The 72,089-nt window shown below is 43.2% G+C and overlaps 1 protein-coding gene across 1 annotated transcript; it reads left to right on the forward strand.

The window, feature by feature from the left end:
- Positions 1-34,369: 34,369 nt before the first annotated feature.
- Positions 34,370-55,169, forward strand: OLFM4 (olfactomedin 4; the record flags this gene model as incomplete). Its single annotated transcript, XM_081214698.1, has 7 exons — positions 34,370-34,558; positions 37,075-37,128; positions 38,332-38,367; positions 39,733-39,885; positions 45,690-45,902; positions 47,731-47,890; positions 54,367-55,169. The coding sequence occupies 7 exons, from the start codon at positions 34,370-34,372 to the stop codon at positions 55,167-55,169; spliced, it is 1,608 nt and encodes a 535-aa protein (XP_081070824.1).
- Between the last annotated feature and the right edge of the window lie 16,920 nt (positions 55,170-72,089).

A 72,089-nucleotide genomic window follows, 5' to 3' on the forward strand; every position in this document is an offset into this window, starting at 1 on the left:
TCCATTGGTGAAAGTGGGGTGTTAAAGCCCCCTACTATGATTGTGTTACTGTCAATTTCTCCTTTTATGGCTGTTAGTATTTGCCTTATGTATTGAGGTGCTCCTATGTTGGGTGCATAAATATTTACAATTGTTATATCTTCTTCTTGGATCGATCCCTTGATCATTATGTAGTGTCCTTCTTTGTCTCTTCTAATAGTCTTTATTTTAAAGTCTATTTTGTCTGATATGAGAATTGCTACTCCAGCTTTCTTTTGGTTTCCATTTGCATGGAATATCTTTTTCCATCCCCTTACTTCCAGTCTGTATGTGTCTCTAGGTCTGAAGTGGGTCTCTTGTCGACAGCATATATATGGGTCTTGTTTTTGTATCCATTCAGCCAGTCTATGTCTTTTGGTGGGAGCATTTAGTCCATTTACATTTAAGGTAATTATCGATATGTATGTTCCTATTCCCATTTTCTTAATTGTTTTGGGTTCCTTATTGTAGGTCTTTTCCTTCATTGTGTTTCTTGCCTAGAGAAGTTCCTTTACCATTTGTTGTAAAGCTGGTTTGGTGGTGCTGAACTCTCTCAGCTTTTGCTTGTCTGTAAAGGTTTTAATTTCTCCATCAAATCTGAATGAGTTCCTTGCTGGGTAGAGTAATCTTGGTTGCAGGTTTTTCTCCTTCATCACTTTAATTATGTCCTGCCACTCCCTTCTGGCTTGTAGAGTTTCTGCTGAGAGATCAGCTGTTATCCTGATGGGGATTCCCTTGTGTGTTATTTGTTGTTTTTCCCTTGCTGCTTTTAATATGATTTCTTTGTGTTTAATTTTTGATAGTTTGATTAATATGTGTCTTGGCGTATTTCTCCTTGGATTTATTCTGTATGGGACTCTCTGTGCCTCCTGGACTTGATTAACTATTTCCTTTCCCATATTAGGGAAGTTTTCCACTATAATCTCTTCAAATATTTTCTCAGTCCCTTTCTTTTTCTCTTCTTCTTCTGGAACCCCTATAATTTGAATGTTGGTGCGTTTAATGTTGTCCCAGAGGTCTCTGAGACTGTCCTCTGTTCTTTTCAATCTTTTTTCTTTATTTTGCTCTGCATCAGTTATTTCCACTATTTTATCTTCCACCTCACTTATCCGTTCTTCTGCCTCAGTTATTCTGCTATTGATCCCATCTAGAGTATTTTTCATTTCATTTATTGTGTTTTTAATCGATGCTTGATTCATGTTTAGTTCTTCTAGGTCCTTGTTAACTGTTTCTTGCATTTTGTCTATTCTATTTCCAAGATTTTGGATCTTGGAAATAGAATCTTGGATCATCTTTACTATCATTATTCTGAATTCTTTTTCAGGTAGACTGCCTATTACCTCTTCATTTGTTAGGTCTGGTGGGTTTTTATCTTGCTCCTTCTCCTGCTGTGTGTTTTTCTGTCTTCTCATTTTGCTTATGTTACTGTGTTTGCGGTCTCCTTTTTGCAGGCTGCAGGTTCGTAGTTCCTGTTGTTTTTGGTGTCTGTCCCTAGTGGCTAAGGTTGGTTTAGTGGGTTGTGTAGGCTTGCTGGTGCAGGGGACTAGTGCCTGTGTTCTGGTGGATGAGGCTGGATCTTGTCTTTCTGGTGGGCAGGTCCACGTCTGGTGGTGTGTTTTGGGGTGTCTGCGGACTTTTTATGATTTTAGGCAGCCTCTCTGCTAATGGGTGGCGTTGTGTTCCTGCCTTGCTAGTTGTTTGGCATAGGGTGTCCAGCACTGTAGCTTGCTGGTCGTTGAGTGAAGCTGGGTGCTGGTGTTGAGATGGAGATCTCTGGAAGATTTTCGCCGTTTGATATTATGTGGAGCTGGGAGGTCTCTTGTGGACCAGTGTCCTGAAGTTGGCTCTCCCACCTCAGAGGCACAGCACTGACTCCTGGCTCCTCAATTTGGGATGATGTGTTGTCTATTCATGTATTCCACAGATGCAGGGTACATCAAGTTGATTGTGGAGCTTTAATCCGCTGCTTCTGAGGCTGCTGGGAGAGATTTCCCTTTCTCTTCTTTGTTCCCACTGCTCCCGGGTCTCAGCTTTGGATTTGGCCCTGCCTCTGTGTGTAGGTCGCCGGAGGGCATCTGTTCTTCGCTCAGACAGGACAGGGTTAAAGGAGCAGCCGCTTTGGGGACTCTGGCTCACTCAGGCCGGGCGGGAGGGAGGGGCACGGAGTGCGGGGTGAGCCTGCAGCGGCAGAGGCCGGCGTGACGTTGCACCAGCCCGAGGCGCGCCGTGCGTTCTCCCAGGGAAGCCGTCTCTGGATCCCGGGACCCCGGCAGTGACGGGCTGTACAGGCTCCCGGAAGGGCGGCGTGGACAGTGACCTGCGTTCGCACACAGGCCTCTTGGCGGTGGCAGCAGCAGCCCCAGCGTCCCACGCCCGTCTCTGGGCTCCGCGCTTTCAGCCGCGGCTCGCGTCCGTCTGTGAGGTTCCTTTAAGCAGCGCTCTTAATCCCCTCTCCTCGTGCACCAGGAAACCAAGAGGGAAGAAAAAGTCTCTTGCCTCTTCAGCAGCTCCAGAGTTTTCCCGGACTCCCTCCCAGCTACCTGTGGCGCATTAGCCCCCTTCAGGCTGAGTTCTCGCCGCCAGCCCCAGTCCTCTCCCTGCGCTCTGACCGAAGCCCGAGCCTCAGCTTCCAGCGCCGCCCGCCCTGGCGGGTGAGCAGACAAGCCTCTCGGGCTGGTGAGTGCCGGTCGGCACTGATCCTCTGTGCGGGAATCTCTCCGCTTTGCCCTTCCCAGGTACGTGGGGAGTTTCTTGCCTTTTGGGAGGTCTGAGGTCTTCTGCCAGCGTTCAGTAGGTGTTCTGTAGGAGTTGTTCCACGTGTAGCTATATTTCTGGTGTATCTGTGGGGAGGAAGGTGATCTCCGCGTCTTACTCTTCCGCCATCTTCCCCAGAAGTCTTACTCCAGCTTTCCTGTGATTTCCATTTGCATGGAATACCTTCTTCCATCCCCTCCCTTTCAGTCTGTATGTGTCCCTGGGTCTGAAGTGTGTCTCTTTTTGACAGCATATATACGGGTCTTTTTTTAATCCATCCAGCCAGTCTGTGTCTTTTGGTTGGGGCATTTAATCCATTTACATTTAGGCAATTATTGATATTTATGTTCCTATTACAATTTTCTTAATTGTTTTAGGGGTTTTTTTGTGGGTCTTTTTCTTATCTTGTGTTTCCCGCCTAGAGAAGTTCCTTTAGCATTTGTTGTAAAGATGGTTTAGTGGTGCTGAATTCTCTTAACTTTTGCTTGTCTATAAAACTTTTGATTTCTCTGTCAAATCTGAATGAGATCCTTGCTGGGTAGAGTAATCTTGGTTGCAGGTTATTCCCTTTCATCACTTTAAATATATCTTGCCACTCCCTTCTGGCCTGTAGAGTTTCTGCTGAAAGATCAGCTGTTAACCTTATGGGGATTCCCTTGTGCGTTATTTGTTGCTTTTCCCTTGCTGCCTTTTAATATTTTTTCTTTGTGTTTAATTTTTGTTTGTTTGTTTAGTATGTGTCTCAGCATGTTTCTCCTTGGGTTTATCCTCTATGGGACTCTCTGCACTTCCTGGACATGATTGACTCTTTCCTTTCCCATGTTGGGGAAGTTTTCAACTATAATCTCTTCAAATATTTTCTCAGACACTTTCTTTTTTTCTTCTTCTTCTGGGATGCCTATAATTCGAATATTGATGCACTTAATGGTGTCCCAGAGGTCTCTGAGACTGTCCTCCATTCTTTTCATTCTTTTTTTTAAGTTCTGCTCCGTGGCAGTTATTTCCATCATTCTGCCTTCCAGCTCACTTATCTGTTCTTCTGCCTCAGTTATTCTGCTATTGATTCCTTCTAGAGTATTTTTAATTTCAATTATTGTGTTGTTCATTACAGTTGGCTTGCTCTTTAGTTCTTCTAGGTCTCTGTTAAATGTTTCTTCTGTTTTCTCTATTCTATTTCCAAGATTTTGGATGATCTTTATTATCCTTACTCTGAATTCTTTTGCAGGTAGTTTGCCTATTTCCTCTTCAGTTATTTTGTCTTGTGGGTTTTTGTCTTGCTCCTTTGCTTGTAAGATATTTCTCCATCTTCTCATTTTGTCTAATTTACAGTATTTGAGATCTCTTTTCTCCAGGCTGTAGTATCATAGTTCCTCTTGCTTCTGTTCCCTGCCCCCAGTGGTGAGGTTGGTCCAGTGGCTTGTGTAGGCTTCCTGATGGGAGGGACTGGTGCCTGCATTCTGGTGGTGGAGCTGAGTCTTTTCCCTCTGATGAGCATGGCCACGTCAGGTGGTTTGTTTTGGTGTGTCTGTGAGCTTACTATGACTTTAGGTAGTCTGTGTGCTGATGGGTGGGTTTGTGTTCCTGTCTTGTTTTTTGTTTGGTCTGAGACATCCAGCACTGGGAGCTGCTGGTAGTTGGGTGGAGCGCGGTCTTGGATTAAGATAGTGGCCTCCGTGAGAGCTCTCAGCAATTAATATTACCTGTGGTTGGGAATTCTCTAGTGCTATGGCATCCTGGACTCGGTGTTCCCACCCCAGAGCCTCAGGTCCGACTTCTGGTTGAGGGACCAAGACCCCACAAGTTGCTTGTTCCAGCAATAAAGGGGATTAAAAAAAAAGACTAACAAAACCCCAGACAAATGGTAAAAACTAAAAACAAACCAACAGAAACAGAAACAAGGAAAGACACAGACACAAAAGAAACAAAAACAGACTCAAATAAATCAAAAAGCAAGAGAACAACCAGAAGAACAGAAGAACCCAAGAACAAAATCAAACAATTAAAAAGAAAACTGACAAAAACACAAAACCAAAAACCAAAACCAAAGCAGAGAGTGCCAACTAAAGAATGAATAAAAGAAACAAAACAAACTGATAAAAATGATAAAAAAAAGAAGAAAAGAAAAAGAGAAAGGGGAAAGAAGATAGAATATCAGAAAAGCAATGCAGAAATAGGAATATAAAAGAAAATAGAAAATATATTAAGGAAAAAATATATTAAGGAAGAAAAAAAGAGAAAGGGGAAAGAAGATAGAATAACAGAAAAGCAATGCAGAAATAGGAATATAAAAGAAAATAGAAAATATATTAAGGGAAAAAAAGACAAAACTCCAGAGAAATGGTAAAATCAAAATCAAACAAATAAAAACAGAAACGAGGAAACACACATGTAAAAGAAACAAAAACAGAGCCAAATAAAAGAGAAAGCAAGAGGACAACCTGACAAATAGAAGGACTCAAAAACAAAATCAAACAATTAGGATTAAAACTAACAAAAACACATAACCTAAAAACAAAACTGAAGCAGTGTGCCAACTGAAGAATAAAGCAAGGAAACAGAACAAATAGATAAAAATGATTAAAAAATAATAAAGTAAAATAAAATAAAATAGTATAAAATAAAATAAAATAAGAAGTGAAAAAATACAGGACAACAGAAAAGCAAAGTAGAAATGAAAATATATATAGAAAAGGAAAATATATTAAAGGAAAAGAAAAAAAAAGGGAAACGAACACAGAACAACAGAAAAGCAAAGTAAAAATAGAAATATATTAAAAAAATAAAATATATGTTATAAAACATAGAGACCCCAAAGACTAAATAAAAAAAAAATTAAAACAGCAACAAACAAAAAATAAAGAAAAAGAAATCAAAAAGAAAAAAAAAGAAAAAAAGCCAGAACCAGCAACAGAATGAGTCAAAACATAATAAAATTAGTAGTAATAATTTTGTTTCCCTGGGATCTCTGCTGTAAGTGTCCTTGCACATGCTGTGAGCCACAACCCACCTCTGCCTCCCCAAGAGGCTCTCCTCTGTCTCTGGGCTGGTCTCTGGACCTGCTATTCGCCCTGTGGGGACCCCTCAGACTCTGATCTGCCCCAGTTCCTGCGTGTGCTGCCCCCCCAAGTCCACAGCTGCCAGAGCTAGACCACTTTCAGTTGTGGGAACACTCATTGTCTACTCAGATATTCCATAGATGGGATTTATCTGCAGCTTGTACAGCTTATGGAAAGATTTTCGATCTTCTTCCTTAGTCACCCCATCCCTGGGGTTCAGCTTTGGTTTTATCCCCACCTCTGCATGTGGTCCGCCCACAGGAGTCTGGTCCTGAGGCTGCCTTGGAGCTCTTGGGTCTGCCCCTGTGAGGACCAGGCACAGAGGTGGTATGACTGACTGGATTGCGGGAGCCCCGGCGGTGCCAACACATAGGGAAGCCGGTGGCCAAGGGCATAGGAGATAAGGCCCTAGTGAGGGCCTTTTCTGGTGCCTGGCGTAAGGCACCTGATAGCCAGCTCTGAGGGTTTTTTTTTTTATTGTTCAGCAGCCGGCACGCAAGAGCCCGCCTTGAGTGGGCTTCTTTTATTGTTGTTGGCAGGCACCAGCGTGTGGGGAGAGAGAGGCTACAATAGTGGCTCCTCCTGCTGTGTGTGACTCAGCAGTAGCTCCTGCTTTCATGGCAGTCCAGTCTTCCTCCGTAGGCATTCCCTGCTGCAGATTTCCTCCCTCCCATCCCCCAGTCCGTCTCCCCACAGCCAACTGCAGTTCGCTTTCTGGGCCTGTTCTCCAATCGCCACACACCAGCTCCCAGCCCCCTTGCACACCTGTGAGCACACGTCTCAGTCTGGGCCATGTATGGCCGTGGTTCGGACCATCTGTGTATTTCTCGCTCCATCTCATCTGCCACAGATCGGCCGCTTCATCTTCTTCCACAGCCTCAAATGCTTCCCTTCTGTCCCAGTCGATTTCCCCAATGGAGAGGGGGTTTCCCCATCGGAGAGAGGGTTTCCCTGAATTCAGGAATCCCTCCTCTGCTTCAGCTCCCCCACCCCGGGGGCCAGGTCCCATCCCACTTCCTCTCCTCCTCCTTCTCCCTTCTTTTTTTCCGTCCTACCCAGTTATGCAGGGATCTTTATAGTCCTTTCTGGTGTCCAAGGTCTTCTGCTAGTTTTCACCTGGTGTTCTGTGAAAATTGTTGCATCTATAGATGTATTCCTGATGCATCTGTGGAGAGAGATGAACTCCACGTCCAGCTAATCCTCGATCATCTTGAATCTCTCCCTCTCTCTGCTTTTAAAAGACAAGGCATCTTTTCTTTAAGTGGAAACTTATTAAAACCTGACATATAAGGTAATTGTTCTCCTGACTCCAAGTCCAGATCTTCTATATTTGGCTGCACTTTTTCATGTCTGTCCAGATATGCTTACAAAGGCAACAAATATGTCTCACTGGTGGATTGATATCAGAAATTGCTCAGGTAGAGGCTTATTCCTTTCACTTAATATTTCATTATCCATAAAAAACAAAACCTGTGGGGGAAAAACACAGTAAGACATTATTAAGCCCCACTAGTTCTTAAGACTTTAGTGGAGCCAAGTTTACATTTTTTCTTTGGAGTCAATTTTAATGGGTAGAGGAGAGGGAGCTGGATCATGAAGATTACATGCATAAAAAATGGGGCAATGTCTAGGGAGACCCTCCAGCAAGAGGAGAGGGGCTTGTATGGTAGTTTCAGTGAGGCTTATCGAATTTGTATTGTGTAGTCACTTTTGCCTTCTAGATTTGCCCCCCTCACGCTATCTTTAGGAAATTTTCAGTGCCTTAACTTCCTGTTGGTTTTGATCAATTTTGCTAAGACACTATATCCACCAACCTGGGGAATATTTCATGTTTCTGTTAGTGGCAGATCATTCAGAAAAGCCTGAGTCTCCTTCCAGGTGAGACATTCATAAAGGTTGGCTAGATCCTTCCACCCTGCTACCCTCTTACTCCAGTTCAGAGATAATCCAAGGGACTACTGGCAAGAGCAGATTGTGGTCCTTTTACTTGGTTAACTATAAACCACCAGTGACCCCCTTAGCCTTGCCAGGTAGCTTTGCACATTGTGGGTTGGAGAGAAATCTTCTCCAGGAAAACATTGCCAATCAGGTGGTCACCTCGCCCTGCTGTTAACATATTCTGTGAGAGCTGATGAAAGTTATAGGCACTTTCCCCAGTGTATGTATGCCCACAAAAATTGTGTGCTGTTTTAAGAGACCAATGGAACCCTTGAAATCCCATCTCTAGAGTGTCTCTGGGTACATGGAAGCCACGTTAAGAACCCCTGAAGGACCCTGGACCATATAGGCCATCACAGCCTTGGAGGCAGTCACTGGTGATTGCTACTGACCTATCAAAACCCCACAAACCAGACTGACATAGACCACAAAAAACAGTGATTGAAAATGGGAAAGTCATTCACTTCGTCCCTGACCTTCAGGTTCCTCAACCACAAAATGGGGAAAATAATAATACCCCCTACTTAGCTCAAGGGGTTATTGTGGTCATCAAATTATTTTTAAACAGTTACATATTAATCAAGAATGAAAAATCCAAATGCCTCTGGGGTGGGGGTGAGGGCCAGGCAAGTAAAGTAAATCTGTTGATTAGGGCCAGATGTAAATAAAAGAGAATGGTGAGGTCTGTGGCACACTGAGATGGGCATTGTGTGAAATTCAAATTTTATGAAATAATGTGGAGCCTCATAAAAAATCTGTGGGCTGAATTTGGCTTTGGGCTACACGTTTCAGAATTCCAAAAAACGTAAAGTAGGGCACTCTGTTAACTGATGTGTGTGTGTGTGGGGAGTGGCAGGCCCAGATGGGACAACCAAGGCCTATTTTTTTATGTTTTTATGTGCCTAGCATAGAAGACTGATAATTAGTGTGGTTTGGAGGAGCTTCTCCTTCAAATATCTCCCTCTTCCAGGAACTGAAATCCTAACCATTAGGGTGTGGGGACTTGGAGGGAGGGAGAATAGTGATGATTAAGGGATTAATGGTTCTCATTAGCATGTAAATATGTTATCTATAATGGAAAACCTATTGATTCTCTTTTGGCTGTTAACACTCAAGCATTTTAAGACAGTAATCAAAAACCTCTGTAAACTGTAATTATACCCTTTAGCTTTAATATCGATGTTTGATTAGCTATTGTGTATGAGGTACCCTACTAGGCGCTGGGATTACGTACATGAATACAGCTTGGCCCTGCCTTCAAAGACTTTTGACTGCAAGGGCCAAGGTGGTGCTTTTTTGTTCATTACTGGATACCTGGCACCCCACAATGCCTGGAACATAGTGGGAACTTGAGAAATGGGTGGGAGCTAGGCACTGCCCCAGCCTTGCGACATGCATGACAAATGCCAGTTGTGAGGTGTAGTGGGCACTGTGAGTGAGTTTTTCAGAAAAGCTTTAGGAGGGAGAGGAGACTGAGGAGATGGATACAGGTAGGGGGAGTGTGAGGGGTCAGGGACTGTTGAAGAAGGAGGTGATCCTGCTGGGAACTCCTTTTCCCCAGCAGGTCTGGGACGCTTGGGTGGTGGAGACCCCAGAAGAGGAGGATGTCAGTGAACAGGGGGAGCTGGGGAAGAGCTGGAATTGGGGGGCCAGCTGGGGCAGAGCTGGTTGTAGGATGGCTCTGGGGACCAGGTGGGGCTGGTGGTGACCAGCTGAGAAGGCTCTGCTAGGTGGGCATTCAGGCCAGGCTGTTAGCAGGCTCCTAGCCTGTGAGGGCTTCCCATGAGGTCCTACTAGGTGAGTGGAGAGCCACAGAGTCCCAGGGTCCCCGGTGGCCCTGGCCTCTGTGATGTCTGTCATTGGTCTCATGAGAACGCTCCTTGGGTAGGAGTTAGAGACCGTTCCCAAGCCCAGTGTTTTAATGCTTCCTGGTACCTGGAGAAAACGGTTACCTCCCAGTCGTCTTCCAGACTTAAGTGATAGTTTTAATAACTGCAGGGTTTTATGTTGGTTATTCTCCCCTGATAACACAGCTGTTAATTGCAGCCCTTATCAATGACCGTTAGAGCAGAATGGTGTGAAGTGAAAATAATGTTTTCAGGTGTGACTTGCACTCTCTCCCAGGTTTGGCACCTTGACTTAGTTTAAGGTCAGGACATCCTGTTAGATACTGGAAGTGAGGATCTGAGCTTGACTCATATCTGTGGGCAGCACTGGCGGTTTTCCCTGGATCCTGCAATCTCACCGACAACATTTCAGCCTCCTCTCCTGCCATTCCAACCCTCAGGACGAGGAACCAAAGTATTTGCAGTTACTGCACAAGCCGATGTTTTCATACCTGGAGACACTGAATGATTCTGCCTCTCTAGTCTCTAAAAGCCTTGATTTGCTCATTTAAAAAATGGGAATAATCACATCTAACTGTTAAGTTGCTGTGAGGAAGTGTGGTGTGGTTGAAAGAGCATAGATTTTGGAGTCAGATGGAAAAAGGCTGTAATTTCTTCTCTCCCATTTACTACATTACTGTGTGGTCTTGTGTTATTAACAAGAGTCTCAGTTTCCTCAACTGGTAAAATGCATCTAATCATGATGACCTTCATTTGGCACATTGAAGGCAAGCTTGGGTGATCGCACCCTCCCTTTCTTCCTCATCCATATGGCTCATCCAAGTCTTAACTCCTTGCAGACACGTAATGGAGGCTCATCATGGCGTCTTATTTCTCACCTTCCCTGAGCTCTCAGAACACTCCTGAACTGGGTGGTTCTCCCTTTCTCAACCTACTATTTCCCTTTATTGCGAAATGACCACTCCTTTCTCCCTCATCCCACTCTTCCAAGAAGTTGGCCTCCATTAGGTGTTGGGAGGAAAGCAATCTGATTAAACTGATTCATATCAATGTGCTAAGGAATGATCCACCTGTCAGCTTTATAGGAGTATTTATATTTTCTGATGCATTCATAATCAATGGTAGAATCATCTTGGTAGAATTTCTGGCTGGAGGACAAAGGAAAGTGTAGAATTTCAGGCATTATGGAGGAGGCAGTGGTGTTAAGATTGGGAAGGTGTTGAGGTTGGTCAATTATGCAGCCCAGTCGCCTGCAGTGTCTGCACCTAAATCTGTCCCTGGGCAGTGTGTGAACAAAGAACATAGCTCTTTGAGAGCTAAATCTAGAGGGAGATGTTATCTATCTGCATCCAAGTGCAATTCCTTCAAAGACCTGAAGGATTAAGATCTGGCCTCTTAAAATTATTTTTTAGAATTTGCATGGCCCATTTTATTTTCAGAGCTCTTTTATTCATTAATTAGTTATTCATTTTTGGTTTTTAAAATTTATTTATTTAATTAATTTATTTTTGGCTGCATTGGGTCTCGTTGCTACGTACAGGCTTTCTCTAATTGTGGCAATCGGGGGCTACTCTTGGTTGCGGTGTGCACACTTCTCATTGTGGGGGCTTCTCTTGTTGTGAAGCACCAACTCTAGGCACGCAGGCTTCAGTAGTTGTAGCATGCGGGCTCAGTAGTTGTGACTCGTGGGCTCTAGAGTGCAGGCTCAGTAGTGTGGAGCACAGGCTTAGTTGCTCCACGGCATGTGGGATCTTCCCAGACCAGGGCTTGAACCCGTGTCCCCTGCATTGGCAGGTGGATTCTTAACCACTGCGCCACCAGGGAAGCCCAGTTATTCATTTATTTAATGCAGTTTTTAATTGTGTGCTTATTCCATCTCTCAAAGGTGGAATTATTCAGAGGAACATTTAAAAGAAATTAACAGTACGACAGGGCTTATAATTGTGCTTTAATCTTAAATTAATATCCCTCCTGTTTTCATGTTACCACGACGATTATCCTGAACGGTACCAGAAGCAGGAAATTATGTATTGCCTTATATATGACATTCCCTCCTGGAGAGCACACCATTTATCATGGCTTTTTAATCTTCTACATGTGCAATGGAAGATAAAACATCTCAACAATATTTCAGGGTTTGGAGAAGATTAAAGCCCTACAAACATTGTGTTTGTTTCACCCAGTTCCTCTGCTGTATCTAACTGGGTCAGAGTTTACATGGGTTTGGATATACTTGCAGGAATGTGGTTGTTTATTTGGGGTTTCTGGGGACCCTCTGAAAAAGTCACATAAGTAACCCCAGCGGGAAAAACTGGAAACATGTAGGTTTCTCTCAATATTTTCTTCTCCCAGACTTCCGGGTAAGATGGCGGAAGAGTAAGACGCAGAGATCACCTTCCTCCCCACGGATACACCAGAAATACAGCTACACGTGGAACAGCTCCTACAGAACACCTACTGAATGCTGGCAGAAGACCCCAGACCTCCCAAAAGGCAAGAAACTCCCCACATACCTGGGTAGGGCAAAGCGGAGAGATTCCCGCACAGAGGATCGGTGCCGAGCGGCACTCACCCGCCCGAGAGGTTTGTCTGCTCGCCCGCCAGGGCGGGCGGCGCTGGAAGCTGAGGCTCGGGCTTCGGTCAGAGCGCAGGGAAAGGACTGGGGCTGGAGGCGAGAACTCAGCCTGAAGGGGGCTAATGTGCCACAGCTAGCCGGCAGGGAGTCAGGGAAAACTCTGGAGCTGCCGAAGAGGCAAGAGACTTTTTCTTCCCTCTTGGTTTCCTGGTGCGCGAGGAGAGGGGATTAAGAGCGCTGCTTAAAGGGGCTCCACAGACGGGCGCGAGTCACGACTGAAAGCGCGGAGCCCAGTGACGGGCGTGGGACGCTGGGGCTGCTGCTGCCGCCGCCAAGAAGCCTGTGTGCGAGCGCAGGTCACTGTCCACACCGCCCTTCCGGGAGCCTGTGCAGCCCGCCACTGCCGGGGTCCCGGGATCCAGGGGCGGCTTCCCTGGGAGAACGCACGGCGCGCCTCGGGCTGGTGCAACGTCACGCCGAACTCTGCCGCTGCAGGCTCGCCCCGCACTCCGTGCCCCTCCCTCCCGCCCGGCCTGAGTGAGCCAGAGTCCCCGAAGAGGCTGCTCCTTTAACCCTGTCCTGTCTGAGCGAAGAACAGACGCCCTCCGGTGACCTACACGCAGAGGCGGGGCCAAATCCAAAGCTGAGACCCAGGAGCTGTGAGAACAAAGAAGAGAAAGGGAAACCTCTCCCAGCAGCCTCAGAAGCAGCGGATTAAAGCTCCACAATCAATTTGATGTACCCTGCATCTGTGGAATACATGAATAGACAACAAATCATCCCAAATTGAGGAGCCAGGAGTCAGTGCTGTGCCTCTGAGGTGGGAGAGCCAACTTCAGGACACTGGTCCACAAGAGACCTCCCAGCTCCACATAATATCAAGCGGCGAAAATCTTCCAGAGATCTCCATCTCAACACCAGCACCCAGCTTCACTCAACGACCAGCAAGCTACAGTGCTGGACACCCTATGCCAAACAACTAGCAAGACAGGAACACAACGCCACCCATTAGCAGAGAGGTGGCCTAAAATCATAAAAAGTCTGCAGACACCCCAAAACACACCACCAGACGTGGACCTGCCCACCAGAAAGACAAGATCCAGCTTCATCCATCACAACACAGGCACTAGTACCTTCCACCAGGAAGCCTACACAACCCACTAAACCAACCTTAGCCACTGGGGACAGACACCAAAAACAACGGGAACTACGAACCTGCAGCCTGCAAAAAGGAGACCCCAAACACAGTAACATAAGCAAAATGAGAAGACAGAAAAACACACAGCAGGAGAAGGAACAAGATAAAAACCCACCAGACCTAACAAATGAAGAGGTAATAGGCAGTCTACCTGAAAAAGAATTCAGAATAATGATGGTAAAGATGATCCAAGATTCTATTTCCCAGATCCAAAATCTTGGAAATAGAATAGACAAAATGCAAGAAACAGTTAACAAGGACCTAGAAGAACTAAAGATGAATCAAGCATCGATTAAAAACACAATACATGAAATAAAAAATACTCTAGATGGGATCAATAGCAGAATAACTGAGGCAGAAGAACGGATAAGTGAGGTGGAAGATAAAATAGTGGAAATAACTGCTGCAGAGCAAAATAAAGAAAAAAGAATGAAAAGAACAGAGGACAGTCTCAGAGACCTCTGGGACAACATTAAACGCACCAACATTCGAATTATAGGGGTTCCAGAAGAAGAAGAGAAAAAGAAAGGGACTGAGAAAATATTTGAAGAGATTATAGTTGAAAACTTCCCTAATATGGGAAAGGAAATAGTTAATCAAGTCCAGGAGGCACAGAGAGTCCCATACAGAATAAATCCAAGGAGAAATATGCCAAGACACATATTAATCAAACTGTCAAAAATTAAACACAAAGAAATCATATTAAAAGCAGCAAGGCAAAAACAACAAATAACACACAAGGGAATCCCCATCAGGATAACAGCTGATCTCTCAGCAGAAACTCTACAAGCCAGAAGGGAGTGGCAGGACATAATTAAAGTGATGAAGGAGAAAAACCTGCAACCAAGATTACTCTACCCAGCAAGGATCTCATTCAGATTTGATGGAGAAATTAAAACCTTTACAGACAAGCAAAAGCTGAGAGAGTTCAGCACCACCAAACCAGCTTTACAACAAATGCTAAAGGAACTTCTCTAGGCAAGAAACACAACAGAAGGAAAAGAACTACAATAACGAACCCAAAACAATTAAGAAAATGGGAATAGGAACATACATATCGATAATTACCTTAAATGTAAATGGACTAAATGCTCCCACCAAAAGACACAGATTGGCTGAATGGATACAAAAACAAGACCCATATATATGCTGTCTACAAGAGACCCACTTCAGACCTAGAGATGCATACAGACTGAAAGTAAGGGGATGGAAAAAGATATTCCATGCAAATGGAAACCAAAAGAAAGCTGGAGTAGCAATTCTCATATCAGACAAAATAGACTTTAAAATAAAGACTACTAGAAGAGACAAAGAAGGACACTACATAATGATCAAGGGATCGATCCAAGAAGAAGATATAACAATTGTAAATATTTATGCACCCAACATAGGAGCACCTCAATACATAAGGCAAATACTAACAGCCATAAGAGGAGAAATCGACAGTAACACAATCATAGTAGGGGACTTTAACACCCCACTTTCACCAATGGACAGATCTTCCAAAATGAAAATAAATAAGGAAACACAAGCTTTAAATGATACATTAAACAAGATGGACTTAATTGATATTTATAGGACATTCCATCCAAAAACAACAGAATACACATTTTTCTCAAGTGCTCATGGAACATTCTCCAGGATAGATCATATCTTGGGTCACAAATCAAGCCTTGGTAAATTTAAGAAAATTGAAATTGTATCAAGTATCTTTTCCGACCACAATGCTATGAGACTAGATATCAATTACAGGAAAAGAGCTGTAAAAAATACAAACACATGGAGGCTAAACAATACACTACTTAATAACGAAGTGATCACTGAAGAAATCAAAGAGGAAATTAAAAAATACCTAGAAACAAATGACAATGGAGACACGACGACCCAAAACCTATGGGATGCAGCAAAAGCAGTTCTAAGAGGGAAGTTTATAGCAATACAATCCCACCTTAAGAAACAGGAAACATCTCGAATAAACAACCTAACCTTGCACCTAAAGCAATTAGAGAAAGAAGAACAAAAACACCCCAAAGTTAGCAGAAGGAAAGAAATCATAAAAATCAGATCAGAAATAAATGAAAAAGAAATGAAGGAAACGATAGCAAAGATCAATAAAACTAAAAGCTGGTTCTTTGAGAAGATAAACAAAATTGATAAACCATTAGCCAGACTCATCAAGAAAAGAAGGGAGAAGACTCAAATCAATAGAATTAGAAATGAAAAAGGAGAAGTAACAACTGACACTGCAGAAATACAAAAGATCATGAGAGATTACTACAAGCAACTCTATGCCCATAAAATGGACAACCTGGAAGAGATGGACAAATTCTTAGAAATGCACAACCTGCCAAGACTGACTCAGGAAGAAATAGAAAATATGAACAGACCAATCACAAGCACTGAAATTGAAACTGTGATTAAAAATCTTCCATCAAACAAAAGCCCAGGACCAGATGGCTTCACAGGCGAATTCTATCAAACATTTAGAGAAGAGCTAACACCCATCCTTCTCAAACTCTTCCAAACAATATCAGAGGAAGGAACACTCCCAAACTCATTCTACGAGGCCACCATCACCTTGATACCAAAACCAGGCAAGGATGTCACAAAGAAAGAAAACTACAGGCCAATATCACTGATGAACATAGATGCAAAAATCCTCAACAAAATACTAGCAAACAGAATCCAACAGCACATTAAAAGGATCATACACCATGATCAAGTGGGGTTTATTCCAGGAATGCAAGGATTCTTCAATATACGCAAATCAATCAATGTGATACACCATATTAACAAGTTGAAGGAGAAAAACCATATGATCATCTCAATAGATGCAGAGAAAGCTTTCCACAAAATTCAACACCCATTTATGATAAAAACCCTGCAGAAAGTAGGCATAGAGGGAACTTTCCTCAACATCATAAAGGCCATATATGACAAACCCACAGCCAACATTGTCCTCAATGGTGAAAAACTGAAACCATTTCCACTAAGATCAGGAACAAGACAAGGCTGCCCACTCTCACCACTCTTATTCAACATAGTTTTGGAAGTTTTAGCCACAGCAATCAGAGAAGAAAAGGAAATAAAAGGAATCCAAATTGGAAAAGAAGAAGTAAAGCTGTCACTGTTTGCAGATGACATGATACTATACATAGAGAATCCTAAAGATGCTACCGAAAAACTACTAGAACTAATCAATGAATTTGGTAAAGTAGCAGGATACAAAATTAATGTACAGAAATCTCTGGCATTCCTGTACACTAATGATGAAAAATCTGAAAATGAAATCAAGAAAACACTCCCATTTACCATTGCAACAAAAAGAATAAAATATCTAGGAATAAACCTACCTAAGGAGACAAAAGACCTGTATGCAGAAAATTATAAGACACTGATGAAAGAAATTAAAGATGATACAAATAGATGGAGAGATATACCATGCTCCTGGATTGGAAGAATCAATATTGTGAAAATGACTCTACTACCCAAAGCAATCTACAGGTTCAATGCAATCCCTATCAAACTACCACTGGCATTTTTCACAGAACTAGAACAAAAAATTTCAAAATTTGTTTGGAAAAACAAAAGACCCCGAATAGCCAAAGCAATCTTGAGAACGAAAAACGGAGCTGGAGGAATCAGGCTCCCTGACTTCAGACTATACTACAAAGCTACAGTAATTAAGACAGTCTGGTACTGGCATAAAAACAGAAAGATAGATCAGTGGATCAGGATAGAAAGCCCAGAGATAAACCCACGCACATATGGCCAACTTATCTTTGATAAAGGAGGCAGGAATGTACAGTGGAGAAAGGACAGCCTCTTCAATAAGTGGTGCTGGGAAAACTGGACAGGGACATGTAAAAGTTTGAGATTAGATCATTCCCTAACACTATACACAAAAATAAGCTCAAAATGGATTAAAGACTTAAATGTAAGGCCAGAAACTATCAAACTCTTAGAGGAAAACATAGGTAGAACACTCTATGACATAAATCACAGCAAGATCCTTTTGGACCCACCTCCTAGAGAAATGGAAATAAAAACAAAGATAAACAAATGGGACCTAATGAAACTTCAAAGCTTTTGCACAGCAAAGGAAACCATAAACAAGACCAAAAGACAACCCTCAGAATGGGAGAAAATATTTGCAAATGAAGCAACTGACAAAGGATTAATCTCCAAAATTTATAAACAGCTCATGCAGCTCAATAGCAAAAAAACAAACAACCCAATCCAAAAATGGGCAGAAGACTTAAATAGGCATTTCTCCAAAGAAGATATACAGACTGCCAACAAACACATGAAAGAATGCTCAACATCATTAATCATTAGAGAAATGCAAATCAAAACTACAATGAGATATCATCTCACACCAGTCAGAATGGCCATCATCAAGAAATCTAGAAACAATAAATGCTGGAGAGGGTGTGGAAAAAAGGGAACACTCTTGCACTGCTGGTGGGAATGTGAATTGGTACAGCCACTATGGAGAACAGTATGGAGGTTCCTTAAAAAACTAAAAATAGAACTACCATATGACCCAGCAATCCCACTACTAGGCATATACCCTGAGAAAACCATAATTCCAAAAGAGACATGTACCAAAATGTTCATTGCAGCTCTATTCACAATAGCCCGGAGCTGGAAACAACCTAAGTGTCCATCATCGGATGAATGGATAAAGAAGATGTGGCACATATATACAATGGAATATTACTCAGCCATAAAAAGAAACGAAACTGAGCTATTTGTAATGAGGTGGATAGACCTAGAGTCTGTCATACAGAGTGAAGTAAGTCAGAAAGAGAAAGACAAATACCGTATGCTAACACATATATACGGAATTTAAAAAAAAAAAAAAAGTCATGAAGGACCTAGGGGCAAAACGGGAATAAAGACACAGACCTACTTGAGAATGGACTTGAGGATATGGGGAGGGAGAAGGGTAAGCTGTGACAAAGCGAAAGAGAGGCATGGACATATATACACTACCAAACGTAAGGTAGATAGATAGTGGGAAGCAGCCACAGAGCACAGGGAGATCAGCTCAGTGCTTTGTGACCGCCTGGAGGGGTGGGATGGGGAGGGTGGGAGGGAGGGAGATGCATGAGGGAAGGGATGTGGGAACAGATGTATATGTATGACTGATTCACTTTGTTATAAAGCAGAAACTAATTAAAAAAAATAAAATAAAATAAAATAAATCATGAAAAAAAAAAATATTTTCTTCTCCCAGAACTTCCTTTTTTTCAGTGCTAACAGAGCGTGCCTCTGACATTTGCTGAATTAAGAGTAAAGAGGACAAAGCCGGCATTTAGATCCTTGGACTGGCCGTGGATTTCTTTTTCCTTAGAAAAAGGACCCTCACTTTAGGCTGCAGCCCCCCAAATGGAAATGCTGCTACCACCTTTTCTGCCCTCAGAGGAGGCCCGAGAAAGATGCTTTGAGACCCCTGAGAACAGCCTATTGGAAATTGTCTTAGTCAGGGACCTCCAGAGAAACAGAACCAATAGGGTGAACCAATATAAATAGGAACTATATAAACCAGCATTTATATAAATTGGCTCACAACCCTGTGGAAGCTGTCAAGTACAAAATCTGTAGGGCAGCCTGGACTTTCAAGTAAGAATTGATGTTGCAGTCTTGAGTCTGAAGTGTGTCAACCCAAGGCAGAATTTCTATGTTTCAGTCTAGAGGCAGAATTTCTTCTTTTGAGGGAAACCTCAAGTCTTTGCTCTTAAGCCCTTTAGCTGATGGAATGTGGCCCACCCACATTATGGAGGATAATCTGCTTTACCTAATGTCATCTAATTGCTACAAATGATCTTGGCCAAAAAGCTGAGAGGTGATAAAAGTCAACTGATTGTAAATGTGAATCGCATCTAAAAAAAAATCTTTCCAGGAACACCTAGATGAGCATTTGACCAAAAAACTAAGCATCATAACATAGCCAGGTTGGCACGTAAAATTGACCAGCGCTGAGATCAAGCATCTTGCTGACTGTGGAGTCTGTAGTGCCTTCTTCACATGACAAGCAGGGAACTCCAAAGCTGCCTGTTCCCTTGACCATGACGGGTGAGCTTGCCCAGTTGGCAGTTTCCTCCATCAACCAGATTCCCTTCTTTGGAGAAAAGCTCAGTGTGGCCCTTGTAGAATGGCCAAGGTTTCTTTCTGGGCATCTCTTCCTCTCTTTGGCATCACTTCCCCTCTTCCTAGCACAGCATTCCTGACCTCCCACTCAGGGGCACAGGGCATTTCCACAATAGCATTGTTGAAAAGCAAACTCTTTCATCTATGTGTAATATACATCCAGAAAAATGCACAAACCATAAGAGCACAGTTTGATGAATTTTCACCAAGAGAGCCTCCTCGTGTACCCAGCCCCAGACCAAGAAACAGAGCATTCCCACTCCTCAGAAGCCCCCCTTGTGTGCAACCCCAGTCACTACTCCTGACCCTTAAGGGTGACTTCTATGTTGACCTGTAGCAAAACACATTAATTTTACCTTTATTTTGAGTTCCATATAAGGGGACAACATGGTAAGCCTGCTTGCACCATAGCCTGGTTTTGTGTGGAGAAATACCATGATGGGAAATCCTGAGTGCCCCTATCCTGGTCTTTCATCTCTGCTTGCAAACAACAAACTCGGCAGGTCTGTTACACACGGGACATTGTGTCAGAGACTGTGGACACACATGGTTGCCTAAAGGATGTTACAAACAGCACCTGGTGGGGACATCGGAAAGGGGCCCTGCCTCCGCACTCTCAGAACTGGCTTCAGCCCCTAGTGTGTCCTCTCAGAAACCCCCTCCAAGTGAGGGCAGCACTCCCGATTTGCCCGGTGGAGAAAGGGAGCTGGAAATGCTCCCTCGAACTTTCTTTTCCGGGCAGAGCCCCAGGCTGGGAGCTTCTGTCACTGACCCACTGTTCTCACCTCTCAGGGCCCTCCTGGCTGTCTATTTCTTGATAGGCTGCTTGCTGATAAGCACTGCGGTTGGTAGCGGTTTACTGCACCACCCTTCTGATAAGGTGCTTGTATCTTAATAACATTGTAAACCACAGGGCAGCCTTGCTCCCGGTGTGTGTGTGTGAGAGAGAGAGAGAGAGTGTGAGACCCGTGGGGGCTGTTTGCTTCCATCTCCTTCAGTGGCTTCTTTCCTCCTCCAGACCCCTAAATGGGATATTACCCAGGGTTAAATCCTCGTGCCCCTCTCTTTATTACATTGCTCTTGATCATAGATATTAATTCCTTCCATACCTCCAAGTACTCCTGAATCCTGATTTTCTACGGCCAGAGGATGATTTCCTCCTGGGATCTTGCCCATGCCTTAGACTCTTGCTCCTGAAATGTCCTCCCCCATCACCACCGTGCTGCTCTCCTTGCCCACCTCTCCACAACCCACCCATCTCTTCATTCTGCCTGCAAGATGCCCATGTGTCTGTGCCTTTTTTCCATCTCCCCCCCCCCCCCGCCGCCATCACCCTCATCCTCTCCCTTTTTACCTCTGTCTGGATTGATGAAAATGCTACCCTTCTGGCCTCATCACTCTGTATCCCCATATTCCTTGCATCATCACTGGCTGCATTATTTAGTCAGCCTTAAATTGCTGCCCAGAGCCTATGGGATAAAGCTTCACTTGTTGGCCTGGCATCCAAGCCCTCCATGACCTGTCCCTGAAAACTCATCTCAGTGGAGATCCTGTGATTTCCCCAGGCGCCGGCAGCCACAGCTCAGCATTTCTCTCTCCTGCTGCTTTTGCTGCTGTTGCTTCTGTGGGACAAAATGCTTTAGCACTGGACAGATGAGTGGGATCACAGAGATCAAGCCCTTCATCTCATGGAGTATCCTGGTACCTCCTGCATATCACACAGCCTCTTGGCTTGGGAAGCCTTTCCTGATGATCCCAGCAGGAAGAGATCTTTCCCTTCTTGAACCCTGTGGCATCTATGATCTGTGTGGTTCTTACCTTCTTTAGAATTAATTTTATATCTGAGTGTTTAACCTCCCTGTGGTTGACAGAGTAATGCTCCTCACCCACCAAAAATGTCCATGTCCTAATCCCTGGACACTGACTGTTATGTTACAAGGCAAAGGGGAATTAGGGTTGAGGATGGAATTAAGGTTCCTAATCAGCTGACCTTGAGATGAGGAGGTGATCTTGGGTTATCCATGTGAGCCCAATGTAATCACAACTGTCCTTAAAAGTAGAGGAGGGGGGCAAAGAAAAGAGTCAGTGTCAGAGTGATGTGAAGTGGGCAAGACACTCCTGGCCAAAGACAGAGGAGGTGGCTATGAGCCAAGGAATGTAGGCAGCCTCTAGAAGCTGGAAAAGGTAAGGACACGGATACTACAGAAGGGAACTCAGCCCTGATAACATCTTTGATTTTAGCACAGTGAGATCTGACCTAGAATTATAAGACAATAAATCTGTGTTGTTTTAAACCAATTTTGTGGGAATTTTTAATAGCAACAATAGAGAATTAATACACTAAATTTTGAGGACAGGGTGAGCAGAAGACATTCCTTATACTTCTTTGTGTTTCTCACAGAGTGTAGCATAGTGCCTTGTATATATTAGGTGCTCAGTAAATGTTTGCTCTATGGATGCAGACTGGTTCCAGGAAACTGAAGAGGGCAAAGCCAGCCTTTGTGCCTTCCCATCACTGCCTCAGAATCTGTTATGCCCTCCTGGGCTCTCATCCTGGCCCTTCATCATCAACCTTTTCTGTGTCCCATTCCTGATCTTATGCAATTTCTGTTAATGGATAATATTTTAAGATTAGACCCTTCCTGGGAATATTTGCACTGAAAAGGGTAGCCCTAGAGCTATAAACATACCCACACCCAAAGGCGTTAAGCCATAATGGTGGAACAAGTAGGCTATGAGGTGATGTTTGTGACCTTGAATCAGCTTCCCATGGGTTTGTGAGTTCTCCTTGTCCATTTCTACTCCAATGGACAAGGAACCAGAAGACATGGGTCCTAAACTTGGCTTCTTCACCAACTTCCTGGCTGTCTTTAGAGGAATCACTTAACATTTCTGACCCTGAGAACAGGTTTATAAGCTTTCCCCACCTCACAGGCTGTAACTCCAGGCCACCTCAAGAAATGGGGTGAGGGCTGATCCTGCCCAGAAATTCAGCAAGTGAGATAGTGAGTCGAGAATGTACCCTTGTTTGTTTTAATGTAAAAATAACATTTAAAATGGACACAGCTGGAAGATGCACATTTATCCTGTGGCTTTCTACACTCCTGGCACCTTGAGGGTAGAATACCGCAGTCTAGGTGCTTAGTTTGGCTACCTTGTGTCCATTTTAAATGCTGTTTTTATATTAAAACAAACATGGGCACATTCCAGACCCACTGTCTCACCTGCTGAATTTCTGAGCAGGGCCAGCCCTCACTCACGCCATTTCGCAAGGTGGCCTGGAGGTACAGCCAGCAGAGGCCCCGGCTACTGGCCCTGATCTCATTTACACTTTCCTTTTACCCCAAGCCTGGGCTCAGCTAGGTGAACAGGACCCAGAGTTGGCCACCCAGAAATTTAGCAGGTGAGATAGTGCCCCTCCTAGGCAATCACATTTTCCCCTCTTCTTCCCCTCGGGGTTAGCTCCTGACCCTCTTGCCTCACTGTCTGGTGCGATGGGCTCTGTTACCTTATGTGCTGTGTGGAGCAATGGCACTTCCATTTCTGCTCAGACACACCTGTGTCCTGTGGGTGGGGCAGTGGAAGGACCTTGTGGGATTGAGGTCACAGTCGGGGTTCTGGTCTCAGTTCTGCCATCAGCCATCTGGGAACTCTAAGCAGCTCACCTCACCTCTATGGGCTAACCATTCCTCAATTAAAAAGATGGGCTTGGAGTAGATGGACTTGGAAAATGGGGCAACCAAGAACCCCTACTCAGAATTCTTTAAGGACAACCATCCCCATCAGGAGGAAGCCCAACTTTCTCACTATGGTTCACAAAGCCTTTTGTGGTCTGGTCCCTCCTTACCTTGAGGGATTTTTCTTGTTCTCCTTCTCAGATTCCAACTTCTGGCAGTAATGAATGCCTTCCAGTTTCCAGAATATCCCATGTTCTCTCTTATTCCCAGAACTTTGCAAATGATGCTCCTCTGTCTTCAGTGCATTTCCTGTGCCCTTTCCTGCCTCTCTCTCTCTTCGATTCTTACATACTTTGGGGGGCTCAGCTAAGACTTCACTTCCTGGGGTAGTCTTTCTGACCCCGCCACTCAGATCCTATTAGGAGCTATTTTCCTGCAGCCCACTAACATGCGGCCTTTATTTTGGCACAATTCTAATAGCCTGCTTACTTGTGTGAGTCCACCCCTACTAGTCTGCAGGCTTCTCCAAGGCAAGATCTGTGATTTTTTCCCTGTGGAATCCCCTGTAACTAGATCTGTACTGGCCAATATGGTAACCACTGGCCACTTGTGGCTACTGGATGCTTGAAATGTGGCTACTCTGAGTTGAGATGTGCTGGAACTATAAAATAGACACAGGAATCTCAAAAATTTAGTACAAAAAATGCAAAATAATTTTACACTCTTGTTCATAATTTTTTAAATGTTGGAATGATAAGACCTAGGATATACTGCATTAAATAAAATATAATACTAATATTAATTTCACTTGTATTTTTTTACTCCTGCAGCTACTAGAAAATTTAAAACCACATATGAGGCTTTGCATTTGTGGCTCGAACCGTATCTCTATTGAAATCTACTGGCCTAGAGTGTATAGCCTGGCACATCTGTTGAGTGAATGTGTTGGTGGATGGATGCATAGGAAAGGGAAAAGTAGGTGACCGTCTTTTTGCCTCAGCCTCAGCTCATGTTGCTTTAAGATCTGACTGTTTCAGGTGTGACCCCATGGTCCTCTCATGCTGAATGCTCTGAGCTGGGCAGTCTTGCAGCTGGCCTGGGTCTCCAAGGGATGGAGAAAATTGAGGTGAAACATGCTGCCTGGAGTCTATGGGTTCAGTCCTGCAGGGATATGGTGCACCTTGCCCATATCCTCAGGAATAAAGTATTAACTTGATATCCTGAATTGGGAACAGGGTAGATGCTCATTTTGAACAGTCGCAACGCCCTTCAATAACCATCTGGGCCATGTCTCTCATTAGCAGTGGGTGAGGGCACTTCTCTTACTGGAAACTTCTCATTTTATAATATCTTGATGCCATAATCAAGAGGAGTTGATTGATTTGGGAATTTTCCAAGGCTCTGTACCCCTGAAGAACAAAGACCTCTTTTCTTAAAGACCATCTGTAGCTTTCTTTTGTGTATAGAACTTTGACTTTTTCCTCATCCTGTACTTTGTGGGCTGATTGTAAAACCAGATTGCGAAGGGAAGTTGAATAGACCATGCTTATCACTGTCTTTGAACTTTGATTTTTTTGAGGATTTAGTGATTGCTTGGAACAGCCATGGGTGTAGTGAGAACACAATCTTCTGAGGTGCTAAAGCTCTAACTGGCACAGAAATGCTTCAGTCTGGCTGACATTTTGAAAGCCATATTCTTAGAACACAGAAGGTTCAGGTTCTTACAATCATAGCCAGCATTTACAGAGTGCGTTTATAATTCCAAAGCACTTTCACACACGGTATCTCACTTGGTCCTTATATTTTATTGGTGCCCTTTTAAACAAATCTCTTTGATTGAATTGTCTGTACTTTGTGGCTTCAGTTTCTTTCTTCTCTGTCTGTTAAATGTCCTCAATCATGCTTTCAAGGCCCACCACTCTGTTAAAACCACTCTGTCAAGGGTCACCCTGACCCACACATTGCTAGGTCCAATCATCAATTCTCTGTCTTCTCATTTTGCTTGACCCATTTGAGTCATTTGACACAGTTGGTTGCTCTTTCCCTCTTGAAATTCTTTCTTCATTTGGCTTCAACAACGTCACACTTGCCCGGCTTGCTTCTGACCTCACAGGCAGCTTCTTCTCCATCTCTTTGGCTGTTACCTCCACAACTCCCTGACTTTTAACCTCGGAGCCTTCTAGATCTTAGATCTCAGACACTAAAAAAAAAAAAAAAGAAATCTATAAACACTTCATTGGTGATTTCACCAAGTCGCATGGTTTTAAATGTTATGCCAACAATTCTATAAGCCTGGACCTCTGCTCTTAATTTCAGACTTCTATATTCAACTGCCTACACAACATTGCAACTCGCATGTCTAAAACACACCTCCAACTTTACAATCTCAAAGTGAGTCTCTGAACTTCCCCTCTAGACATGCTCCTTCTGTGGTCTTCTCCATTCCAGTTAATGCCAACGTCATTCTTCCATTTGCTAAGCCCAGAGACTGCAGGGTCAGTCTCCTCTCTTTCTTTTACAGCCCACAGTAGATATTTTCATCTCTAACATCAAGTTTCATCCAGAACATGACCACAACTCACCATCTCCACTGCTGTCAATCTGGTCTGTACAACATCATCTCCTGCCTGGATTATCTCAGAAGTCTCACAATCAGCTCAGGACAGTCTGATCTCAACCAAGTAGTAGAGTGATTCTGCTAAAAGAGAAATCAGAACATGTCATTCCTCTCCTCAAATGGCCGCCACTTACCCGAGACAAAGCCAACATCTTTGTAATGGTCTTAAAAGCCCAGCACAACATGACACTCCCTCTGACACCACTGACAAGTCCCTTCCACCTCATTCCTTGCCAGCCAGCCTGGCCTTCAGGATGCGTCATTCAATTCCAGGTGACATGCCTGCCCTGTGATTTTGCATTTGCTTTTCCCTGGAATGCTCTCCCCTCAGACAGCCTTGTGTCTTCCTCTTCTACCTCATTTGCACTTTTACTCAAATATCTCCTTCCTACACGCAACCCCTGATCTCCCTATTTCCTTTTCCTTCTGTATTTTTTCCCCATGGCACTTAACACCATCTAACACACTACATATTTTACTTATTTATATTTTTTATTGCCTGTCTTGTATTAAACTGTTGATCCATGAGGGCAGACATTTTAATTTTAATTACTATATCACCTGGCATCTAGAGCAGTGCTTGACACATAGGACACACTCATTAAAGATTAGTAAATAAATGAATGAATAGTTTTATTAACTAAGAAGAATTATTATTCTTTCCTCCCTTCTATGAATGAAAGAATTGGGAACTCAGTAAGGACCCAAAGTGACATCAAACATACATGCACACCTATAGATACCTATACACACAAAACAAAACTAAACACAGGTATGGCATAACCAATGTGTTTGACCCAAAGAAGTGGGTGAGGTGCAGTGCAGGGTCAAGATTATGTAGAGACTACTTATATTTGGTAATGGTTGGTCTGGTCACTGGAAGGTTGTAACTAAGCAATAAACTGAAAAAGAATTCAGCTTAATGTTTTATACATGTTACTTATTTTTCAAATAATCTTGGAAGCTTTTCATTAAATATTAATTTTCATGAAGACATCAAAGTCACCATCATTCTAACTCTAAGCTTTACATCCTATAAGAAAAGTTGAAACTGTAAAGTGTCATTATATAGCAACCAGAGTGGGAAATTCTTAAAAGCGAGATTAAATTAGAGAAGGCTCAGTTCCTCTCATCACAGTATTGCTGGTGCCTTCAATTTCTAGTTGCTGGTTGCCAAAGGCTGCTTGATAGGAACGGGGGGAGTTCAAAGAGTACCTCTTCCATCCGGATGCTGCAAAGTCCATTTTTAGGTGGTACAGATTAGAAGACAAGGTTTCAAGTATCATTTTGGGATTTTACCTCCCATAGGAAAACTTTCTTAACCCTCCAGAATTGGTTAGATGTCCCTTGCTGTAGTCAGGGCTGGCTTCATGGGCACGCCACCTGTGCAGTCCCACAAGGCCCCCTACTTAGAAAGGTTTTGCACTTGGTTTTATGCTTGGCTATCACTGCCTTAAAATTCTTAAACATTTTTGAACAAGGGCTCCACATTTTCATTTTGTACTGGGCCACACGTGGGCCAAGCCTCATGGATAAGTCATAACTGAGCTAGGTAGGGAGTGTTAAGTGAGGCTCAGGATGGACAAGGCAAGAGCCAACTTCAATTATGTTTAACTGATCATACATGACGTTGGGTTATTTGATAGTTTTGTGATCATATTTGCATGAATTTCCTGCACATGTTTGGCTATGGCTTCATTTTATGATTCATTAAGTTTAGTTCTATTTAAATTGCAGTTTCAAAATTTGTTTCACTGTGTTCTGATAGTTTTGCAAAACTCATAAATCTAAGTTTAGTGATATGGCATGTAATCTTTGGTAATACATTCTAACATGATGCTGTTCTTCTGATGAAACAGGGGAAATGCAATATCTAAATTGCCACATTCTTTTTCTTTTTTTTTTTCTTGAGGAAATGTTCTTTGCCTCTGAAAAGCTGGTTTTTCAAATCTGAAATCATTAGAACAATAATTCCATATCCAAAAGTCCTATAAAGGCTAGATAGGTCATGCACACAAAGGAAATAGACCAGGTGTGAATGATAGGAATGTGGCCAAATGGGGAATAGGCATGTGGTTTAAAGGGGCAGCTGCTTCCCAGCTGCAGCTCACTGATACGGGGAGTGTAAGTCTGCTGCCACCAGAATTTTCTTTTGCCCTCAAAGGAACTCCAAACATAGGAATTTATGTGAAATTTCTTGGTTTTTAAAAATGTGGGCTCAAATAAAATGCCATGTAACCATTCTTAATTAATTAATTAATTAGTTTTTGGCTGCGTTGGGTCTTCGTTGCAGTGTGCGGGCTTCTCATTGCAGTGGTTTCTCTTGTTGTGGAGCAGAGGCTCTGGGCACGTGGGCTTCAGTAGTTGTGGCATGTGGGCTCAGTAGTTGTGGCTCATGGGCTCTAGAGCGCAGGCTCAGTAGTTGTGGCGCATGGGCTTAGTTGCTCTGTGGCATATGGGATCTTCCCGGACCAGGGCTTGAACCCGTGTCCCCTGCATTGGCAGGCGGATTCTTAACCACTTTACAACCAGGGAAGCCCCCATGTGACCATTCTTGTAGAGGTAATTCTTAACATGATTCCCTCACTTTGTCCCAAATAGCTCTCCAATATATTTCCTTTCTCTTACATGATAAGCATTTTAAGATAAAGAAAAAATCTATAATTTCATTTTGAGGCTCTTTAGAGAGAATGTCTGTAACATTTAACACTTATGAAGAAATGTTAAATTTGAAATCTAATGACAGCAACCCACCTGCTTAGCTAACCTCTTATCAGTGGGAAGGGCCAAATGGTACAACTTCTGACATTTCTGTAGCCTTTAGAAGTCTTCTCCATCATAGCAATAGAAATTTAATGTAAGCCCCACAAGTCATCAAATTTTTTCTAGGAGCTACATTAAAAAACTAAAAAAGAGACAGGTAAAATTAAAATTAAAATTAAAATTAATTTTATTAAATTCAGTAAATCTAAAATATTACCATTACAACAGGTGATCAATACAAAAATTACTAATGAGGTATTTTACATTCTTTTCTGTTATACTAAGTCTTTGAAATCTAGTATGTATTTTATAGTTATAACACACTTACGTTTGGATCAGCCACATTTCAACTGCTCAAATAGACACACGTGTCTAGTGGCTACTTTATTGGAAAGCTCAGGTTTGCTATGTCCTGCTGTGCTTACATGTCCAAAGTCACTCAGTTAGGAAGTTGGTAGATCCAATAGTTTTGCTCAGTATTTTAGACCCTATGCCTTTTTCACTACATGGACCTGTATCTAACTGCAGAATCCTGACACCTAGCTTGGGCTTGGCATTTGTAGGGTTTGAGAAGATTCAGGCAGGGAAGTAATGGAAACAGAAAAATAAAAGACGATACTAAATCTGAAAATGCTGCAGGAGTAGCAGGGGTCACACTTAGAATTTCAAGGTGACAACTCCTCTTAGGTGCAGAAAGTGTGCTTCTTTCTCACCATGAGAGGTGCATGAGGCTGAACATGTGCAAGTAACACTGGGGAAAACGGGCCTTGCTGAGACAGCTGGTATCATTAACTCAGGTGGTTTGGATGTGAGGCAAGCAGAACTTCTGCAGTGGGGCAGGTAAGCAAGAGGAGGATGCACCTTCACCTCTGGTCAGGGAAACCAACTCATCTGGCCATGTGAGGATGACTGGGTGATTTACAATATCCAACTGGTGTGGGAAACTCAGGTGCTGCTGTTGGGATGAAGTGAAGGCAGTGGTCAGGAAACAGCAAGAGGAATTTATGTGGCTATCCTTGGTCCCAAGTCTCTGGGCAGAGTCTCTCTGGAGGGGTCCAGAGATAAGCCTGGGGTCTGGTGCTTCCTGAGTCCATTGGCCCCTTACAGTGGCAGGTGTTTCCTGACTGTACACGGACAATCCTAAGGGAAATAGTTTTGAGCACACTTGTGGCTCATTAGTCCATGCTTTGTCTTAGAGGATGTAGAGTTTCTCTTTTTCCCAAAAAATTAGCATATGTTGACTTTCAACACATTTTTTGGTTGTTGTTTTTGCTTTTCAGCATTTGAACAGAACTTTGCACTGGTTTCCATCAGTTGTGCTTTTGACTAGCTTGGTTCTGCATTCAGTCAACGTTGATGATTTTGCTGCAGATTAAAAACATAAGTATTTGGTTGAAAATTCTGTATTTTGGAGTTGGAATTCTCTGAACCATGATTGGATGGCTAAGTCTGTGTAGTTCCTGATACAGGATATACTTAGGGAATTAGAGTGTTTCGGGGTTTGGGTCAGGCCGAGGAACAACCTTAGGAATTCTGATGTGAGGATGAGTTGCTAGGGTGGCCATGTGAAATTACAGGGGCGTGGCCAGCATCATGACCTTGGAGAGAATTCAGGTTGCCTGAGTTCTTGTACTCATGTAATTTCTCTTGCTGGGAACTCACTCCCTTTTCTCCAATAATTTTAAAAATTCACAATTTTTCACAATTCTTCTTGAATCAACTCATTCATTCATTCACTCATATATTTATTAAATATGTCCCTTCAGTGTACAAATGTCTATTGGGCACCAAGTACCAAGCACTGGGCCAGGTGCTGTGATTCAAAACTAACAAGGCCTTGTCTCCATCCTTAAAAAGCTCAACACCTGGTGAATTCTTCCCACATAAGCTCACTCAGACTGGTGCCCATCATCCATCCAGTCATTTCTCAGTATTCATGTCATTGGCTTTGAGTCCAATTTGTTGTTTTCATTCCTAGGATATTCTCTGAAATGGCCTGCCTCCCCTGAGTGACCAGACATTTTTATTAGCAATAATTATGCTTTCTTCCTTCTTTTTAAGTCTTCATAGGGCCTGATACTTTGTACAGAGTGGGGCCTGATACACATTGTTAATGACGGCCTCATACAAATCATTAACCTTCTTTCCAGGGTACATGAAAGATGTCAGTTGATTATTATTTTTACACATCATTTCTAGTATTGCTAATAGCGATTCGAGGGTTGTTGGAGGTGGGGAACACCTCCACCTCCAACCTCCAGACCTCCTTGTCTGGAGGTCAACAGACGTGGAAAGGGTCACCCCAGCACAACCTCTGTAGTCAGTCTGTTGGCTAAACTGGCCTCTATTGTCTTTTTATAGACCAGCTACCCTAAAGACACTGTCTTCTGAAAGTATCATGGTATGTTTGGCATTGCTTTTTAATGACAGGGGGATTAAATTAAGGCTTTATCTATATGATTATTTTTTCCTGTGTGTTGCAACTGGTCAAAAAGTACAGCATTAAGGAATTCCCCTAATGAAATGCACACACAGTAACTTTCCTTCAAGCTGTCAGTGAAGAATACAGTGTTACTCAAGTGGATTTCAGTGACCTCTTCCTTTAGAAGGAGCCCATTGTTGGAACAAATTTTTATAAATAATACACTGTTTGCTTTGCAGTGCTGATCATTTCTTCCTGTCTTTCAGTCTGTCAAATAACCAGGAAGCTTGTTGTTTCTTTGGACAAACGTATTTGCAGAGGAGCAGATCAAACTCTTATTATTAATAATCTCATTATTGAGTCATCATCAATGCTTTTGTGCATTTCCTGCTACCAAATAGTACAGAATCTGAAAACTATGGAGGCACACAGGAACAAAGCAGCTTGTGAGCGCAGTGGTGGGGAGGCGGGGTGGGGGAGGAGGGGGGAGGGGGAGGGGAGAGTATCTTTCTGCCTAGGGCACACTTGTGTTTGAGAGAATTTCTGCCTCATTCCTGCAGGACTGCAGCCCCTCTGGAAAGGAGTCTCCTAAAGGATTGGTCATAGAGGGCTCTAAAGGTAGTCATGACTACGGGCTGCCATTGTTAATGAGATTTTTTATTTTTTTGACAAGGGCACTGACATGTTCCTTGAAAAAAGGAGCAAGGAAAGCTCATTATACCCACAGACAGAGGTACAAGCAAATGAGAAGAGATTTTGCCCTTTGCTTTGGTGGGAAGCAGGAGGAAGAGGGAAACCACGATGGGCAGTAGAGGAAACTTTCCTCCCTCTATTCATAGTCATAGTGTTCAATCTCAAGATAATGGGTTCAGTTCACCAATTTCCACTCTCACACATGCCATCCGCTTTTACTGTCTTGGGCCAGACGTCTCAGTGGCTAGACCATTCTGCCAAAGAGGCCGAAGCTGAATTGCTTCGGTAGAGAACAGTGAGCTTCACAGCTCACATCCTTTCCCAGGAGGTCCTGCCCAGGTGGAGCAAACAGCCTTCGGTGGTTAGGTTCCCAAACAAAGCACAAGATATCTGGTTCAATTCAACTGTTAAGTAAACAGCCTATAATTATTTTAGTATAGGGATGTCCCACATATATTGTATGGGGCTTCCCTATACTAAAAAATGATTCGTTAATTTTTAGAAATTCAGTTGGACTGGATGTCCTGTATTTTTGTTTGCTAAATCTGACAACCCACTATAGAGCAGAATATGAGAGGTAGGGGCTTCGAAATACTCCTCCTAATTTTATAAATTAGGAATTTTGGACTAACATACATATACTACTATATATAAAACAGATAAAGAACAAGGACCTACTGTACAGCAGTAGGGAGCTATATTCAATATCTTCTAATAATCTATAATGGAAAAGAATATACATATATACACACATATATATGTATACACATATATAAAAATTTGAACCACTCTGCTGTACAGCTGAAACTAACACAGCATTGTATCAACTATACTTCAAGAAAAAAGAAAAAAGAAAAAAAAATACTCTTCCTCTTCCCTAACAGATGGCCATGGATCCCCTGTCCCTGACCTCAGTCTTCACTGCACATTGCCTTAGAGCAGATAAGGTAAGGAGACCCTGTTGCTTCCAGAAAGCTTGTGGGAAAATGCTCCTGACCTTCCTGGGTCTGCTCTAACTGCCTCTTACCACATCCACATGAATGTGGGTATAAAGTTGGCCTGAGAAGGCACCCTGTGTGGCTGGTCAGGTGTGTTTCAATGAGGAGGAGGCAACAATGACAGACTGGATGGCGGGGGTGGTGTGGACCCAAAGTTGTGGGGACTGGTGTAGGTGAGGTGTCCAACTCAGTGCTTGGGGTCTGGGGGCTGCGTGAGGCGCTGGACCAGGGTGTACCCCAGGGCACCTTGGGTACACCAGACAAAGAGAGACTTGTCCTTTCTCCCTTTCCCTCTCTGTCTCTTTTCCTTCCCTCACTCTCTATTCATTCATTCGTATTTTTCCTGCCCCTCCCCTCCCCTGTATCTGAATAATGTACTAAGGGTTTAAGACCCTGCTTCTCACATGAGTACAGTGTTGGTTCTGAGAGTTTGTGCAGCCTGTGAGGTGCAAGAACCCTTCAGACCAGGTCTTCCGAACTGCTCCTGGCCTGGGGGTGGGGATAGTGAGGGGCTGGGACCTTCTTTCCCTGTTTCAAACCCATATTGAGCTGGGCTTTAGGAAATTAAAAATAAAACCAAAGAAGCACACACAAAAAATCTGACATTTGTATAGCACTTCAAAGCTTGTAAGCAACTTCTTATACAATATTTCATTTAGTTCTAATGATTTAGGAATTGTTATAACACTAGGGGGCTCAGTGATTTGCCTAAGGCCACTCACTAAATGAGAGCGCTGGTTTTGAATATTCAGGCCAGCACCCTTTTTCCCCTGCAAGGGGGAAGGTAGAGGTCACAGAGGTGTGTGAAATGGTGGAGGGGTGTAAATGGGCCTGAAGACCACCCCTATTTCTCAGTTTCAGGAATACACCTTGAGCTCTTGAATGCCTACCAGCTCACAACAGGGTCTGGGATAAGGAGGTCAAGAGAGAACCTTCTGGAGAAAGAAACTGTTCAACCATGGGCCTCCTGAACTGGGTCTGGGGCAGCCTCCTGCTTGGGTTCTTTCTCCTCTGTCAAGCTCACAGGGCCGAGTGATTGATAGCACAGAGCCCTGACTGACGTCCCAGGGCAGACACATGGCTGGTGTCTCCTTCTGAGTGGGGCTGTTGAGAGAACTCTGTGTGGAAGCAGACACTGCAAGGGAGCGGTCAGAGACAGCCTGGGCAGTAGCCAGTGAAGAGGGAATCCCCTGGGGAGAGTCACAGTCTCTAGATGGAGTTCCCTAGCTTTCCCTGGAAAGCAGCATTCAGGACAACGGGGGGCAAGGGACAAATAGAGATGGCTTCTGGGCAAAAGATTGAGGTTTACTTTTCCTTCCTGGGGTCCCCAAGCTCTTTTCATCCACAAAGACTACTTTCATCCCATCTGTTTCAAGGAAGCATCAAGTCGGAAACCAGATATCGGGCTTGCAAAAGTGCATTTGAGATAAGATTTGGTAGGAGACACCCAGATTCAAGGGCAGCTGGCAGAGTGGGGCTCAGGACCCGATGTGCAGGTGACGCAAGTTCCCAGCTGTCCTCACCTTCCTGGGTGGTCATGTGCTCTCTGGCAGCTTCCTCTTTCCCTGCACACTGGCCCGGGGGGAAATCCCCACTGGGCACTATAAGAAGCCCTGGAGCTCCTGCAGCAGCTAATGGCTCCAGCCTAGAGCACAAGATGAAGCCGGGCCTCCCTTGCCTGCTGGCCCTTCTGTGCCTCCTCCACTCAGGTGCTGCGAAAGTCTGGGGGTTCACCACCTCCTCCACCCGCTCCTCCACCACCGCCTCCACCTCCTTCCTCACCACTGACTTCCGCTCCACCTCCACCTCTGGCTCTGGCTGGTCCAGCTCTGGCTCCCAGTCCCAGGTGAGGATGCCCCAGAGTCTGATAGCTGCGTTCCTTCCCTTCCTCTGGCTTTTTGGGGGAACTGAATATAATTTCACAGATGGCTAGGCCTGAACACTTGAGCAGAGTTACAACTCCCTTTGTTAATTGTAGGTGCCCTGAAAATGAATTAAAACCTGGGTAAAATAATTAAATTGTTAGCAGGAGAGACAGCCTTTCGGTTCTCCGGCTGGGGGCTTTAGGGAAAGAATCGGAGCTTTCAAGAGGTTCTCAAACCTGGCTGCACTTTAGAATCGGGGCGGGGTGGAGGGGACTAAAAAAAATGAAGATGCCTGGGTTCTCTCCCAGATACCAGCTGTTAGGGGATGAGCCCTGCCACTAGAAGCTCCAGAAAAATGTGTCTAATTGATTTGCGGCTATCAGGGACCCACAGTGCTTTGGTTGGAGACCTGACAGTTTCTCTGAGCCTGTTTGTAAGGGAGATGGGTGACAGAAAGAACAGGAGGAATCCCTGGTCTTTGGGAAAGTGCTGTTACACATGCATAGTTCCCTGGAGGAGTGTTAGCTCTTTTCAGTCTTTCTTATAAGGAATCTTAAGAGCCATTTCCAGCTCAAAATGACAATAGCAGTAGCAACAAACAAGACAAACAAACAAATGAATGAAAAACAAAGCATGCACTAGAAAGGGACTGGTCCAGCTAGCCCACATCTCTAGAACGTGCAGTGAGCCTTGTTCTGTAGGGGATGAGCCCTCTTTGGATCTCCTTTGAAGAAAGGAAAAGAGGCACAGAGGGGTGAGAAGTTAGGGCACAGGAAGCAGTTCCTCCCTCCATCAGCTCCAGGCTTCTCTGTAGGAGTTCTGCTCTGCAAAACCTAGGCTTTCCTTGCTAAGGTGTGATTTGGGGTGGGGGAGTCTTAACTCCCCCCCGAGGCTGTCCTCTTCACTTCTGTGATCTTTACTCACAGGTCAGTTCGCTGTTTATAGGATCCTCTGAATGGGAGGGCCGACAGGAAAAGAGGAGGAAAAGACTTTTGTTTTCCTTTCACCATCAGAACCTCAAAGGCAATGAAAATTTGTCAATTATGAAATGAAATGGTTTGGATAGGGCTCAGAAATGGCAGTAACAATGTTTACTGAGTGCCTTATAAATGTCAGGACTACGTTAAGTGCATAATATATATTATCTTATTTAACCTCAGAGGTAAGTACAATTAATTGTCCCATTTTAGAGATGTGAAAACTGAGGCTTAGTGAGATGAAGTCATTGGCTTAAAGTCAATAAACTAGCCAGTGATACAGCTCAAACTTTGTTGTTCATGCTTTTCACCATCTCTCTCCATGCAGCCTTCTATATTTTCAGGGAGTATAGATTTAAAGTGCTTATTTTGAAGAAGAGAATGGTTTGGGAATCATGAACATGCACCAAGATTCTTTGTAGCCAGAAATCAGACATATCATTTTATTCCATGACACTAAATGACTTCTGGGGACAATGAGAACTTGTTAGCATTTTTTTAAAAAAATTAAAATGAAAATTAATAGTATATTTTGAGGTTTTATCACCAATCAGAAACCAGCTTTTAGGTAAGGTGATCAATTAAAATAATAGAAAAGAAAATATAGGTCAAGAAACAGAGAAACCCAAAGTGTCTGTTGTTTGGTAAGAAGATAAATATTTAAAAGTAGATAAGGAATGGTAGTTAAATTATACTTAGAGTTTTTTTTTTTTTTTTTTTTTTTGCGATACGCGGGCCTCTCAGTGTTGTGGCCTCTCCCGTTGCGGAGCACAGGCTCCAGACGCGCAGGCTCAGCGGCCATGGCTCACAGGCCCAGCCGCTCCGCGGCATGTGGGATCTTCCCGGGCCGGGGCACGAACCCGTGTCCCCTGCATCGGCAGGCGGACTCTGAACCACTGCGCCACCAGGGAAGCCCTATACTTAGAGTTTTTAATTTCCTTCCTGGTTTACTTATCTCCCTCTGGTGAGTTAGTATCACAACTCCAACTTCTTTTTATAGCAGGCTAGGTGCCACTTCCACTATAAACCCAGTTTTCTAGGGCTGCTTGATGAGCTCTTTGGAAAGTGGTGGAAAACCCCTTTATAACTGTCATTGAGCAAGTTCCAAACATATCATTTTCTGTACTTTGAAAATGCTGAGTGCCATTATTTTATGCCTTGAATCTTTACAGGCACTTAGACTTGGCTGCTAATTAGAACCAATTGCAACCTGAGATCACAAATGTGAGTCGCACCTTCGCTGGAGTGCTCAGAGCACTCCGCCAGCCTCAGGTGTCGCCCTCCAAAGAGGGGAGCTGCTATCACGGTCCTCAACTCACAGGCAAGAAAAGGCTCGGTGCTTCACCTCACCCAGCAACTGGCAGAGTCAGAACCTCGAGTCACATGCTTTTGTCATCAGGCTAAAGGGCTTGTTGAGGAAGAAGACACTAAGGTTTTCATAATGAAAAGGGGCCTGATTCACTGGGCCAGAAGTGGGTCTTATTTGTCTCCTTATTTGTCTCTTATTTGTCCGGCTCCAGACCAGAGCCTGGCAAGATGTAGACACCAGTAAATGTGAATTGAACATAGGCCGAGTGAGAACTGATCAGTGTAAGGTGTCTGTGGGGTCCACAGGGGGATCACATACCCTTCCAAAGGCCAAGGGGACAAGTGTTTCTTTTGGTCTCCCATCTCCCATGTTACGCTCACATAGAGATTAAGCATTTGCCACAGAAAGAGACCTATCACCATTAGTGTCATGGTCTTGGAGTGCGAGGAACAGAAATATCTCTAATGGGAAACACTGATCAAACTTATGGACCATTTTGACGTCAGTTGAGCACGCTGGACTGATGATAAGCAGGATGGAAGGTGGGAAGTCCACTGTGCTAGGACAGAGGTGTGCAATACAAGACAGTGGAATGGCTATCAGCAGGTCTCATAATTATTTGCCTGCCTTTCAGGTGAACTTCAGGATGAAAAAGTTGCGAGCTAGTAGTTTCTAGTTGATTGTCTAGAGACTGTTTGATGATCTCTACTGTTTATGGAGTTGACAGAGCTTTTTAAAGAACTCTCAGAATGGTCCAACCCTGTCTTGTGCAGCTAATTGACCTCCCCTTGTCAAAATGCGATGCAAGACCATTTTTTTTTTGGTAGACAGTTATTATAATAAGCTATTTCTTCAAAAGTCCATGATGGCATGGACAGGTCCTCCTGCAAAAGCCTTGGCACACTTGAGCTAGAGTCTTTCTACCTTCCGTGGGAGTGATAAAGCTGGTTCCCAGGGAAGCTGCTCTCTGACAGGCTCCTGGTGTGGCTTGTCTAGTCTTTATTTGTCCCTGGCAAAGACCCTTCCCTTCCCCTCCTCCCACCCACAGTGTTCAGCATAAACCTGCTTGTCCCTCCTCCTTACTCCCCAGTTTTGCAGGTGTGGGGTGTGATTGGCAAAGAAAGTTGAGGCCAATGTCAAGAATTAACGTGGCATGGAGAGTTTTGGGTACAAATATATATATGTGTATGTGTGTGTGTGTGTGTATTTGTTCATCTTATAGAAGATTAGATTAAAATAAGAAGCAATTTGCCTGCAAAAGCCTGAATTAATTGGTTCAGAGGTCACTGATGGACTAGATCTTGATTATAGAAGCATCCACGTCCAGCTTGTTCAGGAATCAGGGAAGGTGGTAGACATTAAATCACAGAGCACACAACCTCAGCTACAGCCAGCCGACCTCTGAAATATTGAGAAGTGTAGCCTGCATTTCTTCAAACTCTGAAAACCATCGCTCTCCCCTTGGTAGTTTCAGAAAGAGACCCTTCGGGCTGATGTTCCACAGGTGAGTTTTGGGCTGGCCGTCAGAGAAGATCATTGAAAGGCACAGTCAGTCGGCTGCCAAGAGTTACTCTGTAAGGCAATTGTAGTAATAAAAAAATGTTAATTGTGCCAGGATCCCCTTGGGGAAGTTCAAAGGGGACAAAAGAAAAACAGGATCTTTCAAACCTGTCATTTTAAAATATGCAGTGGCACCAAAGTGTGAGCCTGAATATATTAAAGAAACATCAAATATTTTAAAATGACTTTTCTGCAAGTGATAAGCTGGAAAACTTAAAAAGAATTTGCACAAAATCTTCATACTCATACATTGCTCAGTTTTTAACAAATGGCTGGTTTGTTGCCATTTTGAAGGATGTTAATTACACACTTTCCCAGGTGAAGAGAGGATTTGAATTTGCATTGCATAGCTTCATTGTAATCCACATCCTTGATGTTTTCCTCACTTTCCTGAAAGGCATTGGGTTGGAGCTGGGGTAGAAGTGTGGAAAAGTAAATGAGGGCATAGAAGGAAAAGAAGAGTGACATTTACTGATCACTTATCATGTGCCAGGGACTTGGTTTACATTACTTTGTTCCTCTTGGGAACAACCCTGTGAAGCAGGTTATCTCTATTTGACAGGAAACAGAGACTTAAAGAGAATTAAGGTCCAGTAAGTGGTAGAATTGCCAACTTAGGACTCTCATTACGTCTTCTTCTCATTTTTAAATAAATAAATAAATTTAGTTATTTATTTATTTATATTTTTGGGCTCTGTTGGGTCTTCGTTGCTGCGCGCAGGCTTTCTCTAGTTGTGGCGAGCGGGGACTACTCTTCGTGGTGGTGCGTGGGCTTCTCATCGCGGTGGCTTCTCTTGTTGCGGAGCACGGGCTCTAGGCATGTGGGCTTCAGTAGTTGTGGCGTGTGGGCTCAGTAGTGTGGCTCGCAGGCTCCAGAGCACAGGCTTAGTAGTTGTGGCACACGGGCTTATTTGCTCTGCGGCATGTGGGATCTTCCTGGACCAGGGCTCGAACCCTTGTCCCCTGCATTGGCACGCAGATTCTTAACCACTGCACCACCAGGGAAGTCCTCTCATTGCTTCTTTATTTCTTTTTCCTTACATGGGGACGGTAGTAGTTTCCTTAAAGACTCTTCCAGAAAGGAGAATGATATGGTTTGCTTAACAGGTGGAGAGGTGACTGAACACTGAGCTACACTTGGGAGACATGGCAGCAGCTTTGGGGTGTTTCTATGATTCTATTCATTTATGTATTGAACTCCACTCGCTTGCCTCTGAGCACTCTTTTGACAAGCCAGTTTCTGTCACTCCCCTTGCCAAAGGCTCATTTTCTGGCTTATTACTGATGTTGAACTTATTTTTATTTACAGTCATTTTCCAATTTCACCGGCTCCACGGATGACCATGGGACCTGCCAGTGCTCTGTTATCCTTCCAGACACCACCTTTCCTGTGGAGAGAGTAGAACGCTTGGAAATCATAGCTCAAACTATTACTGAGAAGTTCGAGAAAGAGCTTTCTAAAGTAAGTATTTTATTCTTTTTTCCTCTTCCAACAATATCTTGTTAAGAACAAACAAAGTACTTTTTATTCAGGACTTTATAAGCAGCCTTTCTTCACTGTATCAAAGAGCACATTTGCATCTAATGGAAGCTTTAGCATTTATTTCACAGTAACCTATGGAGTTCTTTATAGCAGGAAGAGTGAGAACACAGGAAGAAGATGGGATGGAGATGAATCACGCCACAGGATAAACTCGCTTCAATATCATGGTGTGTGTGCAGCTGGAAAGAAGCCTGAGCTCTCCCTGTAAATTTCAACTCTGAAATCTGTATTTGGTTTTGTGGTTTCTTCCTTTTGGTCTTCTTCTTGGTCATTCCTCCAGGTTTGCCTTCTTTTCTTTCCTCTCCTCTGTCCTCTTTATGTTCTATCTTCCTGCCCTCGCATTTTTTTTCAGCCTATTCTATTCCATTCCTCCTTTCCTTCATTTCTATTTCTCTTCTTGCCTCAGTCCTTTCTTTCCCTTTTCCTTCTTATTTTGTTTTTGTTTTTTACTTTTTTTGGTCTTCCCTTGCTTTTGGTCTTTCCCCTTCCTTCTCCTCCTCCCCTCCCACAAATCTCCCTCTCATCTTCCTTCCTTACTCCCTCTTTTCCTCTCTCTTCCTCCTATTTTCTCTTCTCAATTCACTCTCTTTCTTCTCTCCCTCTCTCTCTTTCTTGGTGTTAGCCTCTATTGTCTCAGCAGGGACATTACATCAGATGCATCCAGCATTAGCCCCAAACTGAAGGCTTCCCTGGGAATTTGAAGTGAGACTAGTAGGTGGCTCAGCCTTGATAAAAACCTCCACTTGACCCCCTGATTACTGCTTTCTCCAGCCAGAGGAAGTCATCTCACGGGGTTAGCCCTTCTCTGAGCTGGCTGGAGCAATGAACTTGGCATTCCAGTTTTGACCCCTTTAACCTTTTTAGCCAAGTTAAAAATCAACCAAAAGAGCTTCCATCTTCTGTACAGGTGAAGTCCAAGCTAGGCTATCATCACATTATGCATTATTTAATACCATTCCATTAATTTACAAGGAGCTCTGGCTTCCCTGCAAGATTCAAAATAAGTTTTCCCAAGAAATTTCAGCTCAGCTACCTCAACATCGAGCCTAGCTCTCTTTTAAGACAAAAGTTCTGATGAGGCTAAACCCCTGCTTTCAACCTGAATTGGTAGATAAATATTCTAAGTTTAACTGAGTGTCCAGGAAAATGTGTTTGACGACTCCAGGAACCTAGCTTCTTAAGAAATAAAATGTCCTTGAATTAATCAGCAGAAAAGGCACAGAACTAAATTATAAATTCCAGTCATTAATATTCATAGTCTTATTCCAGTATAATCAAGTACAGATAAGAAGTTATGCATAAAAACATAACAAGTGGAGGAAAATCCTACGTAAAGATCTTTTCAGTTAGAGTCATTTGCTTTGAAATAGTGGAAGCTACTGATTTGCATGTCTTCTTGTCTGGCAGGGATGTGAAAGGCAGTTTGAAACCCCAGGCTGCTCCAGGGAGAGGTTTGTGAGTCTGGGACATTTAATTCCAATCCTGTAAGAGGGGCAGGTGGTATCTGCCTTGCTAATAATTGTCAGGGAAGAAGTATGGAGTAGGTGGAAAAACTTTCAGTTCTGAAAGTGTCAGTAGCTGGTTCTAAAAATAATTCATGATTGAGGCCTAAGAAAGGAATTGACCTGCCCACTGAGATTTGCATAATGGATTCGGGGTGTGACAGGTGAGGGTAACAACAATAACAGTAATAGCTTCCCTTTGTGCTTTTCTAAACGCGCTTCCGGTTCTACTCTCAAGCAACGCTTTAAGGCACATAAACCAGTGTTCTTTTCCCCATTGTAGGGATGGAAAAACTGAGCTTCATAAGGGTAAAGAGACATAAATGTAAAGGTCTTTTGACTGGTTAAGCCAGGTCAGGAATCTGGGTCTTCAGAATCATTCTCTTTCAATCATTATCTTTCCTCTCTGCCATGCGGTTATCATCCTCTAAGAAGAGATGCACCAGGTCAGTAATGCCTTCCATCCAAAATTATCTCTTCAGCTGAGGGCTTTTGAGTTTCCAGGTGAATTATTATAGCTGTCCCTAGGTTGCCTTGGAAATCACCATTTATCTGGAGGCCTGGGGGAACACCTGTTTGGGCAGGCCAGTAGAAAAGGATTTGGACTGTCTTACATTGATTCATTATGTGTCAGGACACAGAGAAGATGGACAGCCTCTGCATAAGATGCTGAAAACATTTTATACTTTTCTGTTGTTATGAGATGTCCCTGTGTGACTGTACTTAGAAAGGAGACAACACAGAAGGCGGCTCAGAATTTTTTTTTCTCTAGAGGGTTATGGTCTTTGGGGCAAGTTATTTAGTATGACACGTTTGCTAATAGTTCCTCATGCATGAGAGGGTTGAGGCAGCCTGGGAGATATTTAGGCAACCCATAAACAAACAACATCTATTGAGCGACTTTTTGTGCAGTGAAATATAATAAATTAAAGGGTCAGATTGAAAAAAAGCTGAAATCACTGTCTAATAATTGCTGTAATTTATAGGGCATCCATTACACCAGGCACTTAATATACATTATCTCTAGAGTTTACAATCATCTTGTGAGCTTGATACCATTACCCCCGGTTTATAGGAGGAAATGAAGGCTTAGAGAAATTAAGTGATTTGTCCACGAAGTACTGAAGCCAGATTTGAGCTTAGGTGGATCTAGCTGCAAAGTGCTTCATATGTCTTGATGGCCAATTCAAGCTCAATTAATCTTGTTAAAAAAATATATTAAAATGAGAGTATGTGGCAAAGTACCTTTATTTATTTCAATTAATCTAGCTATGGTGACAATCACAGGTTTTGAGGAACTGGCAGAAACACAAGCCAACTAATTCTTTAGCTTAATAGCCAGCTGGGCTGCATCCTCAACTATTAAAAGACCACATTGACTGTATACAGCAACAACCCCCCAAAGAGACTTTGATGCTTAGAACCCATCAATGACATGATACATGCATAACAAACAGAAGAATGGGAGCTCTGAATGAAGGGCTGAGGGTTTGAGGGCAAGTGTAGATGAGTTGTCTAAAGCTCAAACTTGTAGTGATGGGGGGCTTTACATTAAAAATGTTGACACAGGGAAGTGTCCTTGTAGGGCTGGATGCATATTCTTGCTACACATCCCCAGGTAAACTGGGCGCCTCTGCTGAGGCTGCACCTCCCAGGGAGAGTTGGGATGTTTCCAGAATTGTCCATTCCATCTCAATACTAGAGATCCATACACGTGAAGAATTTAGACTCACAATCTATTTAAATTAGTAACATTCACACCACGACGTCTTTCTGGCCCATTCTCAAATTCTCTTCTGCCTTCTGTAACTCCATGGACGATTCCAATTTTCCTGAACATCCCGGAGCTATTCTTGACATTCCAGTCAAGTCCAGTTCTTGAAGGAACCTCAAGATTTTCCCCAAACAGATCTGTAGAGACCCTTTACTTTGGGGCAGAACCAGAGGAGGCTCACCATACATTCTCTGAGGTTTGCAGTGAGAATCTGGGAGAGCCACATTTTATTTAGCAGAAATGACAGTCGAACCACTCATTTTTTATAGAACAACAGCTGTGATATGCCACCAAAATGTTCCAGGAAAGCTGAGGGTGTTTCATTTGTTCCAAGAACTGGCAAGGCCAAATGCCAAGAATATTCATTTCACAAACTTCCATTTCTGCCATGGGTTGGCACTTCATTATTATTATTATTTTTCTCACAGCCAATGTTTTATGCCTGATTTTTGGAGAAATTGAAACCTGGCTACCTTATATATGTGTTTGTACTTTTGAGTGGGACTTGCTAGGTATATATATATATATATATATATATATATATTTTTAACCTCCTTATCCACCAAAATGTCACCAGCCTTATAAGCCTCATCTGTTGACAATGAGAATCAGTTGCCGAAGGAGATACACGAGCAGTGCCAAGGGCTGCGTTTTCAACTTTCATTAAAATCCTCTTTGCCTGAAACCCTAGCCCTTTAAATTCGTGGCCTATGTGTCTAATTTGCACAGTGGGGTTAAGTGGAAGGGCTAAAAGGACAGAAGTTAGGGCTGCTTTTGGTATTAGAAAGATTAGAGGCTGACATCTGGCTCTGAATTCATCCAGGCCCTGTGGATCAGCTTCTTGACATTAGTGAAGTTTGGGGGAAAAGTATTACTTCTCTTCAAATTTTTAAAAAGAATATAAAACCAGCAGCTTTTAATGAGCAGGTCCTTAAAAAAGCCATGGCATTTCTTTTAGAGATCAGATACAGAAAGAACAACCAACTGTGTTTATTGAAATATCCATTTGGAGATTCCAATTATACATTAACCACCATGGGAATTTTTGGAAGTATTTTAACTTAATGATCAGACATTCAAAAATATGCAACAAATGTGTAATTTAAAGGTCTGATTGCAATAATCAGTTCTTGGAATAAACTTGGAATAAATATGTGGGTGCACTTAATGAAATGTGCACTTTACAGTTGCACATACCCTCACATATTGTGGAGTAAGTTGGATCTTTTATTTTAATTGAAGTATAGTTGATTTACGATGTTGTGTTAGTTTCAGGTGTACAGCAAAGTGATTCAGTTATACACATATATATCTATGTATTTTTTTAAGATTCTTTTCCCTTATAGGTTATTTCAAAATACTGAGTATAGTTCCCTGTGCTATACAGTATGTTCTTGTTAGTTACTAAATAGACATTTCACCAGAGAAGACATCAGATGGCCAAAAAGCACATGAAAAGATGCTCAACATTGCTAATTATTAGTGAAATGCAAATCAAAGCTACAATACCTCACACCGGTCAGAATGACCATCATTAAAAAGTCTACAAATACTAAATGCTGGAGAGGGTGTGGAGAAAGGGGAACCCTCTTGCACTGTTGGTGGGAATGTAAATTGGTACAGACACTATGGAGAACAGTATGTAGGTTTCTTTAAAAACTAAAAATAAAGCTACCATATGATCCAGCAATCCCACACCTGGGCATATATCTGGAGAAAACCATAATTTGTAAGTTGAGTCTTTATGTCACTCTGTAGAAGGCAGAGGGGCTCAAAACTCATTGCATTTGGTGATCAACGAAGGAATTCTTCTCAGAGCATTTCTCCCTCTTCTAGAAAATACTTAGATTTAGCGCGTTGTTTCTAAATGGAGGGAAGAGGGTGGTGGTGGTGATTTTGCCCCTGGGGGATATTTAGCAATGTCTGGGGCATTCTTGGTTGTCACAGCTGGGGGGTGGGTAGGTGCTATTGGCATCTAGAGGCCAGGGATGCTGCTAAACATCCTATAATACACAAAAAAGCCCCCCACAAGAAAGAACAATCTATTCCCAAATGTTAATAGTGCTGAGGTTGGGAAACCCTGATTTAGAGCATGTGTACTAAGCAGAGGAGGGTGGGCAAAAGACTGATTCAAACGAGTTTAGTTTGGGGTGCTAGTATCTTCAAACATTGAAATGGAGATTAAAATGTACTTGCGAATGATGACTCTGAAGCACAATTATTTTTAGTCTAGGCAAGTGCAAAGTCCACCCTCTCCCCCACTGTAAGAATAAATTCTTTGTATTTGGATAGATTTTAAAAAATATTTAGGTAAATATATTTTTGATCCATTTTTTTACTTAAAAAAGATTGAAGGCAATCAAATAGTCCCCGAGGACTTGGTTAGTGGAGGAAAGCTGTATGACATCACTCTGAAAACTGACTTGAGCTGTTTGATTCCCTTCTAGGTGAAGGAGTATGAGCAATTAATCAGCGTGTATGAAAAGAAACTCTCAAACCTAACCATCCGAATAGAGATCATGGAAAAAGATACCTTTCCTTACAATGAACTGGACTTTGAGCTGGTCAAGTTAGAAGTGAAGGAGATGGAGAAACTGATCAAAGAGCTGAAGGTCGGTTTTGTTGGAAGCTCAGTGATTCTTGACCAGCTGGAAGTGGAGGTAAGGAATGAAATCACTTCTTGTGCATTAATAATGTCTCTTCACTGAGCAAGTGCCAGGAGGAGGATCGGAGTCCCTCTTCTGACGTCTAATGCTGTACTCTCTCATGACCGCCTGGCAAGGCCCGTGTTCTGTTTTGGATGGCCGCCTGGCTTTGAACAGTAAATTACACACATTGGGAACATGCTGATTGAGAAGTAGGTGTTGTCTAATGGTCAGAGTCCTGCCCCAGAACCAAATGGCCTTTCAGTGTCTCTAGAAAGGAGATGACATAAGTGTGAACAACTCCATGGCCAAGCTAGATCAAGGGGTCTTCTCTGTTCTGGATTTATCCTCATGGGACTAGAAGGCCACAATTTTGGATTTGCTAGGTCTGTTTCTCCTTTTGAATGATCACACAGTCCTGATCCCTCTTGGAATGCTTCTCCACATACTCCGCAAGCCTTTTTAAAGGAGTTTCTTGTGAGGATGTTTTTGTGAAGCCTTTTAAGCTCTGTGGATAAAGACTATCCCATTGACGTTATGCTTGGGTAATTTATTTATTTATTTTTTTAACATCTTTATTGGAGTGTAATTCCTTTACAATGGTGTGTTACTTTCTGCCTTATAACAAAGTGAATCAGCTATACATATACATATATCCCCATATCTCCTCCCTCTTGTGTCTCCCTCCCACCCTCCCTATCCCACCCCTCTAGGTGGTCACAAAGCACTGAGCCGATCTCCCTGTGCTATGCAGCTGCTTCCCACTAACTATCTAAATTACATTTGGTAGTGTATATATGTCCATGCCACTCTCTCACTTCGTCCCAGCTTACCCTTCTCCCTCCCCGTGTCCTCAAGTCCATTCTCTATGGCTGTGTCTTTATTCCTGTCCGGCCCCTAGGTTCTTAAGAACCTTTTTTTTTTTTTTTTTTAAAGATTCCATATATATGTGTTAGCATACAGTATTTGTTTTTCTCTTTCTGACTTACTTCACTCTGTATGACAGACTCTAGGTCCATCCACCTCACTACAAGTAACTCAATTTCATTTCTTTTTATGGCTGAGTAATATTCCATTGTATATATGTGCCACATCTTCTTTATCCATTCATCTGTCAATGGACATTAGGTAGCTTCCATGTCCTGGCTATTGTAAATAGAGCTGCAATGAACATTGTGGTACATGACTCTTTTTGAATTATGGTTTTCTCAGGGTATATCCCCAGTAGTGGGATTGCTGGGTTGTACGGTAGTTCTATTTTTAGCTTTTAAGGAACCTCCATACTGTTCTCCATAGTGGCTGTATCCATTTACATTCCCACCAACAGTGCAAGAGGGTTCCCTTTTCTCCACACCCTCTCCAGCATTTATTGTTTGTTGATTTTTTGCTTGGGTAATTTATATCAACGAGAATTTACTGGCGCAGTCATGACATGGGCAATCATTGAGAATTCCAGTTCTGTATTTTAGAATTTAGGTTTTCTCTGGCCCTCACCATTCATTAGAAACTTAATTATAGTACGACATGAGTAAACACGAGTTTATAGGGGAAGGTTATTAGAGATGAACTTTAATGGACACTTGTGGATACTTAGACGGAGCCTGTTCTCTGTTATTAAAGCTGTTAAAATCTTTGCCATTTTCTTCTTGTCACACACATCGGCCTGCAATCTGACAGGCATTCACACTAAACCATGAAATGTATTCGTCCAAATGAAACCAGTCAGAAGAATCTCAGGTGTACTCTCTGCCAATATTTCCCTAAGTGACATATTCAGCCCTGGAATGTTTATGAAGGAGACTGCGCAATAATATAAAGTCACTCTGAATTTTGATTTCCTTAGATAAGGAATATGACTCTCTTGGTGGAGAAGCTTGAGACGCTAGACAAAAACAATGTCCTTGCCATTCGCCGACAAATCCAGGCTCTGAAGGAAAAACTCAAGGAATGTGAGGACTCTAAAGTCGAAAAACTTCCTCCCCTACCCCCTCTCCCTGCACCAGGTAAGGAGGTCCCATTTTTACCAGGCCCCGTTAGGAGCTAAGGGTTGGGTGGGGAAGGGCTCTGGGATTGTGGAGGTGAAGGAAGGATGGGACCTTTGCGGCTCTGAGTTTACTCTTCCCTGCTTTTAAATCTCACCTACCAGAGCTCTACATATTGTCATGTCCTGGGGCGCACAGAGGAAAAGCACAGACATGAGTTGATTTAAAACAAAATTAAACAAGTTACGCATAACCTCTTTGCATTTACTAACAGAAGAAATGTCTCTACAGCGATTGTCTGGTTATCAGGGGTGGGGTGAAAGCCTCTGCAATCTGTGTGGCTTCCCCTCCAGGCTGTCCTGTGGATTGTAAGGGCTGATTGGCTCATTTATGTGATGAGCTGGGTTACGCCTTGAATCCTCCATCTCTCTTTCCTTCCTTCCCTCCTTCCGTCCACCTCTTTATTTCTCCTTCCTGCTTTCCTTAAATGCACATGCTGTGGAGTGCATCCCAGGATTCCGTGAGGATTTAACGGATGGCTCCACATGTCCAGTACCTGAGGGTGTGTCCTGCCGTCCCTCCTGGACTGTGAGTTCTTGCAGGGCAAAGGTGGCGTGTCTCTCTAAGGAATCATCCTTGGAGGGGGTTAAGTGTAGCATAGAGGTGGGTGCTCATAAATACCTCCTTGAATGGGCCGGTGGAGTGTAGGGGTCATGGGCATGGCATTGTGACCCCAAAGGCCTGAACTTTCCAACTATGTAGCCACAGCAGAAAGGTTCTTAATCTCCTCCTTGGTAAAACGGGAGAACAGTAATACCTACCTTGCAGCGTTGCTGTGAGGATTCATAAAACAAGTTGGGAAACTCAGAGCTCTGTGATCGGCACTTATACACTGGCGATTGTATTTGTTGTTAATGAGGATAATTGAAGTGAACACCTGGCTGCAGACAAAAGCAGTGCTAGATCCGTGTGCGTTCCGGCACATCCCTCCAGGAGAACTAAAGCCGCAGGGTCCAGCCCTGGAGACAGGGTCATAGGGAAGCTGTCTTTGCACATCCTGAGCATCTCAGCCTGAATGGGGACAGTATCTGTTCATCAAATCATACAGCTCTTGTTATGTTCATTCATTTCTATTGTCACAACCTGCTTCCTTTTGGGCCGTGCGTTTCTGGATCCTTGTCAGTGTCGCTGGTTTCTTTAAGGCTTTAATTAAATATTGCCACAGTTATAAGACTCTTGGTGTTGTTCAAAGCCCTACCTTCCCTCCTCCTGCAGTTGGGAATCTGTCACAGTATGACATGCAGAGGAGGTTTGGGACAAAGGCCATGCTCTGTCCTCTGTAACAAACCTGGCTAAATGTGGTCTGGGATCAAAGGTGTCAATGTTGTCATTGGAAATGAGACCTCATTCTGCGGGGCCATGGAGGGCTCCCTGAGGACAGGAGTCAAGCAGCGACCACTCCTGATACTACCTGAGCAAGTCTTTCTTTCCTTTCTCTATCCCTCCCGTCCTTTTTTCTTTCTCTCTCTTTTGAAACCTCAGCACATTGTCCTCATGAAATAGCTTTTTCTGCCACAGTTTTCTATGCGTCCCTTGGAATGAGGACATTTTAGAGCAGGAAAGAACATTCAGGGCTGTCATGTCTCAGAGGAGGGGACTTAGTGGTGAGGATGCTGCTTTTCCTGAGGCCACACAGGCAGCTGGTGACAGGGCTGAGGCCGAAGTGCAAGGCCCCTTGCTCCCTGTCATCTCAGGACCTCGAGGGTTAGGCGTCAGTAACTCAAGGCCGGTGGTGGGGGAGAAAGTACACGGCTTAGTATCTAAGGAAGAAAACAGTGAGTCTGTTTTCTTATTTTTGTTAGCTTTTTTTTTTTCCCTAGAACTTTCCCCCACATCCTCACACTTAGACTTTTGTGAACCAGCCCAGCCCAGCTGTGTTGTTTAAACAAATTGGATGCAGATTTCCTCTCACTTTCCCACAACCTTGGCTGTAGCTGGATCCCTGCCAAGCCACTTGGCCCTCCTCCAGCTCTGTTCCTATTATATTTATGATGTTTATATTAAACTGACTTTTTGTCATGTTTTGAAATCAATTTCTTTCACTTGCTCTCTTTCTGTTTGGATTGGTTGATAATGCAGAATTGGAAAATCCCCAGGCACCACAAAGTTGTGAGCCTGTGGAGACTTTAATTAAAGTTACTCACTATTATGGGACTTTAAAATCTGGCCTGTCTGCTTTTTTTCACTGCAGAGTTGCGTGGAACAAAAAACACTCTATGCAAGTTTCAGCTGTAAAGTAATTCTGTGCTCTCTTGGGCCCTCTGGGCAGCTGCAGTTCACTACCCCAGCGGTCAGCTTGACCTGAGAGCCAGTACATAGCATTAGGGTTCGATAAAACGTGCTTTATAGATGGCTTATGCTGCAAATGGCATCCTTTTCTGCTTCATTTCATAGAACTTTCTAATCTAAAATAACTGGCCTTGTGCTCATTAACTGTTTTTCCTGAAAACAACTGACTTCAGTTTCTCTCTGTTCTCCCCCTGAATCTAAAGGACTGCAGATAGGAAAAATGGGATGTGAATGCCCAGGGGTCACCACTGTTATGCTCACAGATGCAAGGATCTGTGCTGGCACATAATAGGTGCACAGTAAATGGCCCACGAAAGATGTAGGGTGACCGGCCAAAATTCCATGCCTAGAGAGGAGCAGAGTGTTAGGTAACATATATCCATTTTGTCAATTTCATCTTAATCATTTTATGATTATAACCATTTTAATTGTATTATCATCTTTGCTCAGACAAAGTTCACTTGCCCAGGTGAGAGAGGGCATTGATGGATCCAAGATTAAGTTTCCTCTGCTGGTATATAATCTTTAGCTTTTAAAAAAAAAGTGCTACTAGCCATGAGACTTTAAAAAAGCCAAGTTAGAGTATTTTAAAATCTCACCATGTGGCCTCCCAGGATATTTTCAGAATACCATGGCAATATCTAATAAATTGCATGACAAAGAAGAGATTGCCAACCAAGGCTATCGGGTGTAGAGTGTTTCCTGCATTATGTTCAGTGGAGTGAATACCAGGCTCTTGGAAACTTTCAGTTATGTACCAGGGTAAAGAGTTAGTGTTTTATAAATAAGGGTAAGGTGAGTTTGGGGGATTTAATCAGTTTTTATTTCCACAAACATAATTTGGTGTCACTGGGTGGCTGGTCCTGTTCTGGGCACTCAGGTTATCAGGGTAGGTACAGAAACCTCCAGAAACCACTGTCTTGGAGGGGAAACAGTCGTGTAAACCTTCAGTTGTAACATGGATGTGATTATAATGCTGACTGTTATCATTTATTGAGTCAAATGTATATGTCTTCTATCTACTCTTCCTCACAATTCTGCAGAGTAGGTATTATTATTTTCCCTTTAACGTAGGAAACTGAGGCTCAGAAGGTTAGGTAACTTGCTCAAGGATATGCAGCTCATAAGTGCTGGAGTCAGGATTTGAATTGGAATCTGGCAATGTTTTCACTGTACCAGCATGCCCTCCACAGATTCTCTAATGGAGAGAGAGGTGCAGCTGTGATTCCTAGAGTGACAGGAAAGTTGCAATAATTCACCAACCTGATTAACACCAAATTAGCTTGGCTTTTTTGCTTGTGGAGTAGCTGAAAGGGTACCTTCGTTCTCATTTCTGTGGTGTGTTCTCTTCCATCAGGAAATGCAAAAGGATTCGTTGGTTTTTCATAATTCTCAGGTCAGGGTTGGGCAGTGGGTTGTTGTTCCAGTGATAGGATAAAGTTGGCATAGAGAAAGAAAGGCATGGAGTATCTCTAAGACCTTGAAATGCAGGCTGGGAAGGGGTACAGATTAGAAAGGGCGGGGAGAAGCTCGGTGTAAAAGGGGTGGGCGGATGGGGTGCTTGATGCTTGATCAAGATGAGCAGTGGGCACTGGGCTGGTTGTCAGTTTCACTCATATTTCTAAGACGGTTTGTCGCCAGGAGTCGAGGAAACCCGCCATAGCCTTGTCAGCAGCTTGTCACTGCTGTAGCCACATCTGTAGCATGGACAAGAATACTTAGTTTTCTTCTTATTTCCACTTCCTTTGATGAGAGCCAGGGCTCTAAAAATGGTCTAAAGGAGACAGAGGATAAAGAGAGGATAACAAAAAGGACAGGAGATGTTTAGAGTTGTTGTGGGGTGAGGAAAAGAGATTTAAATGACATACAGTTTTAATATTTATACCAGGTACAATTTTAATCACCTGGTCAACTTGTGAAATGATGAGACATTAGTAGTAGTAGTAGTAGTAGTGATTTTTAAGAGAAGTTTATTTTGGTTCCTTCATATCTAAGGATTTCCACATCTAGGGCAGAATAGTTTATTTTCTTTAATCCCATGATAAAATGCTTGAATGTGTTATAGGCATCGTAAGTTTTCCTTAAATAATTTGTTGCTGTTGGTTTGGAATCTTTCCTTTCAAGGAGGGCAAGATTCAATTAAGCAAATAATGCCTAAGTCTTCTAACCTGCAAGGAAAAAGTGACTTTCTTTTATTTCCTCAGAGTGAAATGTAGTTGAATAAATAAGTTCTCGGGAAGGTATTTTAACTAGAAAATCCAGTTTGTAACATATGGAAACTCAAACAGTTTTTGTTATCATTAAGCTGAACACACCGCTAACCTTATTTTAATAATTCATGCATTGTTTCATAAACAAAAGCAAACAAGCATTCATCTGAGAGATCACTTTTAGAAGAGGAAATAATAATTTATAATTTTATTTATTATTTCTTTAGTGGAGAGCAGTCTCTTGGCTGAACACACGTTGCTTTTTTATTTATGAAATGGCGCATGCATTATTAAAATAAACCCGTGACTGTGTTCTGCTTAATGATATGCAAAATTATTTGAGGTTGGGTACAGAGTGGTTTCATTTCTCTACCTGTTATATGGCTGGCTGGCTTTCCCACCAACTGCGGATTTATGAGAGCATTTAAGGAGCACATATTTAATTCCAGGACCAAAAAGCCCCAACAGATTGGAAAAATAAAAGCAGGATTTCTAGTAATGGTTTCATCCCTGAACAGTCCTTGAATGAGGAGGGGAGAAAGGGGAGGCATTTAGCAAGGAAAGGAATGGGTCTTTCCATATGTGTCAGAGACAGGGACTCAGAGGCAAATGCTTTGCACCCCCTTGCTTCCCCACAATGTTAATCTTGGGCAATTCTTTGGAGCTCTGCTTCTGGCCCAAGCCCACCTCACACACTCTCCATGGCTCCCTGATTCCCTCCAAGCATTTAAAGGATGAGGGAAAATGATCTCAAATGTATCTGAAGTTGACTTTTCTCTGTAATTCCAATAAAATTTATGACCAGTTTTTTAAGGGTATTTGTTAAGATTCCAGAAAATGTGTGCTTAAATCTTTAGATGGCTATTGTAAAAATACTGGAGGAATTTTATTTTATTTTTTATAGCTCATAAACGGTCTGGGTTGGCAGGCATTTCAGAGGGAGGGCTCTGCAAAGGGCCAAATTGCCCAGACTGAGTTATGCACCCAAGTGTTACAGGGAATGTAGATTCAAGGACCGGTGAGTCTGGTCCCACTTGATTGTACACATTGTGACAATGACAGCAACAGAATGGGAACGACGAAGTGCTTGCCTGTCATTCTGTGGCACAGTAGACTATGGCTTATGAACAGCAAGGCCCACCTTGTAACTGTGCAGTGAGATGGGTCACCAAGTGATCTATGTGATCGGCTATGCTTTGGGCACAGAGCAGGCAATGTTGCCCTATAATAACTTCCATGGCTTCTCAAGGCTGAAATCCCAGCATTAGAGGACCATTGGAGGACCTCTTAGAGGTCCATTAGGGGACCATCTTTCTGTATCTTTTAAAATGCCATAGTACAAACTTCCTCTTTTGAGAGTAGCTTGGGGCATCATTGGTACCTGGTGTGGATATGCCCTTGGGGTCCCAGGGAAGGGTAGAGGGTGAAGGGAAGAAAGACTTGCCTAGGACAGACTTCTCCTTCATCCCAATTCTCCCTGACCCTGGTGAATAGCAACTTCTGGCTTTGTGAAAATAGGGTAGCATTCTCATGTGATCTTACTTTCTTGATTTCTCTATAAGAAAAAGGAAATAAAATAATATTGGCAAAACGCTTTCTCATAGAAGAAAATATATTAAATTCACCAAGTCCTCCTTTCAACTTTCTGGGCCCTCAACGCTTTTTAATACGGCTTTTGGGAGTTTCATTATCCCCATTTTCCAGATTGAAAGCTCATTCATGTAAATAGAAGGTAGTGCTCTCTAGAACTGACAGCGGGTTTGCATTGAGACAGAAACCAAGAGTAGGTTTTGCCTCTTCTCCATCAGGACCACGGTTGTCATTGAACGTTGACAAGAAAAATGTTTATGGATTCCTTTGGTTCTTAGGATATTAAACTGTTTGTATCTTGTCATTCCTTTTCTCTAAGAATGCCCTTTTATTTGCTTGTTCCTCTAGGGACCTGTGCTCACGGCGGTGTGGTGAACATCAGCAAGCCGTTTGTAGTTCAGCTCAACTGGAGAGGGTCTGGCTATAAGTACGGCGCCTGGGGTCTGGATTACTCTCCTCAGCATCCAGGCAAAGGGCTGTACTGGGTGGCACCTTTGGATACTGATGGGAGAACTTTGCAGTATTACAGACTCTACAATACACTGGATGATCTGCTGTTGTACACATATATCCGGGAGAACAGGATAACGTATGGCCAAGGTGGTGGTGCAGTGGTTTATAATAGTAACCTGTATGTCAACTGGTACAACACCCAGAACATTGCCAAAGTTAACCTGATCACCGCCACAGTTGATTTGACTCGAACTCTCCCTAATGCTGCCTATAATAACCGCTTTTCTTATGCTAATGTTGGTTGGCAAGATATCGACTTGGCTGTGGATGAGAATGGATTGTGGGTGACTTATGCAACTGAAGCCAGCACTGGTAACATGGTGATTAGCAAACTCAACGACACCACACTTGAGGTGCTAAACACTTGGCATACCAAGCAGTATAAACCATCTGTTACTAACACATTCATGGTGTGTGGGGTTCTGTATGCCACCCGTACTCTGAACACCAGAACAGAAGAGATTTTCTACTACTATGACACAAACACAGGGAAAGAGGGTAAACTTAACATTGTAATGCAGAAGATGAAGGAAAACCTGCAGAGTATTAACTATCATCCTTCTGAGCAGAAACTTTTTGTCTATAATGATGGTTACCTTCTGAATTATGATCTTGTCTTCCAACAAATATCCCAGTAAACTTTTATGTGTTAGGGTGGAGAGAAATAAAATTTTTGTTGACAAAAAATGGTCTTCTCCATTTATTTAGGTATCTGTGGGGGAGTGAGGGATGAGGAGGCAGGGTGGGGCTCAGGATTCAAAAGTGTATCTGGGGCTTCCCTGGTGGGGCAGTGGTTGAGAGTCCGCCCGCCGATGCAGGGGACACGGGTTCGTGCCCCGGTCCGGGAAGATCCCACGTGCCGCGGAGCGGCTGGGCCCGTGAGCCATGGCTGCTGAGCCTGCAGTTCCGGAGCCTGTGCTCCGCAACCGGAGAGGCCACAACAGTGAGAGGCCCACATACAGGAAAAAAAAAAAAAAGTGTATCTGCTTAGTTGTAATGTTTGGGAGCAGAGTTCTACCACACTAGAGACTTAGGACATTGCCCTGATTGGATGAGTTTTCTTGGAAGCCACCTGCTTCCTGGGATGCATTTCTCAACTGAAATAAGGTCATTTCAGGGTAGGTGGGTTGTCAGAGGTCTCGGGGCATCATGGTTCCAAGGAAGCCTTCGGTGAGGTGACATCTGGAAATTAAGGAACTTAAAGAGAACTCTGTATGGCTTTGGGGATTCTTTGTACAAAAGAGAGGGCTCAAGGACCAGTTCCCCTCCATATAGCTTGGTTAATTCTTCCACACCTGAAAGAAATCTGGGGCTTAATTAGGCAGATTAATATCTGAAGCTCCTTGAGGGTCCAAATCTCTAACTTTGTTTTTCTTACTAGCATGTGGAACGATGTTTTGTATGTATCAGATAAGTAAATTCAGTGTGCTTGTATTCTATCTGTGGAATGCTCTGAGTTTTCTGGAGAAAAGTCCTTTTAGGCATTAAATTATCTAATCAGTCCCAAATGGATCTGCAGAGGAGGCACTTGGGTTTTTCTTTTCTCTTTTGACCTTCATAAGAGTCAGTAGAAGACTCTTACCTCATAACTTCATCCAAAGGCAGCTCAGAAGATTAGAAGCAGACTTACCAATCAATTCCTCTCACACCTCCCCCAAACTCCTACTTAAAAAAAAAAAAAATTAACCAGTTTTTATTGGAACAGATATAAGATAAACAAAACTAATTTTCTTTTGTTTCATCCTGAACTTTTACTTTCACGACTCTAAGATCATAAGAAAAGCAAACGGCCATGATAAAATGATAGCCTATCTGGTTCTGTAATAAAGCCCTTAGAGCATACGTTAGACTTGTATTAAGTCATATCAATGGCTTCATGCAATTTTTATCTTTAAGCCTGAAACTTGTAAGAAAATAAAATTTTAATTTTTTTCGAGGAAGAAATGTGAAAAAAATTGAAAGTATGTAGTAAATCAGTGCAATTTGAAAACCTTGCAGGTGTGTGTGCTTCTGTGCTTTTGAATGGCTTTATCATCCGGTCTTGGTCTATTTTCTTATGATGTTCAGAAGTCTTCGTTGATAGGACTGGCTCCTTAAATGCTGTATTCTTCCCCTTTTAATAAATGATTAAAATGTGGTTTGAAAAAGTGTTGTCTCTTGTGTTTTATTATTTTTATTATAAAAATATTTTATTTTATTATAAAAAAACCCTCTTACCAGTCCACACTTTGCTGTGAGGTTCAGAGAATGGCTACCTCCCAAACGCCAGGACACCTAAGAGCAGAGAAGAACAGCAATACCTTTTAAGACTCCAAAGTCAGGGCTGGCTCTTTAGTTTTCATTTCCCTTTAAAATCCATTCTCTCTAGCAGCTTTTGTTGTATGAGCCTGCACTCTTTTCTTTTGGGATGTGATCTTATGTACTTATTAATTTGCCTGACTGATCTGATTATTTCCAATGTTAGACTATATTTGTGTGGCTTATGTTCCTTTTCCAACTGAGCTATCAACATGGGTCTGAAGCTTCCAGATCTTCCCCAAACAGGAGGTCTTGGATAGAAAGCAAAGAGACTAACTGGCCACACTGGGGAAAGAATACCTTTCCCCAAAAGAATGTGTCGGGGCACAAGTGACCTAGAGCTGAAAGGAGAGGTAAGATAGTGGAGTGAGTTTTAGTGAAAGGCTTACTTTTAATCCATGCCAAGCTTTTTGAGTATTTTTAGCACGATTTTTTTTCTACCTTTCAGGGCTGAGCATAGAGACAGGTATGGCCTTCAAAATGCAACAAGATATGAAGATAAAGACAAGTATATCATGTGAGATAGAAGTTAAAAACAGTGATGTTATATTTAATCTGGCTCTAGGCAATTTTCCAGATGAATGTTTCTACCAAGTACACAGTATGACCTCTGAAGATTCAGGAAAGGAGACAGGAAGCCAAGATAACTCTAGCAATCAGCTCCTTATTTAAACTTCTACAGAAGCGTTTGCATGAAAATTCCCCTCAAAACCTTCTTGCCACTGGACCTGGTGTATCAGCCTGCAGTGGCTGCCTGTAGGAAATCTCCCTGCTGGGAAGGTTGAACAACCAAGGGATTCTGGTCCGAGGGTTTACTGCAATGTAGCTACACAATGGAAATTTTAGCTCAAGGTTCATCAGCTAGCACCCTTTTGGGAAAAAAATGTGTATATATATTTAAATCAGCTTTATTGAGATGCAATTTACATGCAGTAAAATCTACCAATTTAAGTGTATGATTAAATGAATTTTGACAAATGTATACAGTTGTGTAACAGCTAGGATAATTACCATATAAAACATTTCCATCATCCCCCCAAATTTCTCTTGTGCCTTTTGTGGTCCACTCCTCCCCTCAGCTCCTAGCCCTTGGCAACCACTGATTTGTTTGCTATCTCTGTGGAATCACACCACAGGAAGATTTTTGAGTTTGGCTTCTTCCGGTTTCCTCTTGAAAAAGAGAACTAGTGGGCTCAAATTACCGCAGAGGGTAACTGGACATTATCAGTGGCTCTCAGGGTTCCCTACATATTATTATTTGGGGGGAGGTTAGATAGGGGATTGTGGGGAGCTATGGTGAGCTCCTGCTTTTACAAGTGTTCCCTAGTGAGCTGAAATTGCCATGGGGAGTGGTCAGTCAAACCCATCTGGCATCACTCCCCAAATTGGGAAGTTCCCTTGCTACCAGCTTTATTCAATGTTTGTTCTCTAATCTCGACTCCTGTGCCATAAGCATCTCGACCCAGGTGGGTCCTGAAACAGAAGAACGATACATAGTGGGTAAGAGGACAGGATATGGAGTCAAGTAAAACTGGATTTGACTCTTGGTTCTGGTGCTCACTAGTGGTATGGTTTTGGGCAAGTTCCTTAATTTTTCTGACACTCAATGTCTTTTTCTGTACAATGGGATAAAACCACCTACCTCAGAGTCCTCTTGGGTGAATTAAATGATACCAAGTATATGAGGTACGCAGTTCAGTGTTTGGCTCATGCTCTGCCCTCAAAAGAGAGTTATTATCCCTGTTTCTCATATTGAATTTTAGGTTCAAAGTGGTCAATGAGTTGACAAGATATAAAGCTTATTGGGATCAGAATTTATATCCTCTCCCCTATCAGACTTGTGGCAAGTAGTAACTCTTAAAGCAGGTGCCATTTTGGCTTAGAAGAGTTTCATCCATTGGGACATCCTCTCTTTGTCCTCAGCGCCAAGATTGATCCTCAGAGTTGATGTTTTCTATCTTTTGACTCCAAGAGCCACACTGACATGAGCAACAGAAACTGAGGCTGCTTCCCTTTGCTTTTGAGCCACTGAAAACCTAAATGAAGGCTGGCTTTCATCAAGCCCTGGATGGGACCAAAACAGACGTACATGTTCTCCTACTGGCTTTGCTGGAGTCAACAAGCACATCCGTCCTCTCAGAACATGCATGGGTATTTATTTTGTGCTTCACTCTTAATAAAATACATTTATCTTTTGGGGATTTGTGGTCATTGCCAGCCTCAAGAATGTGTTTTCCTCTCTTCTTGATTTGTGAACCAATGAAAGGGCGATGGCAATGAACGGACTGAGGGTGACTGTGTGGCCACCTTCGGGATGATGTTTGGGATGTACTGAGCTTAAGCTGTCAGCCACCTCCAGCAGATGTCTCACCATGAAGGATGATTGGCCTCCTGTGCTCCAGAATGTTCCAGAACAACAAAAGGGTAAATTGTGACACATCAGAAAATGAAAGGCAGGCACATTTCTGAGGCACACTCCCAGCCAGGGGAACAGACCAGCTGGCCTGGCTCCTTCATGAGAGATGCTATTTGAGTTGTCAGTTCAGCTGCCAGGCCTCACATCTGTAGCTTGGGATGTGCCCACTTTTCTCTGAGATCTGCATCCACTCCTGGAATGCATTCAAAGGGAACAGCCCTTGGAATCAAGGTCCATTGTGGAGAAAGATGGCCTTCACTCTGTCGAGAGGGGAGGCTTCTTCTTGGGCCCCCTCCCTGGACACCTTGGAACAAGGAGTTCCCCTATGAGGATGGTTCCTCAGACCTCAGCCCCTCAAGAATATTAAAGAAAGACCTATGGTTTATCTGGGGGCTTCTATGTATTTTTTCTGGAGCTCAGTGATGTGGTGGGTGGTGGAGGATGAGGATGGAGTGATGGAGTTTATATGATCGAAGGAACTTCATTCCTGAGCTTCCACCCAGGAAATTTATACTGACCTCCAGCTCTCTCATGTTTTAGTTGGATTCTGTCAGCTTACATCTTGTTGTTTGTTTGTTTTTGTTTTGTTTTCTTTTCTTTTTGGTTGTGGCCTATAATGTTTTCATGTCAGTATTACCAGTAACTTACTCTGACTTTCACCCTGGTGGCTGTTATCAGTCAGAGTTTAGTGCAGAAACAGAAACAGCCTCTTTTAAGTGGGGTGCTGCTAATGCCATATTAGATAAATCTCACAATCCCAGGGACTTAGCACAAGAGCAGGTTTTTCCTCCCTCACTTTGGTGACCACTGCTTTCACCATTTCACCCCTGGTGATTGTGTCCATAACATCTTCCTCATCTACCATGCCACTTTCCCCCCTAACATACCAGTTGTATACCAGTTGCCACTATGATGGGATAGAGTTTCTCTTCCAAGATGACTCTCTTCCAAACAGTGATTCAGGGACCCAGACTCATTTCCTTCCCTGCTGTGTCTCCAGCATCTTCACACATAGCTTCCAAGGTCACTGTGCTTGTCTGCATCAGACAAGCAGAAGGGAGAAGAGTGTGGAAGATCTTAAGTGGAAGTTGTTCGGCTCAGGTCTGAAAGTGGTGTCCATTTGTGATGGATCATGATAGTTCACCATCCATTGACGTAGGGCCACACCCAACTTTAAGGGAGGCTGGGAAATATAGAGTCCAGCTGGGTTCACAGGAGACAAGGAAATGGGTGGCCAGGATACCTCACCACTCTAGGTATTGCAAGGAGAAAAGGATTTAGGTGCTTTACAAATTCACTGGAAAGGCCGGAGGCATGACAACCAGAAGCTACCATTTTAGCATTTAGTTTTGAGGTCACACCCCTACCAACCACACAGAAGTCAAGACACCACATCTACTGCCACATCAGCCACAGAAACCACTGGTGTCATCTCCACCCCCTTCAAACTGGTACCAGACTTTGCAACATGGAGTCCATTTGCTGCCAACTCTCACCTCTGCTGGGGCCCACTTAACCCCTTGTACTCCTGGAAAGCTTCCACCTCCCAAAGTGGATCTTGTTCACTGACCCTAAAAGAACCCAGAACCGTCTCTACATAGGAGGCTGGGAAATGTCATTTGTTCTTCCTTCCCCTATAACACAGGGAATATGATAGAAAAGTTTGGAATTGATGCCAGCGCCAATAGACAGTGTCTGCACAGCAACCTCATTCGGCGACCACTGCTCACACTATTTCTGCTGCTCCCATGTTGTCTCTGGTGACTATTTCTTTCAGCACATCCTTCGTCCCCTGGTCATTCATCACCGTTTAAATTTTTTTTTTTTTATGCTCACACCTAGTGATAGCTTTGCCTGATGCCACCATAATGGGAGGGAGAGTTTCCCCTCCAGCAGCTCACTCTGAATGAGCTTAAGAAGGGGACCTGATTTTTACAACTTTATAGCTCCTCTGCCAGACTCTATCAGAGATGTTGGAATGGTAACCCGTGGTGAATCCATCTTGTGGGCCCACCAGTGCCCTAAAAAAGACTTAGGCTCTTCAGTTCCTTTTTGAGGATAAGAATAAGAATCTCTTCTATTTGTGTACCATCCAGAAACTTCCAGAATTCGGGCTAAGACAGGTCCCTCATTTTCCCCCATTCATCATCCCTGAAGGATTGGCTGATGTTTACCCCCAGCAGACCTAGGGGGTCCTTGGGCTGATGGGCTGCTTTTGGGAGGTGATGCTTTATCCAGAACTTCGGAGGTGACAGTGAAAATAGGGACACCCCAGGGCCTTCTGTAGGCTCTGATCTGCTCCTGAAGAGAATCCCGGCATGTATGAGTATGCAGTTTTCCTTCTAAGGATACCACACAGTTTGTGGATTTTCTCAGAACCATTCTGGGAGGGGCTGTGATCCACAGCCCCCCTGAGACCATCTGCTGCCTGCTGGAGCCAGGGTGGCAGATTTTCTAGCGGGATCTCAGGAGTCAATGAGTGAAGGCAGAACTGCCCTGGAGAGGAGGGATTCTGGCAGCATAAGCTCAGGGAATTTGTTTGGGAAAGAAAGTTTATAATAACAGTGTTCCAGTTTCTGCTGAATAAAACATTTGGAGAGCTTTTCTTCTCCCAGCAGAAAAATCAAACACTCTGGTGGCAATAGAATGGTTGTTCTTTTTAAATGTTTTTAATAAAAATCAGATGGTTGCAGTCATTTGATGGCTACACTGCCCTCCCTCCTGACCCTGTCCTGGGCATCGTGTGGGAGCACATGGGACCCCATGACTCAGGGTTAGAGCATGCTCTCTCATTTAAGCAGATGGGGAAACAGCCATCTGAGCGAATGGGGCATGATCCCAGAGAAGGTACAACCAGCTGCAAAACAGACCAGTAAATAAGGTTGATACGTATCTGGTGGGTAGTTCTATAGCAACGCTATAATGGTGTTGGTATGTAATGGTGTTGTTAATGGTGTTGGTATGTAAACGGCTATAAGTAGACTCTGGATTCCGTGCACCCAATTAAGAAGTAGCCTGGAAGCTCTCTCTTGGTGCTGTTTCGCTGTCGTTTGGCTACAGACCCAGCCAGCAGCAGAGCTCCAGTTTGCCTAGCTGTCATCACTGCCTGCAGGGAGAGAAACTTCATTTTTGTCAGTAGGAGACAGGAGATTCTGGAGTGGGCCTCGCACTGATGGGGCAGCTCAGAGGTGATACTTCCCTTGGCCCTCTCCTGCGTGTGGGAGGATGCCAGCCTGGCACATCATGTGTTCCCAGTGTCTGCCTCCCATTAATCCAGAATCGACAAAACTCAGAGCCAGTTAATTCTAGGGATTCAATAGGCGTGAGTGCCAGGTTATTCCCCTTAAGCCCTCTGGCAAAGAGAAGAAGAGGAGGTGCTTTTTCATTCTGAATCAACCTCACCTGATCAGAGACCTGGGTAGGCATCTGCCTGCCTCTTATAGGATTCCAAGGACTGGGGCTGCTGAAGGTCACTCTGTGCCTTAGGGATTTGTTCTCAGTTAAAATGCAAATGCTTTGGCAAAGAGAATATGTTCAGAATGGCTTGTTGTTTTTACACCTTGCCTGAAAAGTTTGAATAACGGAGAGCTTGAAGTCTTTAAGGTGGAGCTTGAAGTCTTTAAGGTGGAGCTACTCGTAGATGGGGGAATCTCTGACACTTTACAGGATGGGAGAAGGAGAGAGAGTGGCAGGAAACACACATTTTACCTACACTTGCTGACCACCGCCCCTTGGGAAAACACCTGCTTTTTTTCTTCTTGTTTTTAAAGATAGTATTAAAAACCACCACCACCACTATGACCACCTTCCAATATGCTCCAAGCTGCACAGAAAAGAGCAAAGATATAGACCCTGCTCTCTGAGACTTACTTTCTGCTTGCACATCTTGTTTTGCTGGGGCTGGTTGGTTTATACTTGTTGCCCTGCTGTAATTGTGACTAGTGGGCCCCCTTTCACTCTTAGAAGGTTCTAGTGTGAGCAATCATATAGTCACCCTATCTGTAGGTATCTCATAGGAAAATATCATTTGTTTTGTCTCTTTTGTTTAATCTCTTCATTAAAAAATTTTTTTTAAACTTTTTTGGAGGAAGCAGCAAAGAGACACATGCTTCTACTTTCATACAGCAATTAAGTGACAAGCAAAAACGTGAGTTGACTGGCAAAAAACCATGGCCAGCCTAAAAGAGATCAGGCTTTGCAGCGTTGCAGAATGAGGTGGAACTTGGGGTTCCTGGTTCCTCTTTAGGCCCCTGAGGCTCACTCAGCACCAATGCTCATCTTGGTGGCCACAGCGGGGAGCATCAGGGAAAGGCCCTGGTGGGCTGGTCTGCTGATGGCCTGGTAGCCTGAATGGGACTTTTTTAGGTAGAATATGCTGGAGATGTGGCTATGTGGTAGGGGTATCCTGTGACAGAGGTACTCAAAGTGGAGGTAAGTCACCATCACATCGGCTCCTAGCTCCAGTGGTGAAGTGAAGGCTGGTAATGTGACTTGGCTGCCTCCACTGGGGAGAAGGGTTCTTAAAATTAGGAAAAGATGGGCAGAGCTGGGCTTATAGGCAGTTTGCTCTGCTAGACTGACCTGTGTTCAATTCCCAGGGTGTTTGGAGATCTGTATACATACATGGGCACACACACACAAACACACACACACACACACACTTCCATGCATAGTATCTACTATATAGCAGGCACTTAACATAGGAAGGCAGGTGGTAGTGTATGTGATCTGTTAAAGGAAACAGATCTGGTTTGGGGGCAATCAGACTTGGGTTCAAATCTTCCCAGCTCCATGATTTACTAGCTGTGTTACCTTGGTCAGATTTCTTAAACTTTCGACATCTCAGTGTTCTTTTTGAGGATGAACTGATAAAATATTTTCCAGCCCTTAGCTCCAGGTCTGACCCGCAGGGTCAGAAAATAAATGGTGTCACCAGCTACTTCTCCTCCTTAGCCCAGCTCTAGTGTTTAAGAACCTTTAGGTTGAATAAACAACAAGGACCTACTGTGTAGCACAGGGAACTATATTCAATATTTTGTGAATAAGAATATTCACAATGGAAAAGAATCTGAAAAAGAATACATATATTACATATATGTGAATACATATATGAGGCAGCCAAGTCACATTACCAGCCTTCACTTCACCATTGGAGCTAGGAGCTGATGTGATGCTGACTTACTTCCACTTTGAGTACCTCTGTCACAGGATACCCCTACCACATAGCCACATCTCCAGAATACATATATGTGCCTATATATTTCTGAATAACTTTGCTGTACACCTGAAACTAACACAATATTGGAAATCAACTATCTTTCAATTTTTAAAAAAAGAACCTTTAATTTGAGCAGGAGAGGCTTGCAGAAGAGGAAAATGTGCTCTTCTGGTTAAGGGAGGCTGCCCACAGTCAATCCTTTATTTAGTTCCAAACCATCCAACTTCGTCTACTGCATAGGGCTCGTGTGTGCCCACCCCTGGCTGGCTCAATATGTAATAATTGCTGCTGAATGAGGGAATGACATCGGGTGGGGAGCAGGGAGACTGTTTGGTGTAGCAGAGGCCTGCCGCTCAGAGTTCCGTCTTGGTGCTTTGAGGTTCCTGCAGGTGGCTCCTGTAGAGATTTAACAAGGGTGTTTGTGTCTTAAAGACACTGCCTGCTGCTCTTTCTGTGTTCTCCTGTCCCCAAACATTAAGGATAACAGGATCTGTCCCCCAGAAAATGGCCTGCGCTTGGCCTGTTTCTATTGTGCATCATCTGGGTTTGGCCTTGACTCTTCTGTGTTCTGTGCTGTGAGCAGAATATCAATTGGTGGCGAGGAGAAGCAAGCCAGGCGCTGCCACCCATTGTGTACAGCGTCAGGGGGAAAATCACGCTACATGCACAGAAAACAACTTCTTTTCTCATTTTATAAATTAGCTCAGTGATCCTTGGGATTATGAACCCTCATCCCCCCATAGATGGTGTTTAAAAAGGAAAAAAAGAAAAAAAAAAAAAAAGAAACCGAAAACAAAGAAATCAGAACGCAGGGCTCTTGGCAGTTCCAAAAAGGAAGCACGGGGTAGGAATGTGATCTGACCATCTTTAGAGCACCCAAGAGTTCTCTGCCTGCCCTGATCTCACTTTTTCTCCTTCGCATCACCCCACTTTGGCTGCATAAGCACATCAAGCTTTGGTTAAGGCTTGTAATCTCAGCTGGGACTGCTAGGCTGGGGAGAAGGGAAAGGGGTCCTGCTTTCTGGAGCAGGAAGGTCATGGGAAGGGGTGGATTCCTGTGCCCGGTAGCCTCCCTGACTTTTCAGATATATCCTCTATCCTGATTTTGTCATAGAAATATTGACAATCAGAGCAAGGAATGAACCAAAACATCATCTAGGCCAGGGGTCCACAACTCCCCCGCCGAGGACTGATACCGGTCTGCCGCCCGTTAGGAACCTGGCTGCACAGCAGGAGGTTAGCAGCGGGGCAAGTGAGTGAAGCTTCATCTGCCACTCCCCACCACTCCCCACCACTCGCATTACCTCCTGAACCATCTCCCCAGCCGTGGAAAAATTGTCTTCCACGAAACTTGCCCCTGGTGCCAAAAAGGTTGGGGACCACTGATCTAGACCAACTCCTTTGTTCCATAGATAAAGAAATTGAGACCCAGAGAAGGTGAATGACACACCCAAGTCCTCACACAGCTGGTCAGTGTCTGGGCTGGACCCTGGGTCCAGGTGAGCATCCTACGACATTGCTTTGACTCTGAAATAAACAAACAGACTTTTAGGTTTCCCAGGGGGAAAATGGGCAGCTCTTTCCCATTTCATTTTATTCCAAAGTAAAAACCACATTCCTATTTGTCCTTAGTCTACTTATAAATGCTAACGAATAGTCCTAGTGTTAAGTACTGAACATAATTTACTGAATTAGCTAATTGTTAACAATGGAAAGTAGTTTTCTTTGACCTTTTATAATCCATGTTCTTCCCACAGAAAAGAAGTTCCAATCATCAGTGTTTTGGTGACACTGGCATAAAAGGTGAATTACTTGGCAGGAAACCAGAATCCAGTTCCTTAAGGTCATGATTTCCTCTACTCACCCTACACTATCTTATTCAGTAAAATGCAGTGGAAAAAAGCAGGACATTTTTAATTAGAAACATTACACACACCTATATATTTGCTGAGCGTGGAGGAGAGGTAAGTGGTAAATCAGTGTAGGGAGACGGGGGCCAGGAGTCTGACTTTAAGCCTTGCCTCCACCCTTTCTTGGCCAGATAACTTTGAGCAGAGTCTCTAAACCTCTGCTTCCACAGCTGTAATATGGGTTTGATAACTGTGCCTGTTTTATAAAGTTATGAAGATTAAGTGGGTTGGTATATACATAAAGTTCTGGCACATAGTAAGTTTTCAGTAAATGTTATTATTATTGCTGTTGTTAATACATATTTGTAGGAAAATGTGCAAGTTCCTAAAAGTACAAAGAAGGAAGCTGCCTCAGTCTGATCCCTGAGAGTTTGCTTCTCAACGCCCTGTGGAGCATTGTAATGTATGTATAATTTAGTAGGCTGTTTCTTTCATCTAGCATTCTTTTATAAACATCTTCCCTTACTGTTCAAATGCATGATTTTTAATGTCTACATAACGTTTTATAAATAGACCATAATTTATTTCCCTATTGTTGCAATTTAGTTTGTTTTCCCTATTTTTTTTTTATAAACATCCTGGCTTGTGAATCTTTGTCTGCACTTTTGATCATTTACTTAGGAGAGATTTTGAGAAGGAAAATTATTGGGTCAAAACATAAGCATATGTCAGAATCTTGATCCAAACTCCCAAGCTGCTCTGGAAAAAGAAGCCATGCTTTACTTCGTAAAACTCATTCTCCAAAGCTGCCCATGTTGACATTTCCCACTGGGCTAATTCTGTGAGAGGGGCAATCAAATACTTAACTAACATCCTTGGTTAATCAAGAGTCAGTTTCCTTCCCCTTCTGCTCCTGGACTGCATATGGGACTGTTGGAAATGTCCCCAGCTCGAGGGTCCTTTGGAATCTCCTCTTAGGGAAGCCCTGTGTCCCGGTTTGGAGAGTTACCCAAACCCGAGCTGACCTTGAGACCTCAGCCGATCTAATCTAGTCTTCTGACCAGTGGAATGAATGGCATCCTCCATCATGCCCACCTTCAGAAGCTTTCAGAACAGTCTAGTCCATGGGTCCTTTGCTTAGTCTATTGCTCTTTGGATAATGACCCTCATTTGCTAGAAAGTCACTGCTTAAGTTTACCCCCCAAATCCTTGACCGGTTTGTTCCCTGTTAAGCAGAGCTCTGCAGGTGCACATCTTCTCTGAACAGTGTGGGTGGTGACCATGTCACAGGTGTGCTTGGCTGCTACATCTCTGGGTCCAGCGCAGGGACTGCTAGCCACATGGCTTAGGTATTGCTCAGCTTCTCTTCCTTGGATCCAGAATCATTACCTTTTCTGGGATCAACCTTTCGGTTCTCACTGGCCTTCACCACCCCCCACCCCCATCCAGGGTGCCCAGTCTTTGTGCCTCAGGTGCTGCATCCTTGCCTAATCAGTCTCTCCGCTGCCAACCTCTTCCTCCTCCAATGCGTCCTACCCCCAGTTGCCAGATTAATCTTCCTTAAACATAGTTCCGAGGCTGCCACTCTTCATTGAGGCCCAGATTAAGCACACTCTCAAGGCCATCCACTGTGTAGCCTCTATTTCCTGGCTACCCCATAACACTTTCCAGCCAAACTGCATGGCTCTCCGATCCTGAATTGACACCATCCTGGTCCGATTCATTATTTCCTTTTGGCTTTTACAGTCCTTCCTTTTCGCATGTCTTTCTCAAAATTTCATCTATTAGTGCCCATCCCAAATACCTGTATCTGAAGCCTGTCTTAACGTCCTTTCACCAGCGTGAAAGCTCACCCACCATGAACACTTGTGCCCATTACTTCCTTTTTCTCAGTTTCTCTCATAATACAATGATTTCTAATCCTCCCTTTGTCCCAATCTTGGTAGATCATAGAGATTACCAACCTTTATTATCTACCTCTTATTATCTCATCCTCCCTTTGTCCCAATCTCCATAGATAATAACCTCCTGGAAGGCAGGACAGTGCCTGCCCCCCTGCCCCTTACAAAGCCCCACAGAGTGCTTTGTACATGGTGGATGCTTGTTCTGAGACAGAGGTTCTCTGACACAGCCTCCCTCTCATGCTGCCACAGAGTGGGAGTTGCACAGCTGCCTGGATTTATTGCTTTTCCCTGGAGAGGCAATTATAACGCTTTATCCTCCCTCTTTGGCTTTAAGCCAGTGGCTCTGCACCTAGTCTCTAATTTTCTTTTTGTTTAAAAGGATATTCTGTCTACTCAGTTAAATGATGATGGTAATGAGAGTTGCTACTGTGTGCCAGACACTCTCCTTTACATATAAGATCTTACTTACAAATCTTCATAAAAATCTTATACATTAGCTATTATTATTCTACTTTATGGATGAGAAAATGGAAGCTCAGAGAGGTTAAAAAACCTGCACTATAAACCCTAAAGATGTAGATCAGAGTTGGAGTCAAAAGTTGAAGCCAGGGCTTCCCTGGTGGCGCAGTGGTTGAGAGTCCGCCTGCCGATGCAGGGGAGACGGGTTCGTGCCCTGGTCCGGGAAGATCCCACATGCCGCGGAGCGGCTGGGCCCGTGAGCCATGGCTGCTGAGCCTGCGCATCCGGAGCCTGTGCTCCGCAACGGGAGAGGCCACAACAGTGAGAGGCCCGCGTACCGCAAAAAAAAAAAAAAAAAAAAAAGTTGAAGCCAGATCTATTGGCCTAAGTCCTTTCTAGTAAGTTCCACCAGAAAAGGATGACTTAAAGGTAGGGAGTGGATGTGCGGCTCTGGCTCAATGTTCCTGAGATCTAATACCCTGAGATTTTTCAGTGGGGAAGTGCTTACTTCTACTGTGGCCTAGTTATGCTAAGCCCCAGTTTCTCTTCATCAAGTTGCAGGGCTAGGAGAGGACAGGGAAGTGGAGCGGAGCCCCTCCTTGTATCTGAGTGCCTTTGGTGAGCAGCACGTAATTTATAAGGATCCAAAGATCTTTGATTCTACACATACTCTATGCTTCCTCCAGAAATCTCCAGAGCTTCCAGACCTATCATTGCAACAGTGAGCAAAATGTACTCTTGACACTAAACTATGGGAAACCTGACCCTGCTACACTCTCCAGGTCGTCTGCTTGCTGGGGGGGAAGACACCTGAATGGGTACAGTATATACCAAGATTAAGACAATATCAAACTTCTTACTTTAGGCATTAAAACTGGGTATGTTGGGATTATTCAATGCTAATTTTTAAAGAACTCTAGAAAACAGCATCCTAGCATAGTGCTTGAAATAAAGTAGTTTTTAAAGAAACATTAATTGGATAAGTGAGTGAATGAATTCAGGAATACACTGTATAGGAATGAATGAATGATATTTACAATCTTGTTTTTTCATGGTAAGCAATGGGGAATAACGGAGAAAATGGTACCTTGCACTTATTGGTAGTATGACTTTGGGTAACTTTCTCTCTGAGGCTCAGTCTAGTCGTGTGTAAAATGATGATGCTAATACTGGCTGTCAAGAACTGTGAAAAGTCTAAAATTTTACCCTACTTTCAGCTAACATGTGAGTCTGCCACAGTTTCAAAGATGCTGGCAGAAGACATGGACTTCTGGGTCAGATACACTGACTTTATTACTCATGGCACAGCAAAACATGAACATCACCATATTTGTAAAAGTTTCCCTTGCAAATGGCTCAGATGGATGCCTGGACACACACAGAGAGCTGTGTTATAAGAAAGAAACCCCAGGCTTAGGGATCCTAAATTTATAATGGACAGGAAGCATGCCTGCCCTTTCCTCTGGAGCTGCTTGCTATACAAATATCCTTGAGAAGATATTCTGGAACAAAGGGATCTATTGCTTTGCTTGTAAGACATGCAGAAATGCATGAAACTCAAGAAGAATCATCTCCTAACACAACTTCTGAGATTTTTTTTTTTAATGAGGATCAAATGAACTATCATATTGCATCAGTCAGGATAGTCCAGGTTATGCTGAGCTAACGAATGACTTCCCAAGTTTCAGTGCCTTAAGCCCCCAAAGATGTATTTCTTTTCTTTTTTTAATTGAAGTATAGTTGATTTACAATGTTGTGATAGTTTCTGGTGTACAGCAAAGTGATTCAGTTATATATATATATATATATTCTTTTTCATATTCTTTTCCATTATGGCTTATTAGAGGATACTGAATATAGTTTTCTGTGCAATACAGTAGGACCTTGTTGGTAATTTTATATATATTAGTTTGTATCTGTTAATCCCAAACTCCTATTTTATCCCTCCCCCACCCCCTTTCCCCTTTGATAATCAGACGTTTTTTTTTTTCAAGTCTGTGAGTCTGTTTCTGTTTCATAAATAAGTTCATTTTTGTCATATTTTAGATTCTGCATATAAGTGATATATGGTATTTGCCTTTCTCTTTCTGACTTACTTCAGTTAGTATGATCATCTCTAGGTCCATCCATGTTGCTGCAATTGGCATTATTTCATTCAATGAGTTATATCTTGCTACCGTCACCCACTCAGGGAGAATCAGCTGGGATCTCTGTTCCAGGTCATCTTCACTCTGGGTCCCAGGCTGAAGGAGGCTCCATGAAGGAGGCACAGTGCCCTGGCAAACGGAAAGTGAGTGTGCAAAATAACAGTCTGGCTCTTAATACTTCATCGAAAGTGACGTGCATTGCCTCTGCTCAAATGTCATTCATTGTCCATAGAAAGTCACGTGGCTAAACCCAACCTTGAGGGGGAAGGGAAGTGTGCTCAGAAGAAGAGCACGAAATATTTATTTGGTGGGCCACAAGAAATACTGTGATACAAATGCTAAGTCCTTGCACAAGGCCTGGAACATTAAAAATTGTAGCGTCCATCTTTTTTTCCACTCTTGGAGCCATGAGATTGGGCAGGGTCAGAAATGTGGGTCTTTGGTTCATGGGAAACTCATAGTGGTCAAGCATTCACATTGTCCTCTGGCTATCTGTGGCCGAGGTCAAGAAAATTTGCAGAATTCCCAGCATAAAGTTATCTGCACAGCCTTGTAAATCAAGTTAATCAGTACTGATCATTAACATGCATTCAAGTCCACAAATTTGTTGGTCAACATTAAAAAAGAAGGAACATAGGATTTCTCCCAATCCCCAATTATTGCACAGAGATAATAACTAGATTGAGAAAGAGAAGAAAAATGTTGATTTTTTATGCATGATACAATGCAATCACAGATTCAGCAGCTGAAATACTTCTGACTTGAATTGGTGCCCCCCGCCTCGATCTGACTAGAAATCATGAAATGTCATAGAATGAAATGAACATTATAGATCATCATGGCCTCCATGCTTTAGAGTTAAAATATGCCAGACAGGTCTTAATTCATTTCTTCAGTAAACAGTCATTGAGACCCTCCTGTTAGGTTCTGTGTTAAGGATCTGAGCACAGAGTGAGGAAAAAACCAGACACAGTTCCTGACTCCATGGAGCTTAGAGTCTAGAGGGAAAAAAGATCATAGTAAAAGCTAACCCTTATTCATGGTTTGCTTACTAGGGGCTGGGCACAGGGTTGTGCAATATGTTAGCATTTCATAAAAGACTCAATAGCTTTGTGGTGGTTTATTACTTGTGATAACACTTTGTGGGAACCACAGCTTTGACCTGGTGTAGTCAAGGCTCAGAAAAGTAATTCTGGGGGCACCAGGGTTGCCGGGACAGAATTCAGGTCTTAGCAGCCCAGATAATAGATGCATCGACACCTAGAC

This window comes from Mesoplodon bidens (assembly GCF_964165515.1).
Source record: "Mesoplodon bidens genome assembly, chromosome: 17".
Taxonomy (NCBI): domain Eukaryota; kingdom Metazoa; phylum Chordata; class Mammalia; order Artiodactyla; family Ziphiidae; genus Mesoplodon; species Mesoplodon bidens.